The 66,376-nt window shown below is 41.6% G+C and overlaps 1 protein-coding gene and 1 long non-coding RNA gene across 2 annotated transcripts; both read right to left on the bottom strand.

Moving 5' to 3' along the window:
• Positions 1–425: 425 nt before the first annotated feature.
• On the bottom strand, positions 426–15,229 carry LOC119500533. Its single transcript, XR_005209632.1, has 3 exons — positions 15,110–15,229; positions 2,427–2,518; positions 426–556 (listed from the first exon to the last, which is right to left on the bottom strand). It is a non-coding gene; the product is annotated as an uncharacterized LOC119500533 (long non-coding RNA).
• A 1,291-nt stretch (positions 15,230–16,520) lies between these two features.
• mao (monoamine oxidase) lies at positions 16,521–58,488 on the bottom strand. Its single transcript, XM_037790017.1, has 15 exons — positions 58,351–58,488; positions 38,362–38,456; positions 37,157–37,294; positions 27,728–27,832; positions 27,537–27,628; positions 26,320–26,461; positions 23,872–24,021; positions 23,229–23,388; positions 23,050–23,146; positions 22,607–22,660; positions 22,453–22,510; positions 22,260–22,357; positions 21,278–21,389; positions 20,533–20,595; positions 16,521–20,439 (listed from the first exon to the last, which is right to left on the bottom strand). Exons 1-15 carry the CDS (start codon positions 58,403–58,405, stop codon positions 20,281–20,283), a joined length of 1,578 nt encoding a protein of 525 aa, XP_037645945.1. The 5' UTR covers positions 58,406–58,488; the 3' UTR covers positions 16,521–20,280.
• Between the last annotated feature and the right edge of the window lie 7,888 nt (positions 58,489–66,376).

The following is a 66,376-nucleotide window of genomic DNA, read 5'->3' on the forward strand; positions in this document are numbered from 1 at the left end:
TGAGGGTCGCTCCTGAATGATCTCTTGAGTACAAATAAAAGTTGAACTAATAAATGAATGATCTTCTGATGTAAGGAACATTTTTGCAATTAACGTCACGTTCACACCTGTTTTCATCTATTTTTTGACATAAAAACAAATTTAAGAGAATATAGGATTAAAGGCCTTTGAGAGGAGTATTTTTTTTTAACCATGTGGGTGTGACGCATTTGCCTTCGTGCCATGTCAGACTGGCTGTAAGATCAAAGTTTCTCTTCCTCGTCACGAGAGGGAACAGTCACCCCTTTTTATCCCGGCGATAAGTGCCATTTCTTCATGCACATTTCGGATTAACTTATACTTTCATGTCAGAAGTGTTAATAATTCTTAATCACTGATGTTATGCAAGTGACCCCATTTCTGAACCACTGAAGTCATCCTCACCTCTCACTCTTTCCTTCCGTCTGCTCGCTTCTTTTAGCATCTCTGCAACCGCTGAGCCGGGTTTGAAACGTGCGGTGCTCCTGGTTCCTCAGGTGTGAGTGAAGAGGGCATCCATTTGTGTGTGTGGTTGTGACTGTAAGACAGATAAAGAGAGGAGGAAGTCCTTTTGTTTTGGGCTCTTTCTTGTTCCAACAGTGCTGTTTACCCTCCAAAAGTGTTGAGGCTTCGAAGAATAAGAATGGCGACGTTCTTTATTTTTCTTTTTGTCATCAAACCTCATGAAAAATTCAAAACCAATGATAAATTGATCCCAGCAGCAATTATTTCCTGTGTAACTAAAGCCTGATATAACTTATTCCTCTGTGCTCTAGACAGGTTTGGAAATTAACACCAGCCACCAGCCAAATGCTGGTAAAATATGCAAGTGACTACTAGATTTTTTCTTCACTCACCAGCCAAAAATAAAAATGGTAATCTATGGAGTGGCTGGTAGAATTTGTAATCTGTAGCCAGCAGCAGTGGCAGGTGGACAAAAAAGTTGATTTCCAACACTGGTCCTAGACCTCCATTGTTGTCCAAAAAATACATAAATGAGCCACACCATTGTGTTGCAGACCGGCTCATAGCATGTCACAAGTACGGGAGACAAGTGCTATATCGTTTAAACCGTAATTCGGAGTGGGGAAAAAACAGCTCAGCCTCACCAAATGGGGTATGAACCACACGGTAATTTGTTAATAATTTTGCGTGCAATAATAACGCCTTTGTTGCTTTTTGGTGTGTCATTTCACGCCGTGAAGTCTGTACTGACTGCAATGCTAATACACCAGTGTGAGTATGATCCATGTGAATATGCTACGCTCAGAGCTAGTGACGTAGAATAAGAAGTGAGAGAGTGCTTATGGACGTGTTCTCCGTACTTACGTTACGTTGTTTACGTACGGATTTTACTTAGTTTACGTACTTATTTTAAGCCCTACCATGATGTATTTCCTAAAACTAAGTGGTTTTGTTGCCTAAACATAACCGCGACCATTTAACGGTAACAACGTGGCGTTAAATGACACTTGAAAACACGTTTCACAGCGTTAAGCCTGTGGCGTATAAATGAAAAGCCTAAAAGGCGTTATCATGACACGCGGAAATGTTGTGCTATTTATACATCTTCCCATTTGATTGGGTTGAAAAAACATTCACCTCAGACTTGAATAAATCAAGTCAGAGACATCAGGAATTTCTGACACCGACGATATCTCCCACTTGGTGAAAAGAACTAAAGACATGTCAACAAACTGTTGGCAGAATGGCTGCAAACGCACCGCCGCTGGTAGTTACATCAAAATAAAAGCCAACATCAACACTAATACAGCCAATTCAGCTAATTGTAGGAGCTATACACAGTGTCTAGTTTCACTGGGTAACAAACTGACACAACAAAAGCAGCTACTTTATGTTGATTATCTGGTTAGACTACAAGGTTAGCCGGAGGGCTAACCACCTTGGATTGAATAATTAGTGAACGCTGCCAAGTCAGAATAAGGGGTGTTTTTCCGGTTCTTCATGCTGACGTTACGTGAATGTAGCATTAGTCACAGCTGGCAGAGAGGGAGTAACATGTTCTTTCATTAGAATGAATACAGGCACCGTAGTTTGTTTTGAGTCAATCCCACATACACAAGGGGTGAAAGTAGATTCAAGTTCTTCCTGGTAGGACTACCCCAACCTTCATCGCTTCATATTGTTCTCTGCCGCCCCCAGCTCCATGCATCCCTGAACACACGTATTCAATAGTGGTGCTTGGTTTTGGCTCGACTGCTCTCAACATGTCGGCCGGGTCACAAACTTTCTAATTTTACAGCTAAACAGTGAAGGAAAGTACTGAGAGAGGGACTAACAGGACTGTTGGTTTTGGTATAGTCATGGGATTTGTTGGCAACAAGTAAAATATCAAATAACATCAGCTTTATCCTTTCATATTTATGCAAAAAAAAACTAACACAAACCTCCCTCAGGTTTCTTCCTCTCTGTCTCCCAGCGGCCCCTTGCTTCTGTTTTTTACGTGGACAGCCATCCCTCCCCGCTCTCCGGGCTCCACCTGTGTGTCAGAGATACAGTAGAGGTGAGGTCAACCTCTCAACAGGCTCCCCAGCTCGGCTATCAGCCATGCTGCCCACAATGCAAGTGGCCAGTGGAGCATGTGAATGGGGTCATGCCTGGGAGATGGGAGACGGAGAGTGAAGCTGCCATCCGTGAACGGGGGAGGAGAGGGATAACAATTCCTGAGGCGGTCTCCTCTGCATTAGCAATATCTGAGGGCCTCTAGTGCAGTCTGCCTCTCAATTGTTTGTCCCTTCTCCAGAAGCTTAAAGAGAGACAACATATGCTCCGACGAAGGCTGCAGTGCTTTCTCTTTGATAAAGTAAAAGCAGTATAAGTGCTCTGCAATTTTTGTGCTGCCATCTAAATTTGTACATTATGATTCTTTTTAAATGGCAGCGGGAGACGAGATGTTCACCATATTTCTGATTGTTTGTAATGATTCTTTCATTTTTCCCGGAGCACAACTCAGTGGACTGTGAATTTATCATCAGTGCTTCCTCCGCTTCATTTTGTATGTAAATAGACGTCTCTTATCGGTGTCTCAGGTTGAGAAGCGCCATAAACTAGATATGAGGGAAAAAATATTTCATATTCACTCAAATGCTTTCCACCACTTGAATTCAATTAACTGGGTAATGGATGCATGCACCCTCTCCTCCTCGCAGGTTCTGAATTAAAAAACTCAATTGGGTTTATAATTGAGTGCAAATTAATCTGTTGGCCTCAGGGGGTAGGGGGGAGACACATCTCCAGGGGGTCCCGTGTGTTTGTGTGTGGCTTGTAAACCAAACTATGTAACGAGAGTGCAGAAGAGCTCACCTCAGCTTCTTAACTATATCTGATGAAATTCTCCACTCATTATCCTGTTGTATTTTTGATGTTATTCCCAATTTTCCTTTATTTAAGAGGAAGGGGGCGTAACTTCAACAGGTGCTGGATCAAAAAATCTGAAACAAACAGAAGATCTGCAAACGGTATTAAAAAGCTCCTAACAAGTACAACGTTTCAATCTTACAGAGATCTTCGTCAGGTATTTTCAAAAGATTAGAAATAAACATACTTTTTAATTTTGATAAACGACGACGACGAAGCTCGGCTAAAAGCTCAAGATAACCATTTTTACCTAATTAACTAAACCAGTTTCTTACACCAAGCATCTAAATGAGCGCACATCTCCAACAGTCTCATCACTCTACAACCAAAACCCACTGAACTAGCAGCCAAAGACCAGACCAAATAAACTTTGCTTTATATTCAGCCATATCCATAAATTATGTCTTGCCTTTGCTGTTTTGTGATTACAAGTTGTTTTTGAGGACATATCAACTAGCGCTGAAAAAAAAAAAAAAGATTCACCAATGTATCGCGATTTATTTTGATGATTTTGAAATTATTTTTTTAATATCAGAATCGATATATTTGCTTCATAGAGGAGGTAGAAAGAAGTTACCGCTTTTATTGTTGTAGTTAGAGTAATGTGACGTCATATCTATTCCGTATCCGTCAACCAAAACAAACCACAGCGACCCGAAATGAGAAAGTAGAAAACGGCGGAGGGTCGGTGTGGATACGACCTGCACCCTCACATTTTAAATCCAGCGTGGTAAACGCTACACATCCAGTAAAGTATGGAAACACTTTGGGTTTCACACATTACCAGGAAAAGTAGTGTTAGATATCACGGCTAAAGCTGCATGCTAACTCTGTCATGGGCAGGAAACGTTATCGTATTGGGGTAACGGGCTACTGTAGTTGTAGCCATGACAACCTAATTGATAAACGAGCCGGATGAAACATACATGAAATACGTTCTCTCTTCCACTTGCAGGAAATGTTTAAATAAATATCCAGATATTTAAAGTCGGTCCAGATCTCAGATTTAGTGCGCGGAGAGCAAGCCAATTTCTTCATTTTACATTCTCCACTCACTCGTCACCTCGAGGGCTCTGATTTAAATTAATCCATTTTGATGATGAGGAAAAAGTCAAGATATACGAGCCTGTAACACTCAAATGAAGATTTCTCATCATGTTTTACCATCAAGTGTGCCCTGAAATAGCTTACTTGCTTCGCTCTGTCTGTGCTGCAGTAAGGGCTTCTTTTCAGTAAGACCACATCTCCCTGTTTTTTAATCTGCTGACTAATACCCTCCAATCATTCTAAGTAATCTGCTACTATATATCTCACTTAGACTGTCATATAGATTGCGTGGAAAAAAAACAGTGCATTGTCCCATTTGGTTTATTAGTAATTTTGACGGCAAGTGATGGCAGCGCCCTGAAAGCACTCAAGGGAGACATCAAATTATCATAAACAATGTCTCAGAGTATGATACGGAGAAAACGCAAGCACATAATTTCACAGAATGATTTCACTGCTGAATCAAGTTAAACGCTCGTGTATGGCAATTACAGAGCAACGGGCGTACACGCCTGCACACACACAGAGTTGTATTTACCTCTTACACACACAATCACGAGACAGTTCGGCACAGACGGCACTGCTGAGGTGTTGTTTTGTCGGGTGATGTGGAAGAGAAGGGACAGACAGAGGATGAAGTGGTGTGGGGTGCACAAAGGTGTGATGGCAGCACATATGGTGGCTGCTCGGGGGTTTGTGTTGAACTGGTTATTTAGCTGCAGTCAGATTGAGATTAATGGTGGGAAGCTCAAGGAGCCCACATATGCAAGAAATATACACGTGCACAGATATGCATATAGTGCAAAGATCCACATTAAAGGGATGGCTTGGGTGATTTGAAGTGGGGTTGTATGAGGTACTTATCCAGAGTAGGTGTATTACCTACAGTAGATGACGGTCGGCACGCCAACAGGTTTTAAACTAGTGAAGATACTGGTATCATATGAAACTAGAATGGCACTCGGCAAAGCGCAGACCTCCGGCAAGGTGCGTGACTTTAAAAACAGATCACAGCTGGCGGTACCGTGAGGTGGTCGGCTTATTATTAACACGGTGTGTTTCCGTGTAACGTGTCGGCGGATGCCTCTCTCATTCGGCAGCCTTGTTATGTCTGTATAACGTTACACTACGTTTTCTCTCATCCCGTCATCTACCACTTTTTTCTTTCTAACCGCGGACGGCCAGCAGCTCCCGCACCTCAGAGTCTCGCCACACATCCACACACGTATCTCTCTGCTCTCAGAAGGAGGTGGGGGTCACGTGTCATCAATGCGTCATCAGTTACACTGCACATGTGTTATACCCTGTGGTCTCGATGCTCAGGCTGATCGGAATCCTAAACAAAATTCTTGAATCCGGATCATGATCCAGATCGCCACCAAAATCGAATGGATTGTTCAATGTGCTACACCCCACCCCTCCAAAACATTTCATTCAAATCCATCGCAAACTTTTGGAGTAATCCTGCTAACAGACAGACAGACAGACAGAAAGACAAACAAACCAACGCCGGTGAAAACATAACCTCCTTCCAAGGCAAGTAACTATAGAAAAACCTAAGGAATCTATTGATAACAACCAAAGGGGTCCCTTGACCTCTGACCTCAAGATATGTGAATGACAATGGGTTCTATGGGTACCCACGAGTCTCCCCTTTACAGACATGCCCACTTTATAAAAATCACATGCCTTAAAAATTTGTTATTTTCTCCTATTCTAAAAATGGTGTGTTTGATTATTTCTGCATACTGGGGTCCCTAAACAGTCTTGGAATTACATAAATTGGGTATCACTGTAAAGCTGAGACTCTTGTGGATCCAAAGAGCCCAACTGTATTCATGTGTGATGATGTTAGTCCCCATAGGAGACATTTCATTGTGGTGAGACCTATTTTTTTAAAATTTGACCTCACTGTATAAAATGACCTGTGGTGACCTCTAGGATAATCACAGCCTCATGAAACTTTACATCCACAAACTAGAGACCTAGAGCATTCAGTACTTGAGTGAATGTATATTATTAGTATGAGTTGAAAAAAAATAGACATGTGAATGTTTGTTTTTTTTTTGCAAATTATTGTCAGCCAGCACCTAATAAGATTTTATGGATGTGAATGTTCCTGCTTCCCCGACTTTACAGCAATACAACTTTTCTGGAGTTCCCCTTTAAAACTGAACATGGCCCTAAATGACTTTGGGAAGAAGATGGACATTTTTTTGCAGCGCGCTCCCTCTCTCTTCGTACGGTTTAGTGAGTTTAAATTAAGAGCAACATCCTGCCAAACCAAGTGCGACCGCAATTGATTCCTTTGGATGCTTTTCTTATGGGGAAAGTTTGATCCATCACAACAGCCCTCCAACACGCTCCTGTTCACTCAGACTACACAAAGTGCTCACATTATTCAATTCAAACTGCAGCCTCTTTGAGATAATTTATATTTAGTGGTAGCACATTTACAAAATTAACCTAAACATGTTGTTCTCAGAATGCAAAATACCGCTCTATACAAGGTTTCTCTCACACGTTCTGTTTTCTTCTCTTTCCTGATTTTGTTGTGAACACATTTTCTCCAGTGACGTTAGCGAGGCGGGCTGCTATACAGGTGAGCAGATGGGAGTTTGATGACTTTCTTGCATCTTTGCACTATGATGCATTTGTATGCGTGCACGCATAACACCCAACTTCCCCAGCAGAAGGGGTGCTGAAGCTCTCACGCTGGGTCTTCGGTGAGGCGGAATAATCAAATAACGCTCCACGCAGTTAGATTTCCAATATGATTAAGCCAGGTTGCCATTTGTGGAGACTAATTTAGAATGAGTTGTGATTAGCTATTTCCACCCTCTGAGGCATTATGCATTTAAATGGAGCACATTTTAACCAGCTGGGAATGTGGCGGTGGCAGCTGATTCCCCTAAGTGCAACACTTGAGTGTTTATTTCTCTGCTTTCACTGTAATGGACCATTTACCTGCACGGGCAGCAGACAGGAGAGGAGAGCCGGTATTGTTCAGGGGGGAGAAAATGAGAGAAAAAGGCTATTTTGGGTTCAGGGCTCGACTTGTACTGCAGTCATTTCACTCGAGGGATTAAGACTCCCTTGACTCTCCCTCCTCTCCTCCTTCCCTCTGCAGCCTGGGGCGGATTTACTATTTACCCCAGTTATTTATCACTTTGGAGCTGTGATGGAGAGGCCTGCAGGGCTAGAGAGAGTGACACACTGCCAGGGCTGGAATTAAGACTCTCAGTCTGGTGTAATTTGATTTGATTACTCTCTCATCCATCTGTCTTCTCTCTGTTGCCATTCCTGCCCACAACCTGGTTGTATGGATGTTACTAGGGCTGGGACGATGCACCTATATCCCAATTCAATGCCATCACAATACTTGGGTGCCGAATCGATATGTATTGTGATTCGATATTACGATTTATTGCAATTTTTGTTAACTTTTTTAACACTAGACCATGGGAAAAAGTTGAATCATAAACTTCTGGGGACTATGAGACGGCCGGCTCGACCACACGTTACTGCGATACGATAACGTTTCCTGTCCATGACAGAGTTAGCATGCAGCTTTAGCCGTGATGTCTAGCTCTACTTTTCCTCTCAATGTGTGAAACCCAAAGTGTTTCCATACTTTACTGGATGTGTAGTGTTTACCACGCTGGATTTAACATGTGAGGGTGCAGGTCGTGTCCACGAGGACCCTCAGCCATTTTCTACTTTCTTGTTTCAGCTTGCTGCGGTTTGTTTTGGTTGACGGATACGGAACAGATATGACGTCACGTTACCTAGACTACAACAGTAACTTCCTTCTACCTCTGCATAGACTCAAATGAAGCAAATATATCGATTCTGGCATTAAAAAATAAATTTGAAAATCGTAAAAAAAAAACGCGATACATATGTGAAACGATTTATTTTCCCACCCCTAATGGATGTCCTGCAGGGGGACGAGGAGCCCTCCATGTAGGCTGATGTTATACTCGTGTCACTTGACAGAATCTGTCATTTAGAGGGACACTAAAGGTGCTGGGTCATTTACTTTCACTCTAAAGTCCCGACTAGAAGTAAAACCCGAGGATCAGGACAGACAGAAGACTCTTTTTCTTATCAGAGCAGCGGAGCAGATTGCCTCATTTCCTCCCCTTCTGTCCACATCCTCCCCCCCTCACCTTTTGTCTACACCTCGTCTTGATGTTTCTGCGCCATCACCTCCTTTGCCCTCTCCCCTCCAAAGATCTTACCTCTCTCTAACTTTTCTTGCCGAGCTCACTTTCTTTTGTCTATGTGCTTTGACAGAGTGAGTGATGTTGAGCATTACTAGGCTCTGATGGCTGCGTATCAGATGAAATCCTCCTCAGTGCTCCGTCAATGTCACCAAGAAGCCATTCTGAGGCTAATGGTCCAGCTCCAGCACCGGGATCTTTGTGGAACTTCAGACTAAAAATAACCAATAGACTACGACGCTGTACTGATCTGGTATGAACACCCACGTCTTCTCAAGATTAAAGGAATAGTTTGACATTTTCTGAACTACACTTAATCACTTTCTTCTTAAGAGTTAGCTGATGCATAACACTCTATTGATAAGCCTCTATTGATCACAGAGGGGAAACTCAGGTGTTGGATCAGCACAAGTGACAGTGTTGTACCGTGAAGTGACATAGTGACGTGATTAGTAACCGCAAAGTCAGTAAAGTATAGTAGTAATATGATACCATCTACCATAATAGCATACACCGGATTAATATACATATATACAGTGAAAACTGCTTATAGTCACGGTTACAGTGATCAGGCAGAAGAATTGGCAGTGAGCCAGTAAATCGCGAAGTGGTCCCTTTCATTACTTTGCATTCATGTAATAAATATACAAATGTCAATTAGATGGTAATCTGCATGAGAAATGATGCACAACAACCAAACTTTGTTTAAAATAATCATCCGCCTATAGTGATCAATTTGACAGGGATAGACGTGATCACAATAAGCGGTTTCCACTGTATGATTAAGTAATAGTTCAGGTAATGAAACAGAGAGAAACAGCTATAGCTCAGTCCAAGAGTAACTAAATCTGCCCATCAGCACCTCTGATGCTCACTAATCAACGTATCCTCATACAGCGGTTCGTATGTATGATAGCTTACGAAAAGTGGTTGCTCATTTTTTGTGCGTTTTTTTCCTATGAATGTCTAGAAACACGTGTCAATTTCCGCTCATAACATGCATACAGACTTTTCAAAATAAACTTCCGTCTTTAAAAGGAAACAACTTGGTTAGGTTTAGGAAACAAAACTACTTAGTTAGGAAAAGATTGTGAGAGTGGCGTAATTTAAGTGTGGAAATTACGTGATTCACACAGGATGCAAACACCAGGCTCCTGGGCTAAAGTCTGGTGTTTTTTGACCCACCCATCGTACCCGAACTCCTCCCTATGCGGCATTAGTCGCTCTTTATACTTCTTGGTTCATGATTACGTGGATTACATACAAATTGATTTCTTGGGATATACACAAATTACAGTGCATTACTTTTTGTAAGTATAGCTACAAACGGTGTATGAGAACGGCCTGAACTAATTACTAACCAACACAATATATCTAGTTTGTTTACTCCATACAAAAAGGTAGTGTAAATCAAGACTGTGTTGAGCTCCCGGCTTAGTTAATCTAACTAGCTGCTAGTCCCATAGTAGAGTGGTATCAACCTTCTCATCTAACTCTCAGCAAGGAAAAGAATCAGTTCCAAAATGTCTGCCCTAGCCTGAATATTGTGCATCTTTTCTCCCGTCACATCTGTTCATGACACAGCCAACATGTTCCATAAATCATGAAGGAGGACGACTGGAGAGCTTATTTCTCCTCATCCGGCCAAAGTGAAATGTCTAACAAGAGAAGATGCTGTAATCTATTGAGGATCTCGCAGTAAATCTTGCAGAGGTCCCACCAGCCCAGAACAATAAGTTAGAGAACCTATAGCATTGTGAGATGGGGGAAGCGCCGAGCACCCCCAGGCTCAGGGCTGGCTCGGATAGCTCCATCCCGGGCCCACTGATTCATAGAGGGCCTGCTAGTTAAAGTCAGGTGGGATGAGAAGCAGCGACGGCTGTATTACCTGCAATATACTGCCTGTGACAGCGGAGACACAGCTCTTATGAGAGGATGACAGTGACTGGAATCAACGTGTCCTCATACAACGGTTCATATGATATCTTATGAAAAGGTTTTTTATTATTTTTCAACAAGTGATCAGTGCACCTGCAACAAGCCTCTGCAGTGTTTAGGCAACAAAACTACTTGGTTAGGTTTATGAAAAGATCGTGGTTTGGGGTAAAATAACTACATAAGTTATGTGAAAATGAAGTCAACGTTGACTTCTGGTTTCACGCGGGACACAAACAGTAATCTCCTGGATTAAAGTCCTGAGCTTTTAGATCAGTTTGAAGCGTCCGTCGTCCGACTATGTATTGATAACATGGCTCTTATATGCAAAAAAGGAACTAAATGGGTTCTATTTCTATAATAAAAAGCAACGACGGTGGGCAAGTAATGTAATCGGTGTATGCCCGAACACAGTATAACACCGGTAACACCGACTACCGCAGCAAGCCTAGTCCTACAATGGGATACAAGTATGATTGCTGGGGAACCCTGGTGGCCTTGTGGTCCCCGGTTGTCGCATGTCATCCTCTCATCTCTCTCTGACCTCATTTCCTGTCATCTCACTACTGTCAGCTTGATAATAAAGGTATAAAATGGATTTAAAGAAGTAGGAATGTGGTGGAGAGTAATTGTGTATCTTAAATCTCTGTGCACTTAAACAAAAGCAAACATACTTTAATGTTATTTTGAAACTATATATAGCAAACCCAAAGCCTCGCTCATCACATGCATTTCTGAACCACCACAAACAATCAAAGAAGCAGTTTTCCATCAGAGGCAGTTATTTTTAGCGAACTTCGTTGCTGCAATTCACCTCGCCACCCAGGGGAGAGATTCTGGGCACCCCCGATACCTGCGGACGAGAAAAACAATCTAGCGCCGAGTCCGGGAGTGGGAACATTTAACGGGAGATTGCAGACGATTTCACCGTTGAGGGAACTTGTGGGAGTGTGGTTGTGGGTGGATGGCGGGTTTGCAGTTGCCTAGGCCACGGCTCCGAGTCCCCGGGCCCCACAACACTGCCATCTGAATCCAATCCACGGTCTGACGGATTGGGAGGCAAATTGACAGTGTCAGATTTCATATCACAGCAAGCTGCGGAGGGGCCAGGAGCAGGGATGTGGTCTAATAAAGAGAGGACAGTGTGTCTAAAGGTGGTGGGGGCAGCATGTGTGTGGTTGCATGCAGATATATTGACACCTACATGAAATTAAGAAAGAAAACAGCAACCCCAGCACCATCAGGCTGCTGCCCGTGCAGCTGCAGTTACACAACCTTTGTGCAGACTGGGAAGCACACACAGCCTTGTAGCGTGGTATTGGAAAGCGGTTGCAGTGACTAAGCCTGGTGTGTCAATCTGGGATTGTACAAGCCTCTGGCTACCGCAGCTCAGACGGGAGTGACGAGAGCAACATAAGTGCCATATGTCAACCAGCAGAACCAGCCCAGAGACAACATGACTAACCCCTTTTCAGGATTAATGTGACAGCCGAGCCAAGCCCTCCTGCGCACCGTCATGTGTGTGCACGTAATCAGCAATCATAGCAACACATGAGAGAAGCGGGAGGGAGAAACAATGTGTGCTTATATGACAATATTTCTTATTTGCACAGCAGTGTGTATTGAGTTCGGTTTGATGGTTGTCATCTGCCCTCTAGTGGCGGCACACATACAGTAACTACAGGTAGAAATCACTGCTTCAGACTAAGACAAAAAAAAAAACAGCGGGAACATTATCTCCTCACTGACATCCTTATATTGGCGCACAATCATGTTTTATATTGATTTTACAAATCTTGAATTTATGTGAATGGCCCTGCGGTGAGGAGCTCAAAGGGGAGATTAAATTAAAGACAGGAAGAGATGAAAGAGGATGGCATCTGCAGAGCAGAGCAGAAGTCCTGGCATGAAGCCACACACACACACACACACACACACACACACACACACACACACACACACACACACTAGACTGAGATATAAACCACAGTGTGTTTTGTCTCAGAGAGCAGCAGATTATCTGGGTAAATCAGGATGAAAGGTTATATATTTGGAGTTTGACATTTCTGACACGTAGAAGTGCTATTGTTCGCTCTCTCTCTCTCTGCTCGCCTGGCGCTTTGGTCTGGTCTCTAAAAGAAACTCTGTCTGGCTCCCGATTACACGGGTTATATACCAATTATAGTGCAATACTCTTCGTAGCTATGAGCAGTGTATGAGAATGTCCTGCTGAATTATAGAAAAAGCATTCATACTAGGGCTGGGAAGATACACTTATCTCCCGATTCCATACTGTCACGACACTTGGGTAAAAAGTATTGCAATTTTTAAGTATTGCGATTCAACATTACAATTAATTGCATTTTTGTTAACTCCTTTAACACTAGACCATGGGAAAAAGTTCAATCATACACTTCTAGGGACATCTGCTTTGGAAAATATCTAAATTGATACAGTAAAAATGCGTGATTTTTTTAGCATGTATGTAGTCAGAGATGAAGTCAAATATATCAGTCATGTCAGACATTACTTCCGTTAACTTCATCGAGTGCGTCTCTCGCTCTCCCGCCCGTTACCGCGATACGATAACGTTTCCTGTCCATGACAGAGTTAGCATGCAGCTTTAGCCATGTTGTCTTGCTCTGCTTTTCCTGTCAATGTCTGGAACCCAAAGTGTTTCCATCCTTTACTGGATGTGTATTGTTTACCACGCTGGATTTAAAATGTGAGGGTGCAGGTCGTATCCACACCGACCCTCCGCCGTTTTCTACTTTCTTGTTTCGGCTCGCTGCGACCGGCTGCGGTTTGTTTTGGTTGACAGATACAGAACGGATATGACGTCACGTTACTCAGACTACAATATTAAAAGCGGTAACTTCTTTCTAGATATAACGCCCTCCTTAGTGAGCTTTAGAGGCGCTCATCAGTGTTGTCACAATACCAAAATTCAGACTTCAATACAACACCCTGCCTAAATCGCTCGATACCAATATTGAAACGATACCACGGCAAAGCCTAAAACATCAGGAAAAGTACTGGAATAATAGATTTACAGAAAGGAAGCTTTTTTATTATTATTATCTGCTCGTCTGGCGCTTTGGTCTGGTCTCTAAAAGAAACTGTCTCTTGCCGTTGTGTGGCCAGCAGCGCTCTACATCTGTGTTCTTTTGGGGTTTTGCCAGAAATCTTTATGAGCTTCAGTTAATGCACATATGCGCACACACACACACACACACACTGTACAAAGGGTCTCAGTGAGGCTGGAGGGCTGTTTTGAAAATTACACTAAATGTGTGTCTAATGTAAATCACTTATCCATCTGTCTTAATAACCTCTGGCTGCAGCTTTTCCACTTCGACCCACTTCTGGCAATTTATGGGCTACCAGCTGTTTGTTCACTGCTGCGCTGTAAATTAGATAACACAGCTTATAAAGGCTATAGAGTGTGATACAGTCACCAAGAACTCAGCTGTTGTATGGGTCATTCCTGTTGCAGCAATATTTCGTTCATAACTTTTAAAAAAAAGATGGATTTGTATTTTTTATTTTGCATTTATATCTATATTTGGCCGACAAGTTCCACCTGAACACACCACAAAGACTACAGCTGACGGCCAGTTAGCACATACATTCTGCGCCTACGTGAGATGAAATAACCCTCCACACCAGCAGAGTCGCTGAGACTCTTGTGGATCCAAATAGCCCAGTTGTATTCATGTGTGATGATGTTAGTCTCCATAGTAGCCACTTCATTGTAGTGATAAAACATTTTTAATTAGACCTCACTGTATAAAATGACCTCTGGTGACCTCTAGGATAATCACAGCCTTTTGAAACTTTACAGCCACAAACTAGAGACCTAGAGCATTCAGAGGATGGATGGCTTTCCTAGCTAGATTGACCATAAGGATGTTTCTGAGCAGTTTAGACAACAGAAGTGCTCGCCATCCAATCGCCGAAAAATGCAATTCTTGCAGAAAGCTTCAAAACTCAAAAGTTTTTTATACCAAATCACAGCATGGCTTTTTCTATGGTGTTCCTCAAGGCCTTGGTGTCTTAATGTGGTATTCTGGAGGGATTATTGATCATTTTGATCAATTCTCTCAAGTTAAATTTAGCACCAAACCTGTGTAACAAATGGTATCAACCCATAAATTGCTGCAACAACTTATGGACACAATAGAGCATGGAGATGAACCATCATGTACTTCTATCATAATATTCTAAACCCTTATACACTTACCAATTATTTTCAATCATTCTATCATTCATGTTTATTTCTGATTTATGACTAGAAGAACTTGACACACAGTGCTGAGCTGCAGCTCAAATTAATGTTCATGTTCCCAGCTTTCAGATGATGTACACCACTTCTATGTGACATCTACTGTCGACCTGCTATCTCCCCTTAAAGACCTCCTGTACCCCTCTAAAAGAAGACAAAAACTGGTCTACTGTGGGTCTCAGACTTCATTTAAACTGGATAGAAACAAATTAAAACTCACCAAACACGTCTTGGTTAGTCTTTCAACTGTTCCAGCAATCAGCAACTATGGTTTGGTTGAAATAAAGATAGCTGTCCTCCAGGCTTGTGTTTTGTTTTGCAGGCTTCCTGATTGTTGTTGACGACGTCACCGCCTCAACGTCAATTTGACGTCGACGTCAATTTGACGTCAACGTCAATTTGACGTCAACGTCAATTTGACGTCAACGTCAATTTGACGTTGAGGCTGACTGACCAATGAGAGGAGGGTCCGTCAGCTTCACTGAATGAGCAGGTTACAAGCGGCCAGCAGGCGGTGCTAGTGGACAGGTGAAGTAAACCAGGTGTTTAGCTTGTACTCTGGGCCTTTTAGAGCAGGGATTCTCAAAGTGGGGGGTCTGTGAAATAATTTGCTATAAATTATATAATTGTACTGTATCATTAAAAAGTACAGTACATATCTATGGGGACTATTTGCACCAATAACACAAGCATATTGTGTCCATTACTACCACCCACGTTAGCTTTGGGCCAATAGAAACGCTGATATGATTGTGATGCATAATGTTAATCTGTCATGAATCAGTCACTTCACACAAAGAACCGTTCCTGCTGCTGCTAATCTAGATATTAGCCATCTAGATAGCTGGCGGGCATGGAGAAAAGTCCATATCGTCAAGTAAACTGAGAAACTATGACGACAGTTATATTTAGCGACAGCGACGGGAGACCAAAATCTATCATGTGTCTTCAGGTGCTGGCAAACAAAGTCATGGACCCAGCCGAGCTAAAGCGACATCTGATAACAAAGCAACTGGAATACCAGGGCAAAACAAAGTGGTGTTAACATGATTTAAATTGAAATGTGTTTCTGTTTATCACTGTCAAACAGGTCTGAAGTATTTAGGTTGAAAAATTTTAGAAGTTCCAATGGCATCTAAGAATACAAATAGTATTAGAAAGCATTATGCTTAATCCGTATTACGATTATGTGGGGGTCCCCTTTAAGGGTCCTTGGCCCCAAAATGTTTGAGAACCCCCTGAGTGCAGACCATGACATATGCAAAATCCAATGACAAAAATAGCCCTGCAGGCTGGTTGTCTTTTCCAGTTTATATGCGGGATCCTGGAGAAGGTGTCCAGCACACCTCTGTTCCAATGAGGAGGAAAACTTTCATGCATAGTAACGCAAACACAGCTCGCCCTCTCGGTTGTCGTCGGCGACAGCATCCAACAAAAACTGCCCACAATGACATTCATTACAGCTGAATGATTCTGTTTCTGTTGGCATCGAAGCAATTTGAGAAAAGGCTCCACCAGTCGGTGTTTGCTCTCGGCACACTATGAGAAAAATAACATGTTTTTTGATATGATATGTCCCCTTTCAAGTGCATCCCCACCCCAGAAAGACACGAAATGATACACAACAACAGTTTAAGACGAGTAAAAGATTTATTTCACATTTTTTTTCCTTTTAAATATCACCAGCTTTGTTTTGAGGAATCAAAGACATCAAAGAATGGGTCACGGGAAGAGTTAAGGACGCTCAAATGCACAGAAGGACAAACAGTCTCAGAGCTCCAGAAAACAACGAAGAAGGATCAGATCATGAATACATGGTGTCTGCTGCTGATGGTGTTGTAGATTGGAGGGACAGACAGAGAGAGTGTGCTGGCTGTGTTTGTTCACTGAAGTCAGAAACGTTTCAAATGTGAGCATCCAATCATCTCTGGGAGAGCGAGCGCAAAACCAGTGCATGTGCTGGGATGAAAGGGGGGGTCAAAGGTCAGTGCACACGGGGTGAAGTTAAGCAGCTAGAGAGACAAGAGGGCATCACAACAAGGGGAGACACTGCAATCACAATACAAAACACACACACAGACTTGGCTTCACTGGAGATAAGCAGTTTGATCGACCCAACAGTCTGAGCTCTATTATTCACTGTGTTTATTATACACCTGAGTCAAGTTTATACCGAGGACGTAACTCAGGTAACACAGGGGATGTTTAAAAATGAAAGGTTGTGGACGTGCAAAGAGGGACATGAAGGTTGTTTTGCTCGTCCCTGTTTATTGATGGTTACGGATGATAAACCACGGTCCATCTGACCTCTCACTTCCAGTGCAGAGTCACACAGGCACTTGAGAGAAATGACGAAAAACATGACGACTTCCATTAAGGCACAACAGATAACTACACTCACAAACACACACACACACACACACACACACACACACACACACACACACAGCAGTCTTTGGGACAAGAACAGCATGATTCCCTCAGTGGGCATACAGAGCTGCACACACAGTACAATGCCCTTCAAAACAGATGCACGAACAGAAGAACTTAGATTCAATCATGTGTTGATTGGTCACATCTACCTCCAAAATCAGATTTCCATTATGTTAAAAGCACGCCTCCCACTCCGACACGCACTTCGAAGTGCAACTCATCACGGAGTTTTGTTGAAGTGCCGACAATTATCATTCACTGCAAGTAGTCAGCTGTGTTTTTCTCTTGTGAAGCATGAATTTAGTTTCTGAAGATGTCTGAAGGTGTCTTTCTGGGAATAATCCCTCATTTATTCATCTGTTTTCTTAAAGGAACAGTGTGTAGTATTTAGGGGGATCTATTAGCAGGAATGGAATATAATATTACATATATAACATATATAATATCACCTGAAAATAAGAATCGTTATGTTTTCGTTACCTTAGAATGAGCCGTTGAGCGTCACTTTTCGGTCGCAGTAAACACGTATTTAACTTCCCCTCGGCTTCACATTTCGGTTGCAGTAAACTCTTGCTTAACGTCCCCTCCGCATCGCTTTTCGGTCGCAGTAAACTCTTGCTTAACGTCCCCTCCGCATCGCTTTTCGGTCGCAGTAAACTCTTGCTTAACGTCCCCTCGGCATCGCTTTTCGGTCGCAGTAAACACGCGCTTAACGTCCCCTCTGCATCGCTTTTCGGTCGCAGTAAACTCTTGCTTAACGACCCCTCTGCATCGCTTTTCGGTCGCAGTAAACTCTTGCTTAACGTCCCCTCGGCATCACTTTTCGGTCGCAGTAAACTCTTGCTTAACGACCCCTCGGCATCACTTTTCGGTCTCATCAAAACTCTTGCTTAACAACCCCTCAGCGTCAATTTTAGGTTGCAGTAAACACGTACTTAACGACCCCTCGGCGTCACTTTTTGGTCGCAGTAAACTCATTCTTAGTTTCAGTTTGTTGCAACCTGCCACCTCACCACTAGATGCCACCAAATCCTACACACTGCACCTTTAAGTTAATTTCACCGAGAAACAATTGTCTGTGGTCTTTAACAAATCAAAACTTTACTTACAAAACATAAGCTACATCTCATGTGATTTAAACTCATTAGATTCTCTATAAGTATATAATATGGTAGAATAAATCATCTGGTTAGTGCAATAATGTAAGTCAATAGAGTCCAGCACGCTATTGTGTGAGGCCTTCACAGAGGAACTGCAGGCCGGCCACATCTGTCCATGGTGTGTTTGGTTAGCTACAGTGGTTTCCCTTAATGTGTTAATTTAAATTATTAATGAGAAAAAGTCAAAATATATGTCAAAAATCTGTAAATCATAATGCAGCAACAAATAGTTTGTGTTATCTTGTCTGAAGAAAATACATTCGAAAGCTTCCATTACATTTACCAAAAGATAACAGAGCAGCTAAGTAGCACTACATTACCCCTAAATACAAGTTTTAATTAAAGGATAAGGCTTCTTATGCATTCTTATTCTTCTTTTTCTCACTGTCAACAAATCTCATGTAAATCATCAATGGATTATTCTGTCTCTCAATACTTTCTCGTCCATTTGTTCCTACTGAAGATGTCAATCTTAACAAAGATATATAAGGTTATTTCCTTTAGCAGCTGTCATTTTAAGCAAAAGTTACTCAAAAACAGGAGTAACTAGTGCATTTGTTTGGGACTAATATCAGTCGTAGATTTGGTGCATTAGAGAGCAATATGAGGAATTCATTTAAAATAAACTAGAGAAGGATCTCGTATGCTGTACAGATTGTAAAGCTCTTCGTGGCCACTGGAAAAAATTGGAAGCAAGGCTGAGCGGCTGCACCAAATCCAGGTATTATTATACATCCATACACAAATTTTCGCAAATAACACCAGGAAAGAAATCACTAGGCACTGTAGATGGGGAATATTTTACGCTGTGGGGGTAATACACATTTGGTGCACTAGTGAGTATTTACATTAGCAGGACGGTGTATGTGGGATTGACATAAAACAGTGCCCATGTTCATCACAATGAAGTGGCTCATTTATGTGTTTACGGAGCTCTATGGCAGAGAGGAAGAAGATCTATCAGACTTAGGCGACACAGACAACACTTAATAAAAGTAAAAAGATAAAAGTATTGATAGGTGTTTTCATGGGATTTGTTGACAAAAAGACAAATGATAGAATATCACCAGCCCTATCCTTAAACCTCCTCTGTGATTTTGTAGCAGGCAACAGCACAACTCTATTCTATTCTGATGTTACTGGATCTCATCAAACAGCTACAGCTGCTTGGCCCGAATAAATTAGCACCTAAAATCAGCAGAGGTAATTAGACACACTCCATACAAACACACACACACACACACACACACATACACACTCACACACACTTTGTACACAACTGACAAACTTGCACAAATGCATGCTCACCATAGCGTGTGCACATGCAAACAAAGCTCACACACACACACACACACACACAGAAAGCACGATGAGTTAACAAACTCACATGTAATCAAGAATGTGAATGTCATTGGCAATGTACGGAATATTAATAGTGATATAGTCATATATATATATTTCCTTTTTAAGAACTGATTCTGTTATTTTTCCTTCATTGGTTTCACAATCTGAATCTCAGATTTAATGTAGATTTAAACTGAAGTTACTGTGAACTTCTAATCAGCCCGTTACTTTGTCTCACTCTCTCTTTCGTTTGTGAACAGACAGTGCACAGAGCGATGCTGCATTAGTGTTTTTTGTGTGAACTGAACAGTCCTTTCTTACAACATCCTATACCCGACGTAGTTCACTACTTTGCAGTTTTGGGCCATAAAGTAGTGCACTAGAAGTACAGTGTCTATTGAGATGTGGCCCCCCTTGGGGATGCAGAGGAGTGAGACGACAGGCGTGGGGTGGTTTAACTCCGGACAGGAAGGAGGCCCTTCTTGTAGGCCACCAGGCCGGCCGCGGTGGCAACGGACAGGAAGGTGGAGACTCCCATGAGCTTGAGGAGACCACCGACCGAAGGCATAGTTCTCTCCCAGAAGTTGGTGACAATGGGGCTTGACGGGACATCCTGTTGGAGGGACAGAAGGAGGAGAGGAGTTTAAGTTGTTTGACTTTTGAGTTTAATTTAGTCAACAAAAATATTCAGAAAGATTTCCCTCACCACAGACTCAGGCTCCGTCTGCCAGATCTGACTCTGGTGGATTTTATTCATCACACACAAGACCTGCAACAGAACACACTGGTTGTTAAGTCAAAACACTCACATCAAGATTTACTTATTTCAACATTGGAGTTTGGTGGTGTGCCCAGAACTCCCCAAAAACCTCCTGAAACAACACATAACAATGCTGGACGAGGCTGAGGAAGTGGAGTGAGTTAAACTGCGAGCAGCAGGTGGTGCAGGGAGCACTGCGGGGCGGCCCTCCACAGATGGCAGGGAGCTATGAGCAAGCACAAAGGCGTTTATGCTCGACGTGGTTCATTGCAGTAGAAACGCCAGGGTGCGTACAAGGAAAATTTTCAATGAAGAAGCAACCTGAAGCACACCTGGTGTGTATTAAGTGCTCCAGGGATGACGTATTTTTGTAGGCCAACCAGGAAGTTAGCATCGCCCCGGTTCCCTCGACAAAAAGCCAATGGGATGACGTTTAGTAGTCTCATTCAACCACTTGTTAGCAACCGCCTTTTTAAAGACACATTAAGGCTTCAAAATTCACGAGTGGGATATTTACTGATGTATTTTATGTCGTAGAACGTGTCACTTTTTTTTAAAATCTCTTCAGCTTGTGTTAACCACAGACCTTATTTCAGTCATCTAACTAAAAACCCATTGACTTCCAGACAAGGGAACAGGAAGTGCTAAGATGCTGGCTCATTTCCGGGTTTTAGGATTCATTCCCTCTGACCTCTCTGGCTGCTCTCTCTCCAGCCTGCACCGCCCCCTCCATGTAGCCGCTCCACTCCGTGGCCGTCTCTGTGCCTGCGAAGTACAACCTGTCGACCGGCTCCCTCAGCACCCTGCAGACAGGAGAAGACAGAGAACACGGGACGTTATTGAGTTTCAGCTGATTTATACGGTTTCAAAGTGGCCTTTAATGAAATATACCGCCATTACTCTCCACAGACCACTGACAAGTACTGCATATACCAGCCACAAATAAGTTTTATTACTGCGTTACTATGTTTTGTGTAAATGAATCTTTCATTTAAAGTTGTAGTTTCTTTTGCCTGAACAAATGTGATGATGGATCAGCTGATTTAAAAAGCTTTAAAACACCGACTGAATTACTGAACGACTCCACAACAGTCGACTTTTAAGAACATAAAAACAAGTGTTTAAGATGAACAAAATATATATTTTTAATCATGTTTTTTATTTTTTCCTTAAGAAAAAATTACTACAACAATCTCAATAAATAAAATAATATGTATAATTACAGATTATAGCTATAAATGGAAAAAAAAAGTATTCAAAAACAACAGAGGAGAAAAAATTGTAATAATAATAAATATAAATTATAATATAACAGAATAAAATAAAATTATAATACATTAAAGTGAAATTATAAATAAATAAATCATGATAATAATAATAATAATAATAATAATAATAATAATAATAATAATAAATAAATATAAATAAATAAAAATAAATAAATGAAAATGTATTTTTGACACACTCCAATCGGATGGAAAAACAGATCTTCCAGTTTATCTGAAAACATAAAAATGAGCAAACTTTTCGTTGGACGACGAAGAAATTTAGAGAAAAATTATTGGGGTTTTCTACCTTTACAAGAACAAAAAACAGCATGAATTAAGACTAGTTTAAATATATTGAGTTTCAGGAGTTTCATCTCTGTGTGTGTGTGTGTGTGTGTGACTTACTTTCCGAACTGGGTAAGGATTCCTGGGGGGAAATAGGCCGTGTAGCAGCCCCCAGAGTACTGCTCTTCACACCAGTTCTTCTCCTCATAGTGCACCGGCTGACAGACACAAGCAGACACATGAAATGGTTTAAACTACTGATGCAGTTCCACAGTAGCAGAGTGACTTTGTGTTAGTCTGCATCCAAACTCACATGCAAAGCCTCGTCTGAGCCCAGCACTCTGGAGTAGATCTCACAGATCTTCTTCAACCTAAACGCAACAAGACAGCAGTTTAGATTAAAACCACCGCTGCAGCTTGTGAGAGTGTATTAACCTGCTGTGTTGTCTCCACCGCCGTGCACCTACCTCTCCTCTTTGGTCAGCTCTGTTAGCTTTCTGCACTTGCGGGCAAGGATGAATCTGGAGGAGAGGGAAAAGAGGATATTATCCACAGGAAAATATGCTACTGTACTAATGAACAAGCAGGTACACATCATGTACACTACATGGCCAGATATGGACACACACTGTTTTTTTTGTTCCACTGAAGGGAAATCTTAATTCTACACCATACAAGGATATTTTAGACAAAAGTTTTTCAGATTTCTGTTCTGGAAATGTATGCAAATGAGCTACAAAATACAAAAAATAATTGTCTTGATGTAAATAATCAACAGGGGAAGTTTCACGGTGATGTCTATTAGTTAAATTGTATCACCTGTAGTGTCTGGGTGTAATGTTCAGGTGTCCACATACTTTTGTAGTGCATGGAACACAATGCTAATATTATTATTTTTAAATATTATCACCCCATAATTGCAGGTACAGTCCCATCAGGCTTTGTGTCATCCAGTGTCAGGCCAATGGGCGCGCCTTCCTCCTCAATCACCATACTGCCACAGTAACCTGGTGACACACAAGTGTTAAAGTGTAAAAGATAGAACTAATCCAGCATTGCCTCCCTCCGTCTTGCTAACTTCCTGCGTACCCTTTTTCCTCCAGAAGTTCTCTTTGTAGTAGACCATGCACTTGATGACGGAGCCCATGGGGACGCGGGTGATCAGCTGGTTCCTCAGCGGCGGCAGCTCGGGGTTAAAGTGCATCTTCACATTCAGACCGGGAGGCGTGGCCATGATCACGTACTTGGCCTATAAGACAAAGACAGAGAGAGGGGAATGCAAATGCAAACAGGACAGCTGCATCACATGGACACATGGCTGCACGTTGCCAAGCAACCAGTAGATGGCGGCACAGAACAATATAGCCAGCTGCACGTTGTGATTCAGACTGTGCTGGTGGAGGAGTTATATTCTTCTTATGTCACATTATGCAGTGTGTAAATCCTGCATGTGTTATTACACCAATAAGATAATAATAATAGCAAATATGGCTGCAGTGCTGGAAGAAGTACTCTGATTGTTTGCTTCAGTTAGAGTTATTTCATCTCACGTAGTTGCAGAAGGTACATAGTAGTTGCAGTGTGTTCAAATACAACTTGTTGGCCAAGACAAAGGCGACGTGAGGACACGCGACAGTCGGCCTTCGTCGCCGCTAGTTCTTTGGTGTGTCTGTGCCTTTAGTTACTCTCCATCACTGTATGTCTGTAGCAGACTGAGCTGTGACATGCTTACTGTGTAGGTCTGTTTGTCCAGCGTCTCCACCACCACCATGTCTCCGGTCTGGTCGATCCTGAAGACCGGAGACTCCAGCTTCACTCGGTCTCCCAGCTCCCTCGCCATGCACTCGCTGATCTGACTGGAGCCGCCGACGAACTTCCTCTCCTGCAGAGATGGACGGAGAGAACAGGGGTCAGTCGCCATCACCGCAACCATAATCACAGAGTGCAGATGCAGCAAGACCGGAGGGGCCTGCTTTAGCTTTTCTATGCTCTACTTGCACGGCAGTCTTATATTATATTGGGTAAAATTGCTTTTATCCACTGTGATCCTGCTCAGAGTACGACTCTGCCAGGCTAATAAAAACTACATTTAGGAGACAAGCTCATAAGATCTGCTGACTTATCCTGGTGTTACCTACCGGTTATCCTCAACCCACCCTCTCTCCTTCACTACATATTTCAACATCTTAAAATATAAATGTGTTTTCGAAGCTCCGGCCTGCTGAATGATGGAGAGGACCGGGGGGGGGGATAGAGAGAGAGAGTAAGTGCTGCCAAAGCTCCAACACACAAAATTAAATAAACAGTGACCTTTTCCATACGGTTAGTGTCAACGTCTCTCTGCTCTCCCTGATCACAAACACATTGTGTGCATTCAACGGTGGCATTTGGATGAATTTGCCTGCTGGTCACCAGAAAATTCAAACCTAAATGTGTCCTGGCAGTGAAACAAGGTGAGTCTGTGTTGGTCTCCTTTGATATAAGACAAGTTTATTTATTAAGTTTCAGTGGAGAGTTGCTCTGAAAGTGAAGAGCACAAAATGTACCTCCGTATGGGAACGTCTAGCAAACTTGACATGACACCAGAGCTGGCTACGACATCCTCTGTTTACCGGAACACAATCCCCTTCCTCAGTGGCTATGGCAACGGGGACACTCGGCTTTAGAAAGAACGGCAGCAGAATGTGCTCCCCCAGCTCTCCAAGAAAACAGCAGCTTTTGTCAGGCAGGCTGATAATTATGCTGAGCTGATCGGCAGCAAACTAAGGTAAACTAAGCTATGAGGGCTGATTTAGGAGGCTATGGGATGTCTCTCACAGATGCTCAACCTCCTGTTGTGCATGAGTGAATGCATCTCTGCTTGACAGGCGTGGAGCTCCATCACAGTCTCACGGCAGTTCGTGAAATACACTGACGCTCAGCACGACTTTCAACAAAGTGTTTTTCTTACTTTTTCCTACACTTGCACTGCAGCCTCGGTCTGGGTCTCATTTACATGAACGGATGAAGGGAAATAACTCTGGATTTGGCTATTTGTGCGTTTTTTAAATAAGGGCTATTTAGGTGTTCGTACTGGGAAGTTGATTCACCTCTAAAAAATGTATCCGCTGAGATAAAGACGTCTTTTTTGCAATGTAAGTCTATGGGAAAAAGTACTTTTGGGCCCAATGGCATCACATGACGGACACGGAAGTTGCAGTAACGCCATTTGGCCACTACGAAAGTTGGGATCAACGACCGGACCACTTCCTGGGGGCTTGAGTGGAACGCTGCCGGTCAGACTGGGCCAATCTAATACTTTCAATATTAAGGGGATGGATACGAGCGGCCCCCCCCAATTTGGACTGATCCTCACTTTTGTTGAAATCTGATTGGCTCAGTCATTTTCATTGTGAACGTGACGAATTGTGACTAGTGCCTGGACGGTGTTGTTTAGATTCAGTGCAGCGATGACTTGCTTATACAAGCTGATACAAACTGAGAAGGCAGGTGTTGTTTTTTAAAGGTTACTTTTTAGGGCTTTTATTAGAGCAGCTGGAGAATGACAGGAAAGGGGAGAGAGAGAGAGAGAGAGAGAGAGAGAGAGAGAGAGAGAGGGAACGACACGCAGCTAAGGGCCGGGGGTCGAAATAAAACTGGGCCGCTGCCAAGGACTCAGCGACCTCTAGCTCAGCCCGCTCTACAGGGTGAGCTAGAGGTCGCCCCAGGTGTTGTGATGTTAGTGCCTTTTAAACTGGCTGCTTTTGTATGTTGCATGAACTGATCTAAAATTTGGACCATGTTTGTCTGCAGAATGAGCAGATTCAGAGATGTTGGTAGCTGCATGCAACCAGGAGACACTAAGCACGGGTAAATAGGTACCTTAAATCCAAACCTACGCCCTTGTACCACAAAAACTGTATTAGTGTTAAAATTACTGCCAACAAAAATTCTGATCGCACCCTCTGGCCGCTCACATAACAGGTTTCTCCATCTCAAAGTCCCGGTATAACATGCAGGGATTTCCTAAAAAACAATGTACAGACTGATATAAAAATAATCCCTCTCAATCAAGAATGATTATTTTGTCATTTAGTTTTCTTCAGAAGCTGCGTCACACATTAATCTGTCTATGCACCGTCAAAACCAGATGTGTGGCTGGACTCTGCATACACACACACACACATCTGTGCAGACCTACCTGTCCTCCGTTAGTGGTGGAGAAGATCCTCAGCGTTCCTCCGCACTGCTTCACATACCAGAGGAACCACAGAGCTGACACCTCGTGGGGTTCGGAGGTCACGTTCACGTTGACAAACAGCGTGGCGAAGCGACGAACGGTACTTGAAAAAAGAGAGAGAGAACAGTTGGAACTCAGCAGTTATGTTCGTGTAAATGTTCTTCATATATCTGTAAGATACTAAACAAGCTTTTGATTCGTAAACTTATTTCTTTCAACCAGTTTGGAGCAACTCTTTATTCACAATGTTGCAGGATTTTAATGTTCTTGTCCTACTTTTTAAGAGTCAGATTGACTCATGAATGCATTTATATTTCTGTGTTTAGTTTGAAAGTTAAACATAAAATTTGCATAACTTATTGGAGGTTTTGTATGTGACATTCAAGACAATTGTTCAAATACGATTTGACTGTTAATCAGGCCATTAAATAGGCGTTATAAGTTGCTATAACCACACTAGATGTGGGTCATTAGGGGCCTACTACGCCTACTACGCTGTAAAGGTGAAAGCAAAACTTAAAAGCAAAACGTAAAACTGAATGAAATGTCATGTTTTGAACACAAACAAATATGTTTCTTTAGGTTTAGGCAACAAAACCACTTAGACCCTTTCACCCTGTGTTTTGTTGTCCCATCCATTGGCCCTGACCTCTGACCTGTACGGAGCTTCATGCTGTCTGTACTACAGCGCCTGACTTCAGCTTCTGCTCCCGTCATAATTACTACGTCGCTAGAGGTCGCTGTAGTCTTCATTTATAGCTTCTTACGGTGATCTACCATGTGAATAGATGATAAAACCTACTATTAGCCCACATCTATGGTGCTTATAGTGACCGATAACGCCTATTTAATAGCCTGACAACAGTCTAATCGGCTGTTTAAATACACGTACAGTAAAGTCTTAAACTCTCAGTACTGGATAATGTGTATTTTCTTACATGTATGACTGAACTGATTGCACAGACATCAAATAACTGGGCTAAGGGGCGTCCCTGTGGTTGAGTAGTTAAGGAACATATTATATAATCATTCTGGCCGGGGGGGGCTTTGTCAAACAGCTCTCTCTCTAAAAGAAAGAAATAATAGGGCTAAGTTCAGGGACATAAGAAAAGGCACGATTGGTCTCACTCTTGTTAGGTAGGAAACATAATAATACAATTCCCTCTTTTCTTTGCTACCTGGTCCAGCAGATCTTCTCAAAGAGCTCCAGCATGGTCATCTTGTCCCACTCATCAGCGTGGGGAGCTCGCCAGGGAGCCTCTCTGGGAATCTGAAACACAGACAGAAGACGAAGAGGAGGACATTTAGCCAAGATGGGACACAAAGAGTGGAGAGTATAAGCAAACAAAGTGGGTGATTCTCGCTTTACCTCCTTTCCCATCTCGTCCATCGTCCTCCACAGGTTGTTGAAGTCCAACAAGACGATGGGGTTCCACATGGGAGGGAAGCAGCCTTTGAACGGGTGCGACTTTCCCTGTTGGATACACGTCATCATCGTTATTAAAAAAACGTACAGTGTAATCATCAGATGCCTAAATATGGAAACACTGCTTTTTACAAGTTACTTAAAAGTTCACTTGCTCACACTTTATGCACGTGTCACACTGCAGACACCATTGATATCAGAGTCTGGCTGGTTGTATACTTATCTGATTAGCTTTGGCCTTTTAAGTTAGATATTGGCAGATGTTGGCAGAGTTACAGAAGTTCATTCATGATTACAAGACATTTGTGAGGCAAGCGAAACTCTGAGCAGTTTCCCCAACAGAAGTGCTCGCCTTCCAAACGCAGAAAAATGCAATTCTTGCAGAAATCTCCAAATGTCAAAAGTGTTTGACAGCAAATCACAGCATGAATTTTCTATGGTGTTCCTCAAGGTCTTGATGTCTTAATGTGGTATTTTGGAGGGATTATTGATCATTTTTTATCAATTCTCAAGTGGTAAAAAATGGTTAAATTCAGCACCAAATCTGTGTAACACATGATATCAACCCCAAAATTGCTGCAACAACTTATGACACATAACATATGAGAAAACCTAGATTAGTCGACCTCTAGCTGACCTCCAAGGTGCTTCGTGCAGAATTCAATGAGCTGTGTAGGAAGCAGTGGATCAGCTCGGTTTATTGCCAGTTGTGCAACATTTTACGACTGATTCAAAAATGTCATAGTCATCGAGTCTGATAAGAGTGGCGTCAACTAAACTGTGGTTTGTCTGACTATTGCTCTATTTCTCAACTACATTATTGATTTACAAATGCAGGGAAATGAGGTTTCAAAAGAGATCAAGGTTACTAGTGACTACTCTGTGACAGGACATGATCTAACTCTAGCTAAAGATCACTTTGTGTTGCTTTCTAGGACAATATCTGTCTATTTGTGTGTGTGTTGGTATTATCATGCATATTCCCTCAAGCGTTACATCATTGACATTTAGCTTGACGAGTAAAACAGTTCAAAACACCAGCTTCCCCTGAAAGAAACAAAGATCGGCTCTATATAGCGCTGCCTTTGTGTGAGCGCTCTCAGCCTCACAGTGGATCTCTATTCTGCTGTAAGCAGCAGACCCAGAGCGCAGGCCTTCTAGGATCACTCTCATACCGTTGTATTGAGACAATAATGGCCTCTTATTATATAGAGCATCTCATTTTGGCTCGTCATGTAATTTGCTGCCATTTTATCGGCGATTCTTGAGAAGGCATCACAGCTTAACCTCTTAAACTCTGCAAGACTGTCTTAAGTGTGGGTCATCTCTACTAACTCAAGTTATACTGAAGATATAAAGTAGTGAAATGTGTATAAAAATATGATTTTGATGTCACGGAGCAGCCATGAAAACATGCCTTGTGTTTAAATATTTCACTCAGGTGGAACTTGCAGATGTGGTAAGTTTACCTGAGGGGAAATCAAAGGCAAAGGAGATTTTTAAAGTGCAAAATCAAGAGTTTTAGAGGATAAAGTACAAAAACGCAAGCATGTCGATTATAAATTCACAGTCTCCGATGATTCAGCACCTTGCTTTAGCTGACATCACATATCATACAAATGCCAAAAAAACACTTAAGGATGTGGCTTTCTTTTTGTATAAAAATAACTCGGGGCAGAGATCTTATCTCTTTGTACTGTCAGCGCTGTGCCACTTTTCTGTGTTTGAAAAATAGAAAAGTAGCTCAGTGTAGTGTTTATTATAGTCATCAAATAATCCATCATGTATATAAACCATATATCAATGCAAAAGGCACGCTTTTTTTTTAAACTGGAAAAGCCACATTTGTTGAGATTCTTATTAGGCTGCTACTAACCCTGCTTTCAGAAGAGCTTTCCACAAATGGAAAAGTTATATCTAATCATAAAGTACTAATAAATAACCCATAAAGAAGTGTGTTCCCGGTACAGTAAAGCTGTCAATGTAGTCGGAGCTCAGGTGCACCTACCTGTTTTATCACTTATACTTTCTCTCGAGGTAAACTGTGTTTTATGAGGGTGACAAGTTTTACTGACACTTATCTCTATGTAAGTAGCCGTAGGCAACTGGAATTACCGCCTTGCGGTTGGATGCCTCCGCCCACCAGTCTAGTTGCAGTTGCAGCAACCGATAGCATTAATAGGTTAAAATTCTTAATGTCGTTTAACGGTTAAATGGTTAATTATTGGCATCCCTAGAACAGACGTGAGGTCACATTGACCTTTGACCACCAAATTCTAATCCGTTCATCCTCAAGTCCAGGTGGACGTTTGTGCCAAATTTGAAGAAATTCCCTCCAGATGTTCCTGAGATATCGCGTTCACGAGAATGGGATGGACGTACGGACAATTAGAAAACCTAATGACTCTGGCCACGGCTATCACCTGCATGGATAAAAAAAACTGAAAATTGCAATTTAAACACAGATAATTAAAATCTGGCAAAATGGCTAGTAGCCTGTTGCTGTGTCGCTCGTAGTGTGATCACAGCATTACACCGACGCCGTGAGTCCTGCTGCTCTATGTCACTACTCCAGTTATAATCTGAAATATTATCTGGTCGTATTATTATCCCCCAACAACAACAACAACGACTGACCTTCTGAGCGCTGCAAGGTCAAGACTGCACTTCTTTAATCAACAGAAAACTAAAGTCGTGGACACAAACAGACAGCGACATAAATGTCTCACAACGTACAGTATGGATGCTCAGAACTGTCCGTTGCAGTGTAACAACAGGTCTGTCACCATGGCGACGCTGGCCGAGGGGATACAGGAGGAGGAGGAGGAGGAGGGATGGATAGGGAGAGGAGAGAAAGCACAGCAGCATCTGTTTCCACATCAGTGAGCAGTGAGTCAGCCTCACTCAGAGGACAAACTATAAACCAGATGCTGCATGGAGACACAATACAAGGTGTTTCTGACAGATGGAGGAGCAACTGACACTCATCTCCTTCCTTTGGATTCCATCTCAAAACCATATGTTCTTATTTGAGTTGTAAACAAACATCCATTCCCTATATTTGTTATCTAATACTCTTTCACCACCAAGATTAGCGCATATATACAGGAAACTGCACCCGATTCGACTGTTATCACTCCATTAAATAGGCGTTATCGGTCGCTATAAGACCCATAGGTGTGAGTCAATAGGGGCCTACTACAGAACACCTATTACGTTATAAAAGTGAAAGCGAAACTTAAAAGCAACACGTTCCAACATGTTGGAAAACTGAATGAAATGTCACATTTTAAACACAAACAAAAATGTGCAAATTAACAATCAGCTTCCTTCCCTTGTTACCGGATCTCCCAGACCTCTGACCTCCAGATATGTGAATGTAAATGGGTTCTATGGGTACCCACGAGTCTCCCCTTTACAGACATGCCCACTTTATGATAATCACATGCAGTTTGGGGCAAGTCATAGTCAAGTCAGCACACTGACACACTGACAGCTGTTGTTGCCTGTTGGGCTGCAGTTCACCATGTTATGCTTTGAGCATATTTTTTATGCTAAATGCAGTACCTGTGAGGGTTTCTGGACAACATCTGTTATTGTTTTGTGTTGTTAATTGATTACTGATAATAAATATATGCATACATTTGCATAAAGCAGCATATTTGCCCACTCCCATGTTGTTGAGAGTATTAAATACATGACAAATCTCCCTTTAAGGTACATTTTGAACAGATTTGTGATTAATTTGCGATTAATTCAATATTCTAGTCGATTGACAGCCCTACTCAACATGCGTAGCCACAAAACATTTTCAGCGCTTTTCTCCAGCGAATGTTTTTTTGCGAGAGTTGTCAGGTGAAGAGCTGTAGCCGACGGGCGTTTCCTCAGAGTAAACCACTTCATTTGAGCATGCCACTGTTGTTCTGCCAAGAACTCTCTAGGCATTAGTTGCATTAATGGCAGCTGTCCAAACTATGATTAAGCAGTATTGATATTGCTAATTGATATGAAAACTTAAGTTATGTTTCGTCACCTTTAAATAAATAGCTACGTGAAATAACTACAGATAAATGGGTGCACTAAGTTCACCTGCTTCTAATGACTCTAATGAGGCCACATGAAAACAGATAAGGGACTTAAGTTCTACACAATACACCTTTGTCTATCAGGGAGAATCACAAACAGCACAATCACTCTCTCAGCGGTCCTGTGAACGTGCGAACATGCACGACATCCACACCGCTGCAGGAGCGATGGGACAATCCCACGCTCTTTCTCAATCTCTGATAACCAGGGACGGTATTTAATCAAAGTCTAACTCCCGCCCACCCCTCCTCCCCATGTCTGATAGTGATAGCTCATTAATAAATCCAGTGCTGAGAGCTGCAGCTGCCTGTAAGGCAGTAGTTTGCTGATAAGGGAAACCAGCACTGGCCTTTTGGATTACAATCTGCCATAGAAAAGCTGATTAGCTACGCAGCGTGCTTGAAAGCTAGCCCTAAGTACACAACGGCTTGGCATACATGCCGGTTTGCCACTACTCTGGCTGCTGTCCTTTAAAGTAATGCATACCCTGTCATATAAATTAGATCAACTTTAATCCAGTGTGCTTTCCTCCGTTATTACATTCAGACTTGTGCAGCGATCAGTAAACTTTTACATGCTGCCTCTGTTTAAAGCTTATTCATCTGAATAGCTTCTTGGCTAATCCAAAGCTACTTACAATCAAAAGACGGTGTGGTGATACTCACAACAGCGATATACATGTGGTGAAGTATAGGTAACGGTTTGATTTATTCTGTAATGCTGATGAGGGGGAAAATGCAGGAACCAACGGTTGTATTTAGAGGTGAAACTGCAGAAAGGCCAGCTGCAGGATAACAGATTCAATGAGAGTTTTGTGCAGTGCTGTCATGTCCTCTCTTTAAAATATTTATTCACATATTTTCATGTATTATTTAGTGTTTTTTAAAACCCTTTTGCATCGCTGGATAAGACATTTCTTAAAAGTTCTAAGATGAAAACACAGACAACTCCCAGACCGGACAACGTCGTGGTAGCGACCTGTCAATCACAAGGTAGCCCCGCCCTAAAGCATCCTCTGCTTTATGGTCTATCTGACTCTAAATGGGATCATAATTTACTAAATGAACATCATGCTGTATTGAAGAAGACTTGAAACTAGAGATTGAGACCATAAACTCATGTTTACAATGTTTACTGAGGTAATAAATCAAGTGAGAAGTCGGTTCATTTTCTCATAGACTTCTATACAATCAGACTTCTTTTAGCAACCAAAGAAGTCGCCCCCTGCTGGCTGGTAGAAAGAATGCAAGTTTAAGGCATTTCAGCGTTGGCTTTACTCTTCAGGACCGGAGGTTGCCCACTGATCTACACTAACAGTCGCCTCTCCGTGTCGTCTCACACACACCTAAGTCACGCCTGTAGCTCCAAACAGAACGCTGATCTGTCTGTGATTTAGCTCGCCGGACACAAACGCATTACTTGAAGCCTGACAAAATGGATTTTCGTGTGATATGTGATCCCGCAATTCTCTCATAAGGACATTTATGCTTGTATTTAAAAAAAAATTATCTTTCTTTTATGCCTTTTAATGTACAAATAATGTCTTCTTTCAGCCTTTTCAGTTAATTAATTTCAACTTTCACCTTTTGACAGTATTACAGTTTAGCTTCTAGAAGTGTATTCAGTTCTCAGCTCCTTTAGGTAACGCAGTTCAGAAACCAATTCTTCCAGTTTTACAATTCAGTTTCCAGTTTTTTTTCAGCAGTGCAGTGCCTTTTGCACTTTACTATTTCTGCATTTTCAGCAATGCTTTGTAATTCATTTTAGCTTTCAGCTTTCACACATATTTTCTGCAAGAAACAGTAAAGCCATGTGTGGAACCTCTTGTCCTGTTATGCACTAACAACAGGTATGCTAGTTGGCCTAACGTAGCTATATCAGGCTTCGGCTACACAGACGAAATGTAGAATATTTGAGTATTGTAGAGGGGATTCAAAAATATTTTTGCAGAGTCAGCTGAGGGATCAGTGACATCAGAAACAGAGCTCCTCTCACGCCTCCACACATATGCATGCACAAATGCATGAATGCACAATCAGAGACAGACAAATACACTGTCTGACACTGATAGAGGTTGCTTTTGATGAAGCATGCTGCCATGGAAACCAGCCAGGAAGCTACAAGTGGCGCATGTGTGAGAGAGTCTGGGCCTTTGAGTGGATCTTACAGAGATAGTAGCTAAGGAGACACACACACAGGAGCTGCCGTACACGAGTATTCAGAGCTCACATAAGCGCTTCACATCACCAGGGCTGTCCAGTCAAGTCCTTTACCAAACCAAAGATTTATTCTCTAACCGGTGCTAAATGTCATGCTGGTGACATTTCACAGCACTGCTGAAGTAGGTCAAATCAATAGCACATCAGTGCTAAAGGACACAAGACTATGAAACCATGCTGCAACTGGATTAGTCCTTATGTAACACAAGAAATATAAAGCATAATAGAGAACATGCTGTGTTATTAAGAGATATGCGTCTCTTAACCTGATCAGAGCGCCGAGGTCTGTTTGTGCTCAGTTATGATCTGCTGTCCTGCCTGTTGCTGTGGAGTCCAAGAGGAGGACAATAAGTGTCACCTGTGTGATTTGGATGAGGTTGATTGACATTAATTTTACTACGTCTACTGTATCATGACCTTCGAGTTGAGCTTGAAACTATTTGTTGCACATCCCAGTCTGTTTGAACTGACTCTTTACATAATTTATACAAGGCGTTTTACTATTTGTAGTTTGCACAGCATTCAAATTAACTGCACACTTGCGAGTGAGATTCACATGAACCGATGCTTACATGTGTTACTGTTCATTTTAACTCATTCGTAGAAGCAATGACAAACGCAAGCGTACTTTATTACAAATAAACTCAAAGTGCTTTACATTTAAAGGCAAAATCTAGAAAATAAAGTACGGCTGTCAATCGATTAAAATCGTGATTAATCGCATATTAATCGCAGATTTTTTATCTGTTCAAAATGTATCTTGAAGGGAGATTTGTTAAATATTTAACACTATTATCAACATGGGAGTGGACAAATATGCTTGTATTATGCAAATGTATGTATATATTTATTATTGGAAATCAATTAACAACACAAAACAATGTGTATATGGGTAAAATGGGTATAATAAGAGTATTAAATACTTGACAAATCTCCCTTTAAGGTACATTTTGGACAGATTTGTGATTCATTTGCGATTAATTACATATTTTAGTCGATTGTCAGCCCTATTAAAAATGCGTAACCAAAAAACATTTTCAGCATTGTTCGTCAGCAGATGTATTTTGTATATTTTTTGCGAGGTTTGTCAGGTGAAGAGCTGCAGGTGACGGGCATTTCCTCAGAGTAAACAACTTCATATGAGCATGCCACTGTTGTTCTGCCAAGAACTCTCTAGGCATTAGTTGCATTCAACGGCAGCTGTCCAAATTATGATTAAGCAGTGTTGCCATGGCTAATTGAGCGTAGGCGGATTTCAGGGCAGTTCAGGACACACAGTAGGAGAACAATCAATAACTGCTGCTGCAACAGTGGAAACCCCTTCTATGGGAGTAGGGAAGCAGTGGTCAATATGTACTATATACCTATGATAATCACTGAGTGGCCTCTATTCTAAACAAGCCTCATACGTCCCTACATTTTAATCCAAATTCTGCAGTTGCAACTAATACAATAACCCTGCCATAAATCAATTTTTGAAGCCTATGATACTGAGTTTGTCGTTGATTTGTGGTGTTTTATGAGGCTGTATGTGTGGATTTCATTATACTGAGAGGTGTTTGAGATATTCTGGCCTCCTCATGCGTGTAAATGGAAGAGGACGTTACACGTTACAAACCGGTTTCTATACAATGGAGTGAAAGTGTGTTTGTCTATGTATGTTTGTCCACACCCTCAGGCCAGAAGCTCAAAGTCCATCTCTGAAGTTATGATTCAATGACTGGGACACAGTCTATGTTGAGATAAGCTCTCTCTATCACACACAGCCAGCCACCCTAGGCAGTGCAGTGATTTACAGTAAGGGCAGTTTGACTAGGGTACATGGCAGCAACGGCAAATCAAATCAGGTAGAGGAACACAACCGCGTTAAGGACAGCGGTGCGCCCACACTAATGAGATATGGAGCAAAGAATAACGAGAACAAAGATGGCCTCGGCGTCTCTTTCTTCCTTTCTTCCTCTCGTTTGCTTTTGCTCTCCATTCAGCCACTCAGAGACAAGAGAAACTGCATTACAGAAATCCCTCGGGCAAAGATTTGCATCTCCAGTCACTAATGCTGCAGAGGATATTGGGTTGCCGCCAGGGGTGGGGGCTAATTGTTCTGTATTTGTTTATGTACGTTGTTTGTTACCCTTGTTAAAAGAAAAACAGGAAAATGCTGTAGAGGAGAGGGGTGGCTGCAGCTGGCCATCAGGAAGCTTGGGAATTTTCCTGGTGGGCCGGTCTTTCCTTTTTTTATTAAGATCTTTATTGAGTTTTAACAAGTTTAAATGTACGACCGCAGACAGAGCAGAACGCTGCCTGTCAGACTGGGCCAATCTAATACTTTCAGTATCGAGGAGAGATACTCTGAACAGATGTTTTGCACAGCAATTCTTGAATATTGGTGGTTGTGCTTCGCCCTGATGTCAGCGTAAGCATTGGTGAAATTCTTGCAAGACAGTAATTCACGAAACATTTCAGGATATAGAAATTTAACAAGTTTTAGAAGTTGAAGACTGCACGTTGAGACGACGTCTACGTTGTGACCTGATGTTCGGGCTGGACTACTCGGTTATTCGTTAGTTGTGTAGGTAATCATTTCTCTTGGTACTACCGGGATCGGCGGCACATATGCGCAGAGACAGCAGCCTCAAGACGCCGCCGTTTAGGAATAGAGAGGTCCTACAAATGTAACTTTAACGTACATCTACACTCGCACACACAGAGGGATGAGAAGAAGAGAGGCTCAGCGCAGACACAGCAGCCTCAAAACGGCGTCGTAAGACACTGAGCGTGGACAGAGGTGTGAGCGGACTCATCATGACACATTTTTGTTCGAGAAAACGTGTGGGGGAAGCTTCTGACTGTGTGACACAGGAATTGTGCTGCTTTAATGACATAAGTCTGCACTGCCGACTACGAACATGCAAGTCACGGATCGAGCTGGCAGCAGATTAAGTGTAGAAATCAATTTACTTCTTTGCTGCCATGGCCTGTTGAACGGTGCCACAGGATCTGTCACATGAGTTTGCTTGCTCAGATATGACATCAGCCAAAACCCACACACAGATGTTGGGACACTCACCTTGACATAATGCACCAGGCTCTCTTGCTCGTTGACTTTGTAGGTCTTGATGTCATACTCTTTGGCCAATCGGAGGATGCGGTTCTGAGTTGGTCCGATGTAAGCTCCGCCCAGGTCGACCCACTTTGTCTCCTTATTCTGAAAAAGAAAAGAAAAAACACATTGAAATATAAATAAATAGACAAATAAGAAAAACTTTCACGTTACAGATTATGCTGAAAAGTACGCTGTTGATCACAAAAGTTTAATTGACAGGTTGGAGAGAGTTTCAGTCCCGCCTATCAGATCATGCAGTTCTTTGAAAGCAGTATAAATGTGTTATTTTCGCCTATTCTATAAATGATGTATTTGAATATTTCTGCATACTGGGGTCCCTAAACAGTCTTAGAATCACATAAATTGGGTATCACTGTAAAGCTGAGACTCTTGTGGATCCAATGAGCCAAACTGTATTCATGTGTGATGATGTTAGTCCCCATAGGAGACATTTCATTTTTTCATTTTAAATTTGTCCTCCCTGTATAAAATGACCTGTGGTGACCTCTAGGATAATCACAGCCTCATGAAACTTTACAGCCACAAACTAGAGACCTAGAGCATTCAGAGGATGGATGGCTTTTCTAGCTAGACTGACAATAAGGGGGTTTCTGAGCAGTTTACACAACAGAAGTGCTCGCCATCCAATTGTTGAAAAATGCAATTCTTGCAGAAATCTCCAAATGTCAAAGTTTTTTTATTTTATCCAAATAACAGCATGGCTTTTTCTATGGTGTTCCTCAAGGTCTTGGTGTCTTAATGTGGGATTTTGGAGGGATTATTGATCATTTTTATCAATTCTCGAGTGGTAAAAAATTGTTAAATTTAGCACCAAATCCGTGTAACAAATGGTATCAACCCAAAAATTGCTGTAACTTCTATGTGACATCAACTGTTAACCTGCTATCTCCCCCTAAAGACATCCTGTACCCCCCTAAAAAAGGATAAAAACGGTGTATTGTGGGTCTCAAAGGGTTAATTAGACTTTTTTTAAACTCACTTCACTCCTGTTATTAAATGTATATTTACATTTTAACCATTATTGTCGGCATTTGAGTGGATGCATTTAGTGTATGAAAGGAGCTAAAGAAATATAGTAAGTAATAATAATAATTGCAGCACAACAGAGTTACAGCAATCTGCAGTAGCGTCAGCTCTCCTGGTCTCACCCGCACAGTGAAGGTGCGACCACCGACCCGGTCCCTGGCCTCCAGGACTACTGGACTCAGTCCGTTGGCTTTCAACAGCTTCGCTGCACTCAAACCTGCAGACAGACGGAGAAACAGAGAGGCGAGTAAGGACACATACAGTACACTCCCTGCACTACACATAGGGATGATTACACTTGTACACTGATTGTTTATGACTCGTGGGTACCCATAGAACCCATTTTCATTCACATATCTTGAGGTCAGAGGTCAAGGGACCCCTTTGAAAATGGACATGCCAGTTTTTCCATGTCAAAATTTGGCGTAAGTTTAGAGCGTTAATTAATCTCCTTCATGACAAGCTAGTATGACATGGTTGGTACCAGTGGATTCATTAGGTTTTCTAGTGAGCCCGCTACAACCTAAAAATCGCAAGTTGCGTAAAAATATGCGTTTGCGTGTTATTATCGCGTTAACTTTGACGGCCCTAACAGATACGTCTGTTTGTTTGAATTGGGTTCCTTGTCCACTGATTTCTCTTGAAAAAAGGATTAGTTGAAGGATTAACTACCTAACATTTGCCTTTCGAAAGACTTGGCTGGATATCGAGAGAGCCATGGGAAAGATGGGAGAGCTATGGGGGGGGAAGGGGAAATCTTTGCAGAGAGAAACCCCTTCGACAACAAATCACAAACCAGCTGACCTGCTGATCATGTGAGCAATAAGAGAGAGGGCAGAGCCTGACTTTCACATATATACTGACTGAGTCTGTGGCAGGAAAACAGCTTTTCACACACTGACCTCAGGCAATCCCTGCCATAACTTTAATTCAATAAGACATAACGTAAATGCACTTAGGCATGCACACACACACACATATGCGGAGGATTAGCGAGCAGCATATGGCTCGACGGCGCTTAAAAGCACAGGAACCACAGAGACACAGAGTGACTTATATAAGATAGATATAAGATACCACTCACTGCTAAAAAGTATGTGGACACCTAAACATCATGGGACTGTTGAACATCTCATTCCAAAACAAATGGGCATTAGCATGCAGCTTAACAGCCTCCTCTCTTCAGTTTTCCACTGCAGGGATTTGATCCCATTCAGCCACAAGAGAAGGATGAGGAGCAGCACTGATGTTGGACGATAAGGCTTGGCTCTGGCTCACATTCGGGCATCCAACAGAGTTACAAAGTGGGAGGAAGAGTTTGTTCCAGAAGTATTTATGATATCTTCAATGTTACTGAAAATATAAACACGAGAGTCTCCTGGGTAATGTAACAACCCTGTTAGTTTATGTTATGGCCAGCGCTTTTTATTATTTTGCCTTAGTCAGATTGCTCTTAAAACTACAATATCCATGAGCCTCGAACATTGTTGCTAAGGCAACCCGTTCTCACTCCCAACTTATGAAATATCGCCATTTGGTAAATGCTCCTTGGCATCGGAAACCGACAAACGGAGGAACCCTTTAGCAACAGGATGACGAACTGGGTCAAACAACAAGATTTTCAACTAGGATACCGGTGTTCGTGTCCCGTGTGAAACTAAAAGTAGGGATGCACCGATGCCACTTTTTTTTTACATTTGGATACTCGCCGATACGAGTACTTCTCTGTGCCAAAAGACCCTCGTTAACAGAAATCTGGAGGGTGTGAGCGACACGCGGCAGACTGGGGAGTCCCGCATACGAGGTGGTGCGCTGTGACCGGCTCGGTGCGAAGGTGCTTCCCGGGGCCGTGGACAACACCGTGTTGGCAATTTCCAACAGCCTTCAAAGACAATACAGGAAATCACAGAACCTGTTACATCCTGTTAGATCCATCCAAAGTGCTATATAAATAACCTTAAGTGTTATTATCATCCGTCAGCTCTTTGATCAGGCGACAGCTGGGCGTTTCCCATCATGCCCCGGGTCTCGCTGTTGGTGGAGAGAACTGCGGCGCATGGCACAAAAACTGTGGCCGCCTTGATCTCCTGAGGTTATCGTTGCCCACGTCTGCATGACGTCAGAGCAAGTTGGACACAAATCTAACCAGCATGCATTGTGGGGAATTAGAAATGCATCTTGGGAGTCGTAGTTCACGTCTCGATTTGGTGTTTTTTATGTACACGGGGTTGTACCTTCTACTTTTTCTAACACAGTTGTTAACGTTGTTGTTGGGTTCAGTCTTCTTGAGCGTTAAATAAATAACCACTAAACCGATTCGTAAGAACCGAACAGTGAGTGCAGATTTCATGTGCAGGAGTCATTTTTTTAAACCTTTCATGGTCCGCTCCTCCATGGTTGGGATATTCTGGATTGGTCAGTAATCAAAACACATAAAGTCACTGAGGGTCTCCGTGGGGTGCTATTACACGAGGAATCTTTGCACACGCTATCTGAGGCCAACAACACGGCTCCCATGGTTTCGCCAAAGGTCTTTTCTTATCTTCTCTTATCCTTCGCCAGCCAGCTGCACCTACCAATTAAACTCTCACACACACATCTCTTTGTTATGGAGATGCATCTTTATTTAGGGTTTCTGCCAGAGAAGTTGTTAGGCCCGGTGGCAAGTGTCTGTTGACGGCCAGCTACATTTCAAGTGTTCTACCAAACCATTTAATTATTTACCCGGTGGCATTATCATGTTGAATCAGGAACCACAAAGCTGGAAGTACACAACGCCGTGGTAGCCACCTGTCGATCACAAGGTAGCCTCGCCCTGAAGCATCCCCTGCTTTATAGTCTATTTGACTCTAAACGGGACCGTAATTGATTGAACCTGGTTTTCAACTAACTTTAATGTAAACCAACCCGCGGCGTTAATCAACGGTCGGGGCAAGTGACGTAGTATTAAAAGGGTGAGAGTCGGTCCAGGGCAGGCGGGAGGGGAGGTGGTGGACGGGTCAAACAAACACAAGACTTTCCGTGACTCACGTGAGTCGTTAGTATCATCAGCTCTGTGAGTCACGTGAGTCGTTAGTCAGTGAAGCTAACGTCTACCACGACCGTTTCTTAACCCTAACTAAGTGGTTTTGCTGCCTAAACCTTACCCTCCTGTGAAAACGGAAGTGTATTTTGAAAGGACACTATGCATGTAATGAGCGTATATTCATTATATATTATTACATATAACTATATATTCATATATTATATTAGCAACACAAGAGGGGTACCCTGCGCGTTGGTCTCCGATGCCGAGGTGCACTGACCGAGTGGCGGTATTTGACGAATTGGGAGTGATAATATGTTGACTTTGGGGCGTAAAAGGAAAAGAGGCTTAGTCAAACTGTTACCTCAGAGTTGGAAGCACAATAACATATCATTGTATGTAACATCTCAGAGATACACTCTCAACAGGCACCCACATCTGTACAAATGTTTTTCCTGAATTCCTTTCTTACCGTCCCATCGTCGGCCCCCTAACTCGCTCCTTCCAAATCCTGCTAAGCTCCGTTGAAGCTAGCGGTGTTTATATTAGTTTAAACAAAGTTTGTCCTGTATTACCCAACTTCAGCCTCCTCTCCCTGTACAAACACACACCCACCCTGCAAGGCTTTGGAGAAAGCATTAGCCCCGACCAGAGGAGGCTCACAAATCTTTCCCCGTTAAATTGATGCTATTACCTGCACTCAGCTCAAAAGGTCAGTCTCTGTCTTGGAAAACAAAGAGCATCTGTCTGCATCTTATGTTTATGCCTACAGGCGGCAATCACTGCAAAAAAGTAGCATCCTGTTGGGACATGTATCTCTTTGATCACAAAGCTTATTTGTCTTAATGGAGACATCATTTTTACAAATATGACTAATGGATCAGAATAAAGCTTTCATCACTTCAAAAGGATTCAGACTGAGCTTTCCCCTCTTGTTTATCTTCATCCCCCCCACCATGAAATGAAGAGGAGGAACGAGCTCTACTGCTGGACAAATCAACATGCTGTGTCCGAGCTGAACTTCAGCAGAGAGGAGAGACAGCGGGGCAGATTGAAATTCAACTCATACAGCAGGGAGACCAAAAGATAGACAGTCAATGTGAGATTATTATGCTCCGACTCGAGGAATTGTGTTATGGAAATATGAAAATGTGTACAGATGTTTTATGTATTTATCTGTTTTGTTTTTAGAATCTATATACAGAGAGAAAAACACTGGACAAGCATCTGCGGTCCTGCATGTCTCTGGAGTTGTTTCTTTTGCTGCTACACGGTGACGCAGCTGGAAGAGAATCTGAATACCAACCAGTCACACTAACATTTACCAGACACAGCGTCTGCAATGTTTAATACATCAAGAAGGGTTTATATTAAAAGACAGGTTTACATAACCTTAAAAGGAATACTTTACCCCCCAAAATGACTATTTCTATATCAATTACTCACGGAGTGTTACTTTGAATTCTTTGAAAACGCTGTTTTTCACACATGCCTCCACGGTAAACAGAGTAAATCCTTGATGAATTGAAGTAAATGTAGTCCAGGTTGAACAACAGCGAAACATCCGTTTACAAACTCTCACAAAACTTGTGCAGTATAACCCAAGTCTCGTTTATCCAGTCGTATGCTCACTACTTCCCAAACACATGCATCTTTACCAAAACTGTACTAATTAAAACACTTTTGCCACTACTCTCATGCTTGTACAGGTGCACTGCAAGTCTGTGCGAATCCAGTAGGAGTAATGTACCTGTGCAATCATGAGAAGGTAGTGGTGAAAGTCTTTTAAACATCGACTATATATAGGAAGTGGATGTAGTTTTTTGCAACCAGAAGTGACACGAGAGGGTGAAGCTAAGTACAACCGAATGCTGAATAAAATTTTTAGGCAACAAAAACTGTTATAATTAACTTCCATGAACTGAAAACACACTCTGAAAGGGTTAAAGTTGTAAGACGAAAACACAGACAACTTCCAGACCGGACAACGCCGTGGTAGCGATCACAAGGTAGCCACGCCTTAAAGCATCCCCTGCTTTATGGTCTAATTGACTCTAAATGGGACCATAATTTACTAAATGAACATCATGCTGTGTTTAAGAAGACTTGAAAGTAGCGATTGAGACCATAAAGTAATTTTTACAATATTTACTGAGGTAATAAATCAAGAGAGAAGTAGGCTCATTTTCTCATAGACTTCTATACAATCAGACTTCTTTTTGCAACCAGAGGAGTCGCCCCCTGCTGGCTGTTAGAAAGAATGCAAGTTTAAGGCACTTTGGCTTCACTTTTCAGACCCGGAAGTTGCTCACTGGTTTTAAATAGTATGATTTTGGCAAAGATGCATGTGTTTGGGAAGTAGTGAGCATATGACTGGATAAGTGAGACTTGGATTATGCTTAGGGGCGTAAATAAAGGCAGTGTAGGCATTAAACCAGCTCTTGCAAGTGATTCAGATTTCCACCCCAGAACTGTAGACCCAATTTACTTCCATTCATCAAAATCTGTTTTCGGATTCTCCGTTCACCGTGGAGGCATGCGAAAAAAACAATGTTTTCTTCAAGAATTCAAGGTAACACGCGGTGAGTAACTGATATACAAATGCTGATTTTGTGGGTGAAGTATTCCTTTAAGTTTTTCCAATCTACTCCCCCGTGAAGAAAAATGTGCCAGAAGGGATTACAAATGGAGGAAAAAGGTCAGCCTGTCTTTGGTGGAAACCATGGAGAATCATAAAGAGAGAATACAGATTTCTCCTCCTCTCCTCACTCTGAGCCAGATTTTCCTCTGCTGATAAAGGCTTTCTGCACCTAAAGACATGCTTGATATTTATCAAACAGATACGACCGCCTTCCTGTCATCTGAGGCGCAGCTGGGGTGCATTCAGCAGGGCATCTCCCTCCTTTGTGCATATGCATTTAAGGAGGGATCAAGAGAAGGGAGGGGATATGATAAGTGAGGTTAATTGTACCGTACATCTATGGGTCACACAGTGAGCATGGGACACAATTCTCATTTGTGCACATGTGTTGAACATAGGGCAGTCAATCGATTAAAATATTGAATCGCAAATTAATCAAATTTTTTATCCGTTCAAAATGTACCTTAAAGGGAGATTTGTCAAGTATTTAATACTCTTATCAACATGGGAGTGGACAAATATACTGCTTTATGCAAATATGTGTATATATTTATTATTGGAAATCAATTAACAACACAAAACAATGACAGATATTGTCCAGAAACCATAAGCATAACCACAGCATAAAACAAATATGCTCAAATCATAACATGGCAAACTGCAGCCCAACAGGCAACAACAGCTGTCAGTGTGTCAGTGTGCTGACTTGACTATGACTTGCCCCAAACTGCATGTGATTATCATAAAGTGGGAATGTCTGTAAAGTGGAGACTCGTGGGTACCAATAGAACCCATTTACATTCACATATCTTGAGGTCAGAGGTCAAGGGACCCCTTTGAAAATGGCCATGACAAATTTCAATTTCTAATTTCATATTATATCAGTAACTTTACTCTAGCTTGAGCCCGCTACAACCTAAAAATCGCAAGTTGCATTAATGCGTCAAAGAAATTAGTGTCATTAAAACAATTGTGCGTTAACTTGTTATTATCGTGTTAACCTTGACAGCCCTAATTGAATATTAAGACGTCGCATGAAAATCTCAGTGAAAGCAGACAAGCAACAAAAAGTGTGTGCTGAAAGAAAAGAGAGTGAAGAGAAGTGCATCGAAACGCAGGAGGCGGACAGAGAGTTTGAGGCTTTGTGCTCATTAAACATTAAGTTCACTGAGCTGCTAATAATACACCTTTTGTGCGTCTGTTTATATCTTTCCATCTCTTTTTAATTTCCGCAGAAGTGCATTTGATGAATTTTTACTGCATTCGTTCTACAAACCTTTCTACAATTAAAGATCATTATTACTTAATAAATATTAGACACCCCAAAATATGTTTCTCTCAGGTGGAGCCTTTGTAAATGTGAGTAAATGAGTGATTCTGTTTCCACTTTTTGAAGCAGTCGCTATTGCATACTGCTTATGTGCAGTATCTGAAGCCTCAAAGACTGTATATTGTAGGAGAATTTGTTCTCTGGTGCAGTTATGTTTATCCTCCCATCTCTGTCTTTATTTCTCCCTCCCCACCGCTGCTCCTCTCCTCTCCCCCCTCAGCACCTTGAGGCTCTGGTTGACCTAATTGTCTCGTCTCTCTCTGAGATGTTTGACAGGAAAAAATAACAAAACTGACTGTGTTTTATTATTGGATTTTATTTTTTTTTATTTAAGTTTCAGAAACACTTATTTAACCTGAAGGTGCTCGACAGACGGGAGTGAGTTTCTGGCGCTTTATTTGTGCAGATCTGTAATGCTGAGCGAGCACAAACACGCCTTTTCATCTTCTGCCCTCTGTGCTGGAAAAAGAAAGAGGGGCAGACACTGTTTCCTTGACAACAGTAATTGTTAAGATGGAGCCACTTGGCAGGAACAAACTCCATTTGTATACTCTGTGTGTGTGTGTGTGTGTGTGTGTGTGTAGAAATCCACCTGTCTCCACTGTTTCTGGACTCAATCTCTGCCATCTTTGACATTAATTCAATATGAGCACACACATAATCGCATAAATCTCCCATACACTCAACTACAACACATGTAGACTCCGAAAGCATCCCCGCTCTCAAACATTTATCACCATAATTATGATTGAATGTGTACCGAGGAATGCCTCGTGGCGGTTTTCCTCCCCAGACCACCACGCGAAGTCAGCCTGTCAGATGAAACCGACCGTATTGGCCGTATTGATTATTAGCTATATACATGACATACAAAATGAGTGATCATAGACGGCGCCGGAGGAGAGTTGGCTTTAGAAGATTTAAAATTCAGTTTAAAGGACTGGTCCCTATATGTTTTTATATCATTCTGTAGCTTCACAGTGGTGTTCCTTATGTATTCAAATCCACATTTTGGTCAAAGTACGTATGTTTTAGCATCAAAATGCTATTTTCCCAAGCCCTTCTAAAAAAACGTTCCCACGTGACCTGACGTAGGTTTCTGCATGATGACGTTCTACATAAACAGTATATTCACATCCTTATAGTCAGTGTATAACATACAGTAACTTAGATGGCGGTCGGCATGCTCCCAGTTTGGAGAAGCAGACAAGAAGCTGAGCTAACGTACTGCTGTGGACGCCACGTTAGTTCGGAATCCGAAAGTCTCACAATAACACAAACAAACTAACTGATCGATGCAGCGGTGGACCAGCAACTCTCATGTTCTGAGAGGTAAAATTACTGTTTTTGTGAATGGAGTCTGGTGGCAGTTCCCCGTCAGAAAGTGTTTTCCAACAGCGAAGTTAAGTGGTGAAAATATTCTAAATATAGCGTGCACTTAAACTGATATTGATGCATCACTCTCTTCAAAGCCACAAGACTACATTCATAAAAACAGTAATTTTACCTCGCAGAATGCGGTGGTACACATACAAACCCATTTAAAAAAATCCAAACCATTTTAGTTATTTTCAAACTGAGCACAGCTATCGTTGACTCAGTTAGTGCTGGCGTTCACATTATTCATTACCTTATTAACTAGCTTAGACATCCTGCACAAACTCGCCATTTAACGGACACATATGAAAGCGGTGCTTTTCTACCTCACATATTCTATGTCCCCAAATTGACTACCTTCACTGCCTTCTGAGGGCTGAACATGTAAATAAAACATGATTTTTGTGAACTTGTTCTTCTGGGAGAGGAGTCACATTATGACTGACTGCTAAACACAGTCAGTGTGTGACATTTTATTTTCTTTGAAAACGTCTGTGTGTGCAGCAACAACACAACACAAGCAACACAAACAAAACAAAAAATCCAATACCAGCTGAATGACAAGCAAGCCACTTGAATCAGTGCCCTAAAAGGCTCCGTATCGATCCAGAGGGGGGTGTGGGAACATTTACGAGACACGCAGCAATCACATTTTTTCCCCGTCTCATGTTCTCAGCACGGAGACGCTGATTGGTTGTTTACCGGCAACAAACCGAGGAGCGATATTGACAAGCAATTACATGACGACTTGAAATTCAGACCGACAGATGTGAGAAAGAGCAGACGGGAGTAGTTTCCTCTGTGTGTTGGCATGGAGACAGAACGATGTGTAGTGATTTGATAAAACTGTTCTATTCACCAGATACAATATTACAGTATGAAAATGCAGATTATGATTATGTTTGGCTGAAGGGCAAGAGTCGACATTTTGGTGAATACGCAAATTTGCCATTTTATATTCACACTATTCCTTTAAACTGATGAATCTCAGGATATGAAGGGTGTCGCCATCATCAGCTGCAATGTGACTATAGTGAATCAATTTAATGTTTACCTGCATGCAAACATTGATTACAGTTCACAGAGTCACTCTGCTAACAGCTGAAACATCATTTTGTCTGCCAAACACCAAACAGAAAAGGAAAACGGGAACATTTCCCACAGAGAGACGAGGACTTTGTGTGGCGCAAACATCCATCAGCTGCACGTTCATTTATTCACAATCAGTGTCATCATATATACGATTAACACAGCTGAGATTACAGCTGCACGGTTCTCATGGCTTTACCTGCCGCACACAAGGCAAACACAGAGGCGCAGGCACGCAGAAAAAAAATCACAAATGGAAACAAACATGAGCCGTCCATCTAATGATTATATCTGGCAGCTCAGCCAACAGCTTCTCCTGTTTGCACAGCTGGACAGAGAAAGTGTATTCTGGGATTGCAGACGTGTTAATAGTAATTAGACAAGCTGTCAGAGAAGGTTCATGCTGCCTTTAGGAGCGTTCACATGTGACGTGAGTTCAGCTTAAAGGGAAAATTCAACACCTTTTTTGTGGATGTACAGTGAAGAACCATCTTCGGGAAGAACGCTAAATAACGCTGCAAAGTTACACTAAATTTTGGCGAGGAAAAACTGGCATGGCCATTTTCAAAGAGGTCCCTTGACCTCTGACCTCAAGATATATGAATGAAAACTCTGAGATGAACAAAGTGAAAACTGTATCTTATAATAAAACAGATGTTGACAAACTGCATAATTTGAAAAAATGTAATAAATTGCAACATATATTATCGCAATACTCAGCATATCGCAAAATGTTTAAAATCACAATATGATCGTATCGTGACTTAAGTATCGTAATAATAACGTATCGTGGGGACTCTGATGATTCCCACGCCGAGAGGAAATAAATTCCCTTGTGCATGCTAAAAAAATTGTATCCGTTGGTAAAGTACGTAAAACGTGACGAAATAACGTAACCTACAAGATAAATCATTGCTCTCGAACACCCATTTCCTCGTTGAAAGTCTTGTGTTTGTCGGACCCATCCACCTCCCCTCCTCGCCCACCATCAGCAGACTTTCTCTCTTTTTATATTACATCACTAGCTCTGAGTGTAGTATATTCACAGGGATGCATTTACCCTGCAGTCAGTACTGACTACATGGCATGAAAATGACAATCCTAAAGCAAGAACGGCGTTCTTATTAGACGCTTTTACCTTGCTCATTGTCATTCACAGGCCTTCTCATGCGGCTGGGTCCTCTCCAATTTTTGGAGTCACCAGCCGCCACTGGTAAAATCTTATTTCATTGTAGTGCTGTGCACAGTGCATTGATTCGCAGACCCGTCTATGAAAAAAAAAAACATATCTGAATCCCAAAATTTTAAAACCGAATACCTACCCAACGAATGAATATCTGAATAGTCGAATATTCAGGTCCTAGAAAAAATAGGGTGCGTCTATAGTGAGTTTACTGCACCCTTTCGGATTTTAACATATTAGAGATTCAGGATGCAGGACCAAGTTACATCACTGTGAAGCACAAAAGTCCTGCAGCTTTTGTGACTTTCAAAGAGGAAAAAAAACAAAACAGAAAATAGGTCAACAGAGATGTGAGGAGTGAAGTTATGACACTGGATTCATCAGACAGACAGACAGTCATCTTTTCTGCACCTCTCACACACACTACAGTCGGGTGTGTGTGTGTGCTGACACTAATGTCCGCCCAGAGAGCTGCTGTCCTTGGCCGTCACCCAGACCTCTAAATACCAGCACTTTTTTACGAGAACAACGGAGCACATCGAGTCCACTGGCACTGAGACCTGAACACAAACACACGCTGCTCAGAGAGAGACTAATAGGGTTTTTTTTTATACATATGTGCTGGCCTGGCTCGACTTGGTTTGACTCGACACATCAGCGCAGCATGGCAGCAATTTGCATCTCCAATAAAGGTCTACCCACTTCTATTGAAGGTGTGTGTGTAGTGGTCAAAGGAGAGGCTGTAAAACGGTGGATAAACACATTTTATTTCCTATATTTTTCACAATGAAAGTCCCTCTTTATTTTTGCTGCTTGTTCTCTTCCTCTCTGCAGTATTAGTAGACTTGTTTTTATTAAGAATAGCCACTAACAAAGCTCCACTAATTCAGAGATTATCATGTAATTTCCTATATATTCTTCACTATAAAAGTCCATTGTTATTTTCGTTCTTTAAAAGCTTTTATTATGAAGCAGCAATATCAGGATTGTTTGGTTTTCATCAGCAGCGACTAACAGCTTACAGCTGAAAATGAAACCGTAGAATAAAGCAGGTATCTGAAAGTACAAACAGGGATGCAGGAGAGAAACTAGACTTCAACGTCTTTCTCTCTGGTCTCCTGCACAGATACGAGTCCAGTCTCTCAACACACGCTTGTTTGACGTCACCGCAACCCGCTTGGAGGCGAGTTGGGCAAACCTTGACTCCGGAGAAGGTCCATCTTGGGCGCAACTCGGCGTGCTAAAACTGGCAATGGAGACACAGATCTTTTTGACTTGGCGCAGCCAAACGTGTCAATGGAAAAGCCCTATAACTTCCTGCCAAACCCCAACTCACACCTTCACCTCATACACCTGCAACAACCATTGACATATCATCTTTAAGTTCATATAATGAACTTATTTACACATCCAGCAGTTACCATCTGAAAAACAAACATGCAGCACTCCTGTCCAGTCAATTCTGTCTCCATGTTCTGTGTGCAAAGCCCTGTCACTTCACTGTTTAAACAACTCAGAGCAAACTAAATTAAAAGGGGGAGTGCAGGGTGTGCCTCATAGCTCCTATGTATGACTTGACAAGCCTCATCATGGGCTGAAACATCATGATCTACAACTGACCTATCGGCCCAACAGTTTTATCACTTTATTCACTCCACTTACACCCTTCTGCCACTGCACCTCCACCACTTCTTGTGTCTGTAACACAGACTGTTTATAAGAAGTGGACGTAGTCACCGTGACGTCACGGTTTTGGTTTGTGGACTGTGGTTTTGAAGCCTTGAGTTGTGCATTTTAGCCGTCGCCATCTTGGTTGCAACCAGAAGTGACATGAGATGGTGGAGCTAAGTACAACCCAACGCTGAATAAGACATTTTTAGGTGACCGAAATGTTACAATTAACTTTCACGAACTGAAAACACACTGTGAAAGGGTTGAAGTTCTAAGATAAAAACAAGTACAACTCCCAGACCAGACAACGCCGTGGTAGCGACCTGTCAATCACAAGGTAGCCATGCCCTAAAGCATTTTATGGTCTATTTGACTCTAAATGGGACCATAATTTACTAAATGAACATCATGCTGTATTGAAGAAGACTTGAAACTAGCGATGAGACCATAAACTCATGTTTACAATGTTTACTGAGGTAATAAATCAAGTGAGAAGTAGGCTCATTTTCTCATAGACTTCTATACAATCAGACTTCTTTTTGCAACAGAGGAGTCGCCCCCTGCTGGCTGTTAGAGAGAATACAAGTTTAAGGCACTTTAGTAGTAGCTTCACTTTCCAGACCTGGAGGTTGCCCACTGGTGTGTATACACTCATAGTTTTTCTGTGCAATTGAGGAATTTATAACTCACATTTGGTTATACCTCCAAGTATATGGTAGCTAAACTGGCAAAACTGTTGTCTTATTTACAAGCTGTCTGATCATCTGACTGCTCAGTTTTAGACCTATATTTAATGATGTCGCCGTGTTTGGTGATCTTTGATGAGTGCAATTTTTTTATAACAGATATAACTGATAGCACGAGCTGCACAAACAGAGCCAAAGATATAATAAACTGCAGTTTTCCTTTAAGCCAGGCCTATTCAATTATTTAACCCTCTGAGACCTGCGGTACTTCCGGCGATCTCGACTGATATTACTGTCGTTAGGAGGCTAAAAAAGATGCTAAAAGTTTTAACCCAGGCTGTTTAACCAGTGGAAATTTAGGCAGGTCAAACTGAATTTAAAAATAAAAGTTAAATTGTGTTTATTAAACAACAACCTACTAAGATTAAAAGGTTGTCTTTGTAGAGGGAAAAAAGTATCATTTAGTGTATAACCTTTGTATTAAGTGTGATTCTCTGTGTCATACTGTTCATGACTTGCTCCCTTTCCGCTGAACCCCACTCGAACCCCTGATGATCATATGACTCCCTTTCTGAACCCCACTCGAACCCCTGATGATCATATGACTCCCTTTCTGAACTGTACTCGAACCCCTGATGATCATATGACTCCCTTTCTGAACTGTACTCGAACCCCTGACACTGTAAATGAACTGTCCTTTTTCTATATAATGCCTGATCTGTATAAATGATGTAAGGATGAAATATAGTCTAGCCTGCACATTAACTCTTCTCTCTCATGTCTGAGACAAAGTGTGTCTTCATTTATGGGAATTTCCCTGCTTGAAAGTGCACCTTCATTTATAGTATGTAATCAAATCAAATGTAACCAATGTAACCTTGACTCTTCGATCTTATGCATATAAAAACTCTGGTGAGGATGCACTCGGCATCGATTCCTCGGCAGTCGCTGACTGTCACTTTAGAGGTTTTGGTCCTTTTGCGCAAAAGCTTAATAAATATACAAAGATACATTTCTCTTTGTTGGTCTCCCTTATTAGGTCAATTTCCACCACAGTCTTGTCCTAGCTTTGCAGATCGGACATCTGTCACAGAAATGTAAATGTCCGGCCCCCTAGGCACCTCATTGTTTTCTTAAATCTGGCCCTTCTAAAAAAGTAAATGAAGAGGCCTGCTTTAAGCGTAGGCGTAGATTTGGACATGTCCCAACAAATGTCCAGGCGGGGCTAAATTGTCCCTCCCGGTCTCGTCATTGTATCTCCACACAGTGTTGCTGTACGAGCTGTGCAGAAGTGCCAAGTTTGTGTGTTTTCCTGCAATAAAACGGCTAGATATTGGGGATACCTTACTTGATTATCTGGCAACCCGCTGCACTACACTGCAGCTGAAGAGAGTTATAGAGCCAGTGCACACATACACAAGTGTGCATATAAGCCATTCGACCAAGAAATGTCCTTCCCAAAGTTCAGACTGAACCTCCGCCCTCGCCTTTACTTACGTAACACATTTGATTCACAAGTGTAATTTGGCCCTGCAGGCACGGAAAAAGTCCTCGAGAGAACTGACCCATAATTTTTATTAAGTATGTTGTAATTTAATAGGCATTTAACTTTATGGGCCGACTTCTCTGCGTGATGGCCTGTAGAGAGGAGGAATCCAGCAGAGTTTATAGGCCCACAGCCCAGCAGATGCAGCCAAGTTCTCTAAATCATCTGCAGCAGAGTTCATTGGGGACAACTGCATCTACTGGGGTTGAGTCAAGTCAGGACCAAAAGTCTTAAAGGGTAACTTCAGTATTTTTCAACCTGGACTCTATTTTCCCATGTTTTTGGTGTCTAAGTGATTAACAATTTCTGAAATCAGGATAGCGCTGTATCGGCAGAAATGAGCTGTAAGGGCAAATGAGCATCATCAATGTAACGTTGCGTCCACTAAAAGTGCTTGTTTCTGCCACCGACAGGCTCAGATTGTTATTATAAGTGTCTGACAACCATAGACTGTATATAAGAAGTGGACGCAGTCACCGCGACGTCACCCGTTGGTTTGTGGACTACCGTTTTGAAGCCTCGAGTTCAGCATGTTGGCGGTCACCATCTTGTTTTTTTTGCAATCAGAAGTGACACAAGAGGGTGGAGCTTTTCCTAAATCTAACCAAGTTGTTTCCTGTGAAGATTGAAGTTTATTTTGAAAAGACTGTATGCATGTAACGGGTGGAAATGACACGTGTTGCTGGACATTTGTAGGAAAACCATGGATGTATTAAGAGAACTGGATACAGCGTTTGAGGCGGGGCCCCGTTCATTCCTATGAAAGTTGCTCAGTGGCGCATGAAGCCAAAATGACTCAACTTTCGACTGGAAAAGTACCCGATCTTCCGGCGATCTTCCGCATCCATAAAGGAGGCGGGGTCACAACCGTCATGGTGTCGTCACGGCTTGCTAACTCCGCCTCCCAGCCCTCGCTCCAGCCTCAATCTGGGTCTCATTCACACGAACGGAGGAAGGGAAATAACTCGGGATAAGGCCATTAGTGCATTTTATAACTTTTAGGAAGTAATGATTTAAATAAGGACTATTCAAGAGTTCGTACTGGGAAGTTGATTCCCCTCAAAAAAAATTATCCTCTGATTTACAGACGTCTCTTTCCCAATGTAAGTCTATGGGAAAAAGTCTTTTTGGGCCCAATGGCATCACGTGACGGACACGGAAGTTGTAGTACCACCGTTTGGCCACTACAAAAATTGGGATTAACAACCGGCGCACGTCCTGGGGGCTTAAGGGAAACACACAATAAAATGGGTTTCGTAAGATATCATACGAATCGTTGTATGAGGATACGTTGCCCCAATAGCACCATATTGCAGCCGTTACAGCTGCCATCTACAGCGTTCTCCCTCAATACTGTACCAATTTCAGAATTTGTTGTCTCTATTAGTCACTTAGACACAAAAACGTGGGAAAATAGTCCAGGTTAAAAAATACCGAAGTTACCCTTTAACTTACTTTTGCACTCCGTGTGTGAACCCTTCCATCCTTTTTCCAGTTCCCTATTTACTCTCCTTGCAAACACTCATTTCTCTTTCTCTCTTCCCCAAATTCTAAGACACTCTCATCGTTCTGCCGCCTTCCTCCTTTCTTTGTTTCCCAGTTTGCCTCATTTGATTTCCCACATTCACAGCTACTGAGACATAACAGGAAGAAGAAGTGGTTCCCTCCTTCTCTTCCCCATTATTTCTGTTTTTCCACTCTGTCGTCTCTCCTTCCTCTCCTTCTTCTACTTCCTCCTCCTCCTCCCCGCTCTCCCTCACCATCCTCTCTCTGCTGCTGGTCTGATAACAGGCTGTCACAAGTGTTTAATGTTTTCTCAGAAAGTGCTGGCTGCCCCCTCGAGGGCCACAGTCCTGCTGCTGGGCGGCTGGCAGGCAGGAAAAACGACAATTTCATTTGCAGGCAAACGGAGAAAACACATCTCAGGAGAAAGGGTGATAGAAGGAGAGGAGTGAAGGGAGGAAAGAGCTCTCCCTCTCCCTCGCGTTTCATCTGTCCTTTGATTGGACACTGATTGTTATATGTGGACCTCATTGCAAACCGGTAAAGGGCAGCGGTATAAACAAATGGTGTAATTACAAGACCCTAATGTGACACCAGAGAAGAGAGGCGGGGGCTGTCTGCCAGTTTCATTATATTAACTTTTTTCTGCAGCATTTGTTTTGCCTGTTTGACTGGTATTTGAACCGACACTGACCTAAATTCTTCACTGTCTGACAGACAGACGGACGTGCAGGCAGGCAAGCATTCGATTGACAGTCTACCAGAAAGAGGACAGCGGTCCCACAGAAAGGACAAAAGAACATTCCCAAAACAACAAGTTGACGGGCTTTAAAGGGGACACATCACGCTCATTTTCACGTTCATACATGTATTTTTGGGTTTCTGCTAGAACATGTTCACATGCTTTAATGTTAAACTAGAATTACCGACTCATGGTTGTATGCCTCCACCAACTAGTGAAGTTGCAGTTTACATCTACTACGTTGTAAAAGTGAAAGTGAAACTTAAAAGCAACACGTTCTAACACGAAAAAATTAATGAAAAGTTTCACGTTTTGAACACAAACATAACGGCTTCTTTAGGTTTAGGTAATAAAACTGTTTAGTTTAGCGAAAAACATTGTGTTTTGGGTTAAAATCCCATCCATTGTCCCCGAACTCCACCCCTTATGGAGTTTCACACTGTCTATACTACAGCACCTGACTTCCGTGTCCGTTGTTGTGTTCTTTTATACCGTCTTTCGGTGATCTACCACGTGAATAGATGATAAAACCTACTAGTGGGTGTAGTAGGCTCCTATTTACCCACATCTATGGTGCTTATAGCGGCTGATAACACCTATTTATTAGCCTGACAACAGTCTAATCGGCTGATCATTTTATCCTGTTAGAACATTTGTGTGAAATAGTCATAATTAGCATTTGAATTCTTGAGTTATGGCCCAAAAATGTTTTGTGAGGTCACAGTGACCTTTTACCACCAAACTCTATTCAGTGCATCCTTGAGTCCAAGTGGACGTTTGTGCCTAAATTTTAAGAAACCCCCTAAAGGTTTTCCTGAGACATCACGATCACAGTAGGTCGTGTCTAGAAGGTAAACCACAATTTGGGGAAACTCTTGTGAGATGGTTACGGTTAGGTCATCGGGCAGCGAGTCTCGTGAGAGTTTTTGCATGCTTTTGCAATGTTACCTTCTAGACATGACCATCACAGTGACCTTTGACCACCAAAATCTAATCAGTTCATCCTTGAGTCCAGGGGACGTTTGTGCCAAATTTGAATAAAACTCCATCCAGGCGTTCCTGAGTGAGAATGACACGGACGGACAACCCGAAAATATAATGCCTCCAGACACGGCTGTCGCCGGCGCAGAGGCATAAAAAAAACATTATTTTTCTCATACTGTCTGTCTGAATATACCGGTATTCACCCTCTGTCTGCAACGCTCCATTTTAGCGCCTGTCTCTTTACAAAGCCCAGTCTGCTCTGATTGGCTTGTGAGAAAAATATGGTATATATACATATGACATTTCACAGTTTGTGGGTCGGTAGACACTCCAGATTCCCAAATGTATGAGCACAAGCACTGAAACAGTGAGTTTATCATGATATGTCCCCTTTAAATCCTCCAGCTGACCCTAAAGGACTAAGTGGTCATCTGCACAAGTGTCATATTAGTAACTTGAGTCTTAGAGCTTTAAATAGTGTGTAGTTGCAGCAACCATATTGCATCTCAGATACAAACACAGATATATTAATCAACATCTCCAATGCTTTAACCTAACTATTCTGTTCCAACCACACAATCATATATTGTTTTTATCAACAAGGAATCCTGCTCAGTTTTAGTGATAGAAGAAAAAACATCACACTCAACCGAAGACAACGAAGAAAAAACGCAGCACAGGGGAAAACAAATACATGACACTGAAGGATAAATGCACACTATAGAAGGAAATGCATGTCTCCCTGTGCTAAACGTTGACTATGAAAACTGAATAACAGGAACAATGTAATTAATTTCAACCCTATATCACGCCTGCCGCTGCCTGTCCACCAGAGGATAACCAGAAAGGAAACCAGAAAGCACAATAGTACTGATATTGTTATTGTCGTGAGAGAATGCAGCAGCCATCCTAGTGATGAGCTTATCAACATGTAACACTTATGGCTGTCAAAGTTAACGTCATAATAACGTGTTAAAGCAAATCCGCTAATTTCTTTAACGCATTAACGCAACTTGCAATTTTTAGGTTGTAGCGGGCTCAGTTTTGGTACCAACCATGTCATGTTAGCTTGTCACCAAGGAGGTTAAATAACGCTACAAACTAATGTTAAGTTTTGGCGAGGAAAAACTGTCATGGCCATTTTCAAAGGGGTCCCTTGACCTCTGACCTCAAGATATGTGAATGTAAATGGGTTCTATGGGTACCCACGAGTCTCCCCTTTACAGACATGCCCACTTTATGATAATCACATGCAGTTTGGGGCAAGTCATAGTCAATTCAGCACACTGACACACTGACAGCTGTTGTTGCCTGTTGGGCTGCAGTTTGCCATGTTATGATTTGAGCATATTTTTAATGCTAAATGCAGTACCTGTGAGGGTTTCTGGACAACATCTGTTATTGTTTTGTGTTGTTAATTGATTTCCAATAATAAATATATACATACATTTGCATAAAGCAGCATATTTGTCCACTCCCATGTTGATAAGAGTATTAAATACTTGACAAATCTCCCTTTAAGGTACATTTTGAACACATAATGTGCTATTAATTTGCGAATACAGCCCTAATAATGTGATATTACACACATGATATGTGGGGTGCAAAAAAGCATCCTATAAGCAATGTTTTGCAACCCTTACTGCACGTCTTGCATATATCAGCTGTAGATAGTAGATCAAATGTGCTATTAATTTGAGACTACAGCCCTAGTAACAATGTGATATTACACACATGTCATGTGGGCTGCAAACAGCATCCTATAAGCAATGTTTTGCAACCCTAACTGCACATCATGCATATATCAGCTGTAGATAGTAGAACAAATCATGCTGAAGCAGATGTAACTCACTCAGCATCATGTCTCCTCTCTAATTAGCTCAAATACTAAATAAAAAACAAAATATGGGAGCTTAAGTGAGGTCATATCAGCCTTACAGATGCAACGAATACTATATATAAGACCTCCCTTCCTCCTCTTATGTAATACAAAGTGTGCTCTGGCTGATTAGCTGTTACTTAACGCTGCTGCGGTGATTCACAGCGGTGCACACACAGGAGGAGGAGGAGAGGAAACGGATGTCACACCGAGGAAGAAAGGAGGAAAAACCTGCAGTAATAAAAGTCTCTATACATATCAGATTACTAGAGAATCTGCTCCACTTCCTTGCAACAACAACAACACACTCACAGGAGCAGCTCTTGTGCAACAGTTGTCTGTCTGGTTGCACAAAGCTGGAGGGTGCACGATGGATTCAATCAATGTCTCCATCTGTGCGCACCGTGCAGGGATAATAAAAACAAAAACAAAAGTTTACTGCTGTTAACACCGACCTGATATTCCTCCTCCGACCACTATCACATCGTATGTGTTGCTGGGTGTCGTCATGGTGCTGGTCTGCTCTGGTCTGGTCCGTGTCTCCACCTCTCTGGCTGAACGCAGAGCGCACTGAGGAGCGCATCTGTATTAAAAGCGCCGGACAGGAACCACTCCTCCTCCAGACCTCCAGACTCCTCCTCCAGACCTCCAGACCTCCAGACTCCTCCTCCAGACCTCCAGACCTCCAGACTCCTCCCACAGATAGTAGAGCAGCTCCACTGCCTGGTGGACAGACAGGGGAGGATTACTGGGACTGGGAGGCGTCATGGACCTGCAGAGAGAGGTGGAGACAGAGCAACATTTCCTGCTACAATGTAGCACATATGAAGAAATTAGGAAAAATAATTCTTTACAAAAATTAAAGGGACTGTTTGTAACTTTCAGAAATGCTTGTTAACAGCTTCACCTGTGGCCGTTAAGTCAACGAAGGTCAGCGTCCTGTTGCTCGCGCTTGCTCGCTCTAAATAGACATGATCAAGCATCGCTCAAAACAGAGAGGCGACACACGTCAGCTAAAACCACAATATCACTCTATATTTCAGCTTCTTGGCAGTAATGTTAGCTGACCAGACCAAGGTCTCTCCATGAATCAATGCTGATCCTAGTGTTGGCTTTTCCTGCTTCAGCCAGGCTGCTTCAGCCTCCGGGGCTCCGGGGATTACACCTGTACCCGGTCGGAGACGGTAATGTTTCTCGCTGCGGAGCCCCGGCCCTTCACAAGACATGGAAAACCTCTGTTGGTCTGTAGGAGCTGCAGCAGTTATTTCTGCACAAACGTCCACTGTACATTCACTAGATATTCTCAGAGCTACTAACTCTTCTGCAGAGTGGAGGTGAACGTGAGGTTGAGCGAGAACGCGCACGTTGTGTGAGTGAAGGCAGGCAGCGGAGCGGTCTGAACAGCGTAGCCACACGCGAGTGCGCATGAGATCCCGACCCGGTAGATTTATACGTGTAAAAAGTTACAAACAGTCCCTTTAAAAGTAAACTCCAAGATTTTGATTACCTCGCTGACCAAAATAAAATACAATATCTACTTGGAGAAAACAGTGTCATCAGCATAGAAGCTGCAGGATATGTCAGTGCATGTCACAGCTTAAGAGACAACAACACATAATAGATGTAACTCACACTCTGCCTTTTATTTACTCCTCTACTTCATGGGGTTCTTTTGTTTGTTTTGGGTTCTTTTGTTTGTTTTTTTACATTTATCCTTTGATATTGCAATATATTGTTATTAATTGTTTTTTATTTGTTTGTTTGTTTTATCGACACAACAAACATGAATTACTTCTTTATTGTTTTCTTACATGTACATGCATGTTCTTTTTAAATATCTATATATTGTAATTTGCTTAATGAATTGTATATATGTATATATATGTTTTTGTTTTTATTTTGTTCTTTTTTTTTGTTCTTTTTATTTATTATTGAATTGACGCTTTGGCAATATTGTTCACCTAACAGTCATGCCAATAAAGCAAACTGAATTGAATTGAATTGAATTGAGATATGCTGCGTTCCAAATCGCATACTTTTTGTTTTACTTCAGTACGGACTGCAGCTGCCCTTATAAAGTAGGTACTGTTGCATGCAGTATGCACACAATTGGGACATACAACTTTATACTTGATCATAACATTTGGAACGCAGTCATAGTTTTTTTTTTTACCCCAGTTATATGCAGCATTTATCAGTTTAGTACCCGGACTTTGCTCCATGGTGAGATCTGGCTCAAGGTCTTCTCTTATCAGTTGAACAGGAGGCCTATAAAGTAGTTGCCAAAGCAGCTGTAAATCTTTTTATATTCATGATGTTTCAACACTTGGCAAATAAACAAGTTTTCTCTCTATCAAATTGATCTATTCCAAAGCTTAAAGGTCTTATTGATAACATTTTTATATAGACGAATAATCACATTTACAGAGCCTTTAGAAAGGTACTAGGGCTGTATACGGGCAAGAATTTGACGGTACGATACGTATCATGATACAAGGGTAGAGATTCAATATGTAAGCGAGCCGGTCATTGTGAAATAAACCGCGACAGGGCCAGAAGGGGTTTATTTCACAAAAATGACCCGCTAGCTGTACATTATCCCACTTATTACACTTAAGAAATCAATAATTTCACACAAAAACGGTCCCCCAGAGTCTGAGATCAGAACTGCGTCCATAGCAATGGTCTGTTATACATAGCAACGGTCTAATATTAAGAAATAAGAGACCGTAGAACGCCGTAATTGACCAATCAGAATCGAGTATTCAACAAAGCCGTGTAATAAATTGCTATATATATATTGCGATACTGTAAGGAAGGTGATATATTGTGATGGTGTATGGTATAAATACAGCGGCAAGCTTTGGGACGAACTTCCCTCTCTCCGATGGAAACTGCCGTAACGTTTCATATCCGTGGTTTTGTATCCAGTGGAGGGGATGTGCAAAGGTTCACAGTATTAAGAATGAAAAGAATATCATATATATATATATATATACTTCCACTCCCCGCTAATTGGTTTGGGATGGCATTTAATATGGCGGACCCTCCACACAAACACACAAATGCAGTAGAACTAGGTAGGGAGAGGGTGTAGGGGGCGGTTTGAGAAAGGCCCTTATTGTGGAAAAAACGGATAAATGGCTGAGATTGATGATAAGTGCCTGGCAATGACTTGTTGTGAAGTAAATGCAGTGGAACGGGGGAGGAAGAGTGTGACATCTAGTGGATGAATGTCATCAATAGCACCTTTAATAAAAAAAGTAGATTCAAGTTGTTATAGGCCATGAAAAGCCCGTCTGCCTCAAAGCTCTGGCTCTCAATAACCCGACCTCTATAATAAAGATGAAGCTGCTAAAGTACTTTGTTATAATAAAAACAATCTGATGCCAAAACAATAAGAATGAAAGAATTGTCCATCCTGAGAGTTACAGCCACAGTCAGTCCCAACAAAGCATCTTATATATGTGGTAATGGAAGTTTCAAGCTGAATTTGATTTATCACTCCTCTCTAGACAACACAGTAACTCACTTTTAAAGTGTGCAGACAATAACTCAAAGGCTTTGCGCTTGACATGATAAGCTGCACATTTGATTCTTTAGTTTCTGTTGCCCTCTTGTGGTCGGTCGGTCGGTTACAGCCAGCCAGGAGCTGATCTTTGCACATGCTGCATGGTGTGTGCACATATCGTGAGTTGGCTGTGTGGGCTTGTAGTCGGGAAGGAGGCTAAATAACGCTCAAAAGTTAGGCTAAATTTTGGCGGGGGAAAAACTGGAATGACCTCTGACCTCAAGATATGTGAATGAAAATGGGCTTTATGGGTAAATAAAGAGCATCAGGTCCTGGGTAATACCTGTACAGTCTGCATGTAATTGACTTGGTTGATTTATTACCCAAACGTGTGCTTTATTATTTGGTTATTCATAAAATGATCTGTCTGATTAACCCTCTGAGACCCACATAGACCCTCAGCACTGTGTGTCAAGTTGTTCTAGTCATGCTCACTTATGTCTCATAAATTGTTGCAGGAATTTTGGGGGTTGATACCATTCATCACACAGATTTGGTGCTAAATTTAACCATTTTTTACCACTCGAGAATTGATAAAACAATTGTCAAAAATCCCTCCAAAATACCACATTAAGACACAAGACCTTGAGCTGTTTATGGACCCCAGTATGCAGAAATAACCAAATACACCATTTGTACTGCATGCAAAAAAACATGTCTTTTGCCGCAAACTGCATGTGATTATCATAAAGTGGGCATGTCTGTAAAGGGGAGACTCGTGGGTACCCATAGAACCCATTTTCATTCACATATCTGGAGGTCAGAGGTCAAGGGACCCCTTTGAAAATGGCCATGACAGTTTTTCCTCGCCAAAATGTAGCCCAACTTTGGAGCATTATCTAGCCTCCTTCCTGACAAGCTAAAATGATGTGGTTGGTTTGTGAGGTTTTATAGTTTCATATGATACCAGTACCTTCACTCTAGCTCTAAAACTGAGCTCTCTACAATCTCTGACAGACAGTAAAGTCTGTCGGGATCCGGCGGTTTCAGAGGTTAATAACTGATTCAAGCTTCTGTAATTCTCAACTGAGCGTTGAGCTATAAGATGTGATTCACAAAACATCTTTCCAATACACATCTTCAGGTGGGTGGACGTTAAATCGAGGGCCCCCTAGTGAATCGAGGGCCCCCTAGTGGGTTAATCTCACCACGATTGTGGTTAATCCTAATCCTCATTTGATCTAATTTATGGAATAAGCCACTAAAGTCCCACGCTAGCACATCCCCGTCCTTACAGGGACTAGGGCAGCGTGGGAGAGACTGGGGGAGAAAGGGGAGAGGTACAGTAAAGGTGGTTTTATATACTCCCAGTTACCACCAGTACGATCTAATGTAATCCAATACAACATCCTATCTTTGTTATACACTTAGTATCAGAGAGATGTTACTTTAACACTGTGGTCATTTTTAAGGCTGTACTTGTTTATTTGTATATAATAACTACACAAGTCTTAGGCTAGAATCAGTTTTCAGAGCTCATATCAGCAGGAAAAAGTGAAATAACGTTACTGTAAGTGGTACGATGATGTGATGCAGACATTATTGTGGTAATGATATGTCACAGCAGTTAAAGGCACACAGAAGATCTTATAGTCGGCTACGCAGAGAGAGGCGAAGCAAAAAATGTATATTGCCAAGAAGTGAATCATTTTTTGAATGAAAAGTGCCGTACAAAAGTAAAACAAAATTATTTCTATTCTATCGTCATATTCTACCGAAATGGTCTGGTGTTGAACAATAAAATATTATAAATATAATAAGCGTTTTCAGTCCAAGATGGCGGAGTTTCGTCTCTTTGCTTCAATGCTCTTTGGGCGAAGTCCCGCCCCTTCCGGTGGAAGATATGAACGGTAGTCAACGGCAAGAGACAAATATTGTTTTGCTCCTGTTTGAATTGCGGCATAAATCACACATATGATGTCTGTCAATTTAAAAACATAATTTTGCAAGTCAAGAAAGTCACAGTTTGTCGTAGAATGATTTAGTTTTGTGTGAAACCGCTCAGTGAACTTCATCTCTCGTCTCGCACAACACACTTCACCGACATTAGCTAGCTCGCTATCTCAGCTACGTTCCACGCACAGATGTAAGGGTATCTTACCTGATGTGTTTTATCCAGCGTCTCCTGGTCTTTTTAATCAGCCGGGACGTGAAAGAACGAGCATCTCTCTAATAGTTTAGCCTTCTTTGTTAGCGGTGTGAGCGCACCGTTTTGATGCAGCAGCCGTGACATCTAGTTGCCGCGGTTAGCAGAAGGCTAAGCTAAACTATTGGCAAAATAATAATATTCTCATATTTCCATAATTACATGCTTACTAGACCACCACGTATCTACAAGAAGATGTTGCTGCTTCATTACCAAATCACAAATATGTAGTTTTGCTACCGTTGTGCTGCTTCAACACTTAAAACGGCTTCTTATCTTCATCAGGTGATGAGGTGCAGCTGTGGAGGCCAACAGCAGAGATGATGATATAGAGGTGTGAGGGTGGACCGGTGGACAGGTGGACAGGTGAGGGAGTATAACACACATGCACAGAGACTGGAGACAGACAGAGAGGGTGCAGACGTCGCCATGACGATGTGTGTGTGTGTGTGTGTGTGTGTGGGAGGTGAAGTTTAGAAACCCAGTTTAGAATCTCTGCAGAGCAACAAGACAACACATTGTACCGTTTGGTGTCTGTAATGAGGTTTAATCCAGGACTCAGCAGGAGACGAACACACAATACACATTGTTAGGAGTGTGTAGAGGAAGTAATATTGTACCTGTGCTGCTTTTTTCATCAGCTGAGACTGTAGGTGACCTTTCACCTTTCATGTTCCTCTTCACAGTCAGAGTACTGTGGAGATAATGAGGTTATATTAAACTCAGCTACAGGTGTGTGTGTGTGTGTGTGTGTTACAGCAGCGTGGCTTGTCAGCAGAGGGCAGCAGCAGCCCTGTCTTTTTAAAATGGCTTTTAATTTGGAGTAATGTCATAGTTTATAAGCTTTAATTATTTTATCCCTGGAGTTTTCTTTATTTTATTTTCAACATTTTGGTTGATTATTTTATTACTTTGTCTATTTGTGTCTGCAGGTTTCTCCTAAATTCACCAAAAGTTGCATATTCAAACATACAATTTCATAAAACTTGTAATATAAAAAAAAAAAATGGTCTTAATGTAAGTAATCAACAGGGGAAGTTTCATGGTGGTATCTATTAGTTAAATATATTTTTTTAAATATTTAAAAAATACCCTATTGGGGTGTTTCATAGGTCTAAGACAACTCTACAATAAACATGGACTACAGCTTGTAACAAATAGACTTCATGTATGTTGGATGAAGGATATCAGATGCACAAAGATGTTTAATTGTTGATATAATAAGTGGGACTATTATTAGGATTATTTTAAAATAAAGAACATTGCTAGTAAAGCTGCCCAGCTCTGATTATTTTTTGTCTTTGGAGGATTTTAAGACATTTTAAAGGACAAATTTGATTATTTGGTTAATATTAGTGCACCACAAATTGAGTCAATATTCTCTTCTATGTCATTTATCAGCAGATTTCATTAACTGTTACCACAGAAATACAGGTTATTAGATGATGGACGTTTAAGTCTTAAAACGTGGTCCATCTTGAGACTGAACACTAAACATTTTGCCAATCCTCTCACCCTCTTTTAATGTCAAGCATAGAAAATGTTTAATTATAACACTCACTTGTATATGCAGTATACTATAATTGAATAAAATACTTAAAATATGAAATATTATAAAAAAATGTGAAAATGTTCTTTCCTGTTTAGAGGAAGCTCCAGGTGAATATGGTAAACATATTTAACTAATAGATATCACCATGAAACTTCCCCAGTTGATTACTTAATTTAAGACAATTATTTTTTGTAAGACAAGTTTTCTGAAATGTATTTATATATTTAAAGGTGCTATTAACATTAATAACATTCAGCCACTAGATGTCACATCTTGTTAGAAGTGGGAACCGAATGTCAGATATCTTCCACACAGATAAATAAAACATTCATTTCTGCCAAATCTTTTAATTCACAATCATAATATATTATAAACATTTCTTTTGGAAAAGCCTTACTTTATTTTTGGCACCTTTCTGAAAACTCTGTGGATGTATTTTTTTAATTTATTTTTTTAAATTATTTATCTGCATAAAAATGTTATCAATAAGACTTTGAAATATGTAAATGATTTATTATTATTTTATTAAATATGTGCTAGTTTGCATACAATCCAGAACAGATTGATACAATACAGAAATCTGATCACTGGATAAAGCCAGGTTCAAAATTCTTGTTTTTATAGAGGGGATTTTGGATATCTCTGTTCATCACTCCATAAATCAGAAAATACCGTCAACAGCTATATTAAAAAACTCCATTTCTGCCATGTTTTTAGGATAAAGTGTTCTACAAATCATGCTATGAATGAGATAATGAACAGGCCCCTCTGTAAAAACCTTCATAATATAGATAGGAATGAGACTGGAAAGTTTGGTGGATGTAAGAGTTACTGAAGTGGAGATTTCTGGCTCAGAGTTTGAGAAAAAACTAATTTTGAAAAAACAGCCTTTAAAGATATAGATTATAAAATTTCATACATTTTGCAAGACAGATATATGACTTGGGTGCTTAAACTTATAGATACCACCATGAAACTTCCCCAGTTGATTACTTTGATTACAATTATTTTTTTGTATTGCAAGTCTTCTGAAATATTATGTTTAGATATGCAAACTAGGCATTATCTAATGCTAACTTTTGGTGAAATTAAAATAAATCTACAGACGCAAATAGACAGAGTAGTAAAATAAACTCCTAAATGTGTATTTTTGGATGTTTTTTTTCCACAAGTCTGAAAGAAGACATGCAAAATAGCCCAAAATGTCTCGCC

Source organism: Sebastes umbrosus, chromosome 13 (genome assembly GCF_015220745.1).
Source record: "Sebastes umbrosus isolate fSebUmb1 chromosome 13, fSebUmb1.pri, whole genome shotgun sequence".
Taxonomy (NCBI): domain Eukaryota; kingdom Metazoa; phylum Chordata; class Actinopteri; order Perciformes; family Sebastidae; genus Sebastes; species Sebastes umbrosus.

Coding starts and splice junctions, on each gene's coding strand:
- mao (XM_037790017.1), bottom strand. CDS start 58,405: ATGACGACACCCAGCAACACATACGATGTGATAGTGGTCGGAGGAGGA. Junction 23,389..23,871: donor TGGACAAACAGACCTACACA/GTAAGCATGTCA, acceptor TTTGTCTTATAG/GCCAAGTACGTGATCATGGC. Junction 23,147..23,228: donor GAACTTCTGGAGGAAAAAGG/GTACGCAGGAAG, acceptor GTGTGTCACCAG/GTTACTGTGGCAGTATGGTG.